We start from the raw sequence: 58,002 nt of genomic DNA, 5'->3' as shown, positions 1-58,002 counted from the left end.
TAGAGCCATTTATATGGTCATGAATTATTGCACTGACAGTGGGCAGTCATCAACCCCCCATTTTCTCTCCTGTGCTGTGCAAACAGACCTGGCTGGCCTGGAAAGCACTCTGTTCATATTAGTGGCTCCCCCACTCTCGAGATAAGGCTAAATAAAAACGCATAATCATTTCCCCCTTTCTGTCTCTCAGTGTTGGCAGGAAGGAGTCAGACATTCTCCTGGGAGATGGCTCTCTCTTACTTCAGAGTGGACACACACACACACACACACACACACACACACACACACACACACACACACACACCAGAGTGGTGTGTGTGTGTGTGTGTGTGTGTGTGTGTGTGTAATCTCCCTTTAGTATTTGTACTAGGCAGCATATGTCATGCAAATGAAAATGGAATATGTTTAACTGTCTAAAGTGAAGACAGAGGTTCAGAAGAAAAGCTTTTAGACTGATATATCTGGAGTACAGGTGCATGTCTGAGTAGATCTGCAACATTCTGCATTGTTCCACAATATGTTATAGCTCATAGCTGAAGAAGCTAAGTAAACTACATTTCTTACCTAACAAAGTCTCAGACATAATTAGCAGTACCAGCAGCAGCAAAAGTTAGTAAAACTGAAAAAAAAAAGATGACAGAAAAAGTTTGCAGAATCGGTGGCATCCTACTGGCCCCATTATCTTGGCCTTGATAGCAACTCAAACAGTCCACTGCTCTTTAGGAGCCTAAACTGCTCTTCAGGACTGCATTAGCTGGAGTTTATTGGCCTGTGAAAACTTTAGCTGTCTGCCCTTTTGCTTATCTGCTGCTGTTACTTTCCCAGTGTTTACCTACAAACACTGGGGCAAGCTAATGAGTTTGTCTTATGCATGTTGTTGTTTCTTGCCATTGACTTTTATTGCCGGTAGAGTGAACTCAGGCTGATAACTGGAGTGAGAATCACCAGAATGTTCTGGAAAGCCACCGTTAAGTTGTGGGAAATGGGTTAGAATTTGTTTGAATGGGAGATTATTTATTCATTATTTAATCACTTGGCTTTTGGCTATTCCTCTTTTTCCACTCAACAAACTCTTAAAAGCCATGTTTTTCCCATTTAGGTTCCATTTTGCCATTTTGCATTAATATCGACTTAAATTGACATGCCAATGGGAGTAAAACCTGCAGTGCACTAATTGCCCCTCAGTATCAGTTTGAATTATGGGACAATAATTGGTTAGAAATGGACAGTGCAATCAATGTGTAATACCACAATCCACTTAATGCCTTTATGGCATGGTCATATACACTTTAATTGCCTGTTTATTGTCGACAACAGCAGCATCTCTACAGAGGCTGTCATTGGTGATTTATACTGAAATCAAGCTGTGCTTTTGACAAGGGCTCAGGGACGGACACACACATGTTTGAGACCCAAAACAATTCTTCTTTACGACTCAATAAAGACCCGCTAGAGGAGTTGGCATGCCTTCCCTAGGGGGCCCAGTAGGGCAAAACATAGTATGTTGTTATGTTGTATGGCATGTTGACTATCTCTTTGATTTGTGCATGCTTTAATACCATAGGTGATACCAACATTATAAGGCTGTAAAAGATTATTGTAAAGGCTACTACACATCAAATACATGTTCATGACGTTTCCTGTGACTTCCAGGTAATATTAGATGGATTCTTTTGGGAATTAGCTGTTTCATGGACAGATAACAGAGGATAAATGTCACATTGATTCTGCTTATACTTTCTCCCACATTTCTATGGACCAGAAAATGAGTCTCAAACATTAACAAAGTGAAAAAAAAGTGTGCACAATGGCTTTTTTGTCACATTTTCGATGTAAGGGTGATGTACTCAAGCATTCCTGGGAAGGGGCCTTAACCCCAGCTGTAGCATATAGGATTCAACCGATATGTTTTTTTTTTTAAGGCTGGTACCAATACCAATATTTTGTATTGAAGCTGGTGATATTTTGTGCCAATTGTAAATATCTATAAATTAACTATTTTCATGGAGTCAGCATTATCCTCTGGGATTTTATTCTTGTCAGGGTGGAAAAACCTTGAATTCCTATAGGGTTAGCAGCTCCATAAGGCAGGGTGACTCACCGCACCTTCAGTTGTAGGGGAAACTCTGGGATACATTGCTGCTTTTAAATGGAGAATTAATTCACGAAAATAAAACATGCAAAGAAAATTAAATTGGTCAAATTGGTCAAGGAGGAACCTCCATCACATCAGCAGTGGAATAAAGGCCAAATTCACCCTAGTAGTATATGAAACTACCTGAACCTTTTCATCAAAGGTGTAACACCCTGCAAGTAGTGAACACTACTTCAACATATGAATTAATTTAGTAATCTGTTTCATAAATTTAACAGAACAGTGAAAATAGGGCAAAGTGAATTGGTGCTCAGGGTCTCACCTCAACCATGTGTGCACATACAGACATGGACGGAAAGCCCTCAACATGCGCACACATACACACTCATACACATTTAGAAGAGATCACGTAACACAGTTGTCCTGCACTGTAAGATAAGGAGTGACTTAAAGCGTCATGATCTGAACAGCAGACCGTGAAGATCTAAGATAAACAGGGGCCACTGCAACGGCCATAAATGTGATGGATTACGCTGGACTCAGTCCCAGCACTTGAGATCTAAAAGGTATTTGAGCACAGAACAATGTCTGTGTGAGTGTGTGTGTGTGTGTGTGTTGAGTGTGTGTGCTCGTGTCATATTGGCTTCATCACTCCACACCCACCCTCAAAGCTTTTGCAGTGCTTTTAATTGTGATGAGGCAACATGTATGGGTGAAAAAATATATATATATTATCCGCCAATACCTCAAAAACTCATTTAATTCGATTATAATGAAATGACTGCACTTAGTCCCCGAAGCCTGCTGAGGCTATTTCCGTGTTAAGTGTGTGAAACGCAATTGTATTGATCTGTGCCTTGTGACCTCTACCTCCAGACCATATTAAAGGCTGTGTCACCATCTGAATAATGCATGCAGGAATGATGAGTGAGCAGAAGGCCAAAGGTGTAGGCGGCAATAATTAGGGGAATTACTTTCATCATCATTCTTGGTAAACATGCATTTCATGAAATAGTATTAATGACATCTTGTTGCATAATGTTGTTTATTAATAGTTAATATGCTTTGCACCTGTCCAGTGCTTAACAAAATCTGTAACAAGTTTTGTCTATGGTCTCTAATGAAAGAAGCTGTAAAAGTTTGACTTGCCTTAAATTAACCTCTGTCTATATGTTGAAAAGCAGAAGAAATAATTGGAATTATTAGTAGCTGAAAGAGCCACTGCTCAAACAGGCCTTTCCTATCCCATATCCTCTATATTTCATTGAAGATTCATTTGTTTGTTCATTAACCACACATGCACAGAATAGATTGGAGTCAATAAAACAATTGGACGACCCTGATTACAACAGTCTCCATGCGGTGCAAGAAAATTCACACTAATTAATTTGGCTCTGGGCTGCATGGTGGCTCAGTGGTTCGCAGCGTCGCTGCACAGCAGGACTGGGTTTGAATCTCGGTCCTGGTTTCTGTGTGAAGTTTGCATGTTGTTTGCATGTATTTTGTTAGGGTAAACCCACCTAAACTAAGTGAACCCTCTCTTTAACTTGTGAAATTGTGCTTACCCATCGTTGTTTGAAGTTGATATGAATCATTATACTGTAAATTCTTGATACACTCTAACATTTAATATTAGCATGATATTAGTTATATGAAAAGAGTTTTTCAAGAAGATAAAACAAATGAATATTGGCTTGGCTAGTGGATACCACTGGTTTTCATGAGTAACGCAAATTATGGTAATATGCCATTTTTGACTAGTCTAAACAAATCTTTCCCACAAATCATGAGAAAATGTCTGGTGACGGAATAACAAACCAAAATTGAGGTCAGATGTGATAAAATCTGAGTTGACCTAAGGAAAAAAGGCACTGATGGGGCCTCCTCACTCCCCTCAAGGTGAATATAAAACCACAAACAAGTAAGTACATAGCTCATTGTTTGCCAGTACAATGTGGTTTCTCAACTGTCTCCAGCCCTGTGCCATCCAGAGTCATGTATGTCCAACCAAACACTACAGCAGCTGATTTCACTGATGAACACACCTTCAACCAGGGAGGAGGAACTAATGTGTGAAAGCAGCTCCTGTAGTGTTTGGTTGGACTGAAAACCTGCACACACACACACACACGGCTCTCCATGTCCCACGGTTGGAGACCACAGCTTTAGACTGTGGTTGTTGGTGTAGATGCGGTTTCTCGACTGCTGAGCGGGCCGTTTCAAGATAACGGGGCCAGTCATCCCATCGCCCTCTGACTGTTGATACAGTGTGGTTTCTGAAGTGCTGCGCAGGCCATTTTAAGTCTGAACGGTCAATTGCCCCGTTATTCTCTGATTGTTGGTACAGTGTGGTTTCTGAACTGCTGAGTCAGCCGTTTCAGGCTAGAAAGGTTAGCTGTTGTATTAGCCTGATGCTGAGGAAGAGAAGTGGTGAGTTTAGTGTAAACTTAGGTGTAGCTGCATTGTCAGTGCAATGCATGTGTAGTGTAGGTGAGTATAGCTTTGAGAGTGGGTGGGGGAGGTTCTGGTACATCAGACTTTACTTGTATCCTTCTGGAAGTGTTCTGGATCCCCCTCCACTTTCCTCTTGTCACCACACCACACTTATTCCAGCTGTGATAAACATCTGTGTCTACCCATCCACAACTCAAACACACCCAGGACCGTTTCTAGCTTGTTGGGGGCCCTATGCAAAATCTTGTTTGGGGGCCCCTCCGCTATTTCAAGCACTCATGAATACACATCAAATCTGCATTGACACAAATTCCATATGCATATAAATCAGACCGAAAAAACGTATTTTAATTTCAGGAACTTAGTTTCATTGTTAAGACATCAAAATCAAAACAAACATGCAAATTGTAAATACTGAACAAATAAAATGATTTTTTTTGCTTTGAATAAATTATAAACTTATGAGCAAGAACACACATAAAATTAAGTACTATAAAATTACACTAGCATCAGGATAAAAGTGCAAATGACAAATGACAATCCAATAATATATAGCCTATATTATGCAAAATAATTTCACCAATCAGACAAGAGGTACTTGCATCTGGTGTTTGTGGGTCTGCTGAGGAAGATGATGATGGACCTGGTGTCCCCTGACAAGCAGAGAGGTCTGTGGTGAGGCTGGTCCTCCAATGTATTTCAGAAGTGCTCCTGCAGAGACAAGTTTCTAGGTGAATTAACATATTTTAATCATAATTATTACTCATATTGTAATACTGTAGAAATCCAAAACCTGTTCGTTGGTAAAATTACATTGGTGACTAGTAACTGGAACTAATCAACTGTCAGAACTTTCACCAGTAACCTACTCCCCTTTCGTTTTAGTCTGCACAGGAAAAACCAAACCAATATTCCTGATTGTTCCTGTTTGTCTCGGATAACACAGTTGCTGTATCATATGTTTGAGAAAGTTTTATTTCTTTGCAGTTTTGTAAATTTCAACCTAACCCTGTTTCAACACCACGGCAGAGTGAAATAAAAGTCTAAAAATAAAAATATTTACAAATATACACAAGCCCAAAAAAAAGCCATTTTATTCCACTTTGGGGCCCCTCCGTCAGTTTGGGGCTCTGGGTAGCCAGTACCCCTATTGGTGACCCAGATGATAGTAACTGCCCGTTGGATAAACCAGTTACATAGGCTACTCACTCTCACTCACCAGTCTAACCTGCAACATCACCAGGTTTCTGCCTAGGTTGGTTAGATCAGATCCTTAGTGCTGGTGATTGGCCCGTTGACAGGGCCAGGCAGAAGATGAATGAGCCAGTAAACTTTAGGGGCTCATTTACAAGTCTTGACTTGAGGCTTGTCTGAAACCTGGGCCGAACTTAACTCTGCCTTTAACCTACCATTTACCCTCGTAAAACATAGTGGGGTCTGCTTTATTGCTACCTCAGGTCAGCTGCACAACACAGGCGCTGTTCGTGGTGCTGAAAGGGAAATCCCGCAGGTTACCGCACTACCAGAGGGCCAAACCAACGTTTAACACCTTAAAACTTAGTTTGAGACTAACTTGAGTTAACTCATCAATAACCCGTTAATGACTAATTCCAAACCTTATAATTGAAAGACTGAGACAAATCCGTATTTTATTGTCTTTATCAGATAATTGCGTTATCATGATTGATGAGCACCGCTCGGAATGACGTGCAGACGTGCAGGCGCGGGCTGCCGTCACGAAATAAACTTTATCATTAAACCATCAGCTTCAGACAAAGTCAAACATTTAAGGCAATATAACGGCGCTCAGGCCTGAATCGTCAGTATCTGTGGCCACCAGCTGGAGCAGAGATAAGTGACCCTTTACTGAGAGTTGTTGGAGGAGAAAGCGAGGGGTGTGGTTAGCTGTTACAGTGCGCATCAGGTATCCATCCCACACTATATAACCCTGTGCAACGAGAGGAGAAGAGCAACACAGGGACTACCGAGGTGAATACTTCAGGAGCCAACAACAAAAAAGTAAGTTATCCTACTTTTTGTTGGTATTTTGTTGCATCTTGCATGTTTAAACGCATCTTAGATTTTTGCATGGAATTCATGAATGTCTTTTTTTTTTCTCATACAGCAGGATTTTGAACAGCACATTTTACTCTAAGACAGTCCTATGAAATAAGACTGAATCTGCTCATCAAAACAGAACAACAAACAAAAGAAAAAACATCTTTACATTTTGACACCATAGAAGTGAATGCAACAGTTTTCTTAGGTTGCTAAACTTTTTTTTTTTTTAGGTTCAGAAGAACAAGAACATCATAGAGTAGCATTTCTTCTTCTTCTTCTCCTCCTCCTCCCCAGATGGCCGTCACGCTGAGACCGTGGATGATGCTTGCAGCGCTCGCCGTTTGCCTGCTGGTGTGTTTGAACAGCTTTGCGGACGCCTACCCTCCCAAACCGGAGAGCCCGGGGAACAACGCGCCACCGGAGGAATGGGCCAAATACCACACAGCTCTCAGGCATTATGTCAACCTCATCACTAGACAGAGGTGAGTCAATTCAGTTTAAAATGAGCTGTTATAAGGTGATAAGGTTTACCATAATAAAGCCAAATTCAACAGGATTTCAGCTCATTTTCCAGACTTGGACGGTTTAAAAAAATAAAATAAAACAAACCACCCTATAAATCTTCAGTGTTAGAAATCAACATTATGCCAGAGTTCAAATAAGTCTACAATATGCAAATAAGTCTACAGTTAATTTAACACTTTTGGATAGTTTTGAACAGCTGCTCCAGAGCCATATCAGCTCTATGAGTGGACAAACAACTCTCCAATCAACTCCAAATAATTGTCACTGAAAAATCAACACTTACAATCACTGGGAAATGTGCTGTGTATGTGAATTTTACGCTGATTACAGCCACAATTCGGCATCATGACGGACATTTTCAAGCTCGGACCGAATCCAGGTCTTCTAAAGTTTTATTTTATTTTGATATTCTTTATTGAAATCATCTTGCCACCCTCTAGTTGGGGTGCAGGGTCTGCCAGCTGTAGTGCTGCACCCTGGATCAGGTAGGGATTAAATGCCTGGCTCAAGGGCACTCGGGCAGCTCTGGCCTCATGGTGTATGGAGCCTCACTGACCAGGAGGCCAGCTGCCACCTTGCAAAGAAGTCCAACTTTTCAGATGCTGGTCAAGAGTTCACTTGTTGTTTGGCAAGCCAGGAAGCGCGCTTAGGTCATTATTCTTACGTTACCATGCATTGTTGAGCTTATTATGAGAAATAATGAGGCTGAGGAGAGGAGCCTGGTTTTCCTCAAGCTGAAGGATAAAGTTCAGACCAGAGAGAAGCCTGTAATGGTTCCCTTGTGACCCCAGACTGTGTTGCCCTGATAGAGGCAAGCTGGAACACCAGACAAACATGGCTCTCTGTTTTTCTGACTAGTTGTAGGCAATAATCCTAATAATTTCCCTTTGTTTCCAACCAAAAAATCGAACTGTATTCCATTACGTTAACTAAAAACATAATGTATTCTTATTACAGAGACTTGTGAAAAAATTGAGGATTACTTCTAGGAATACTTGAAGTTAAAGTGAGAAAATAAATAGCAGTTGTTCTATGTCTATGTCTTTATAAAACTAGTTTGTATGCAAACCTGAAATAAATCTACTGAATATTATAATTTTTCACTTTTTCTTAACTGTACTGGTACCGTTGTACCTCTAATCAGGATACATGACTGAGTTTGGGCAATCCCTTGGATTATGTTACTGATTACCGTTTTGATGAAGTAACTAGTAACTGTAATGGAATATATTTGTGAAGAAATCTACCCAACCCTGCAGAACATACTCTTGATAGCAAGGTAGGCTACTGTATAATGAAGTGTAGTGCAGAACCAGAGATCTATGTACTGTATATACTGCACATATTAACAGCAGTAACTCTGGATCAGATGAAAACACTATTATCCCATGATATTGTAAGGTTTCTTTATTTAATTAATACGTGGCACATTTGCCTACGTACATGCATGTAAGAACACAATAAATGCATTCTGTTGTTCCAGTGGAGAAACAAGTAGGTGTGCAGTTTGGTGGTGGCAGCTGAATTTAGTCTCACATTAACCCTCCTGGACTATCATTAAAGGGGCTGGATCTGTCGCTGCACTACATGGGCTCAGTGCCACAGAGTTCAGCCCCTTCACGCCTCACACAAAGCCAGGCTCACTCTTCAATGGCCAGGCATCGATTTCAGTAAAGAGAGTTTAAAAGAGAAACTTGGAGGAGCCGATTATACTTGCCTTGCTGGGCACTGGACTGAAAATCCCTCTTTTCTGTGAGATAATTGCTCAGTTGATATGTGATTGGACTCTACAGAGATTGAACAGAGAAACATTATTGATAAAGACTCAATAGGGTGTACACAGCTCAGTTGCCTTGTTCACAGCTTGATGACTCTTGAAAAAGATGCTTGAACCAGGGGTAAGGGTTGGAAATTAGCTTAGAAACCCTGTATGCCATGTAACATAACAATGTAAATTTGTATAATCCCTGACAAATAAATGACAAAATAAAATAAAATAAATGTCCTATAGTTGAAATTCATAGCGAGCTGGTGGTGCCGCCTCAGAGCAACAGAGGGTGACATGACATGATTGTAGAAGTGCTGACTAAGAAAAGACTGGGAGGGGTCTCATACATGAAATGCCATCTACAGATAATGTTTGGTTTTCTGCCATTACATACTGGTGTTCTGATGTTGTGCAGGTATGGGAAGAGGTCGACCCCGGAGCAGGCGGTGGCCTGGCTGCTGTTTGGGGCCGATTCAGACCAGGACACTGAACCACGGTGAGAGGAGCTGGAGATGACATTGATATGTCTGGGGGTCGATCCATATGGGTTTTTGAAGGACCAATACTGATGTTTTCAGGCTGAAGTTGCTGATATTTTGTGCCGATATCCAATATCTTTAAAGTCAACTATTTTCATGCCAAAAACTGTTCAGCATTACACACAGAATTCTATTCTTTTGAGGGTGGAAAAGCCTCTGAAACAGCATTTAGACCATCGTGGGACACTAAAACTCTCCAGTGAAAAACCAGACTAGTTAAATATTTTTATGTGCGTTCGCAGCTCCTTAAGGCAAAGAGACGCACTGCATCTATTCAATGGCAGGGGGAACTCTGGGATACATTTGGCCTTTAAATGAAATTAATTTACAAAGAATATAATTTAAATTAAATGAATAAATAAACTGAGCAAAGAAAATAAAATGCCATTGCAGGTCTTACTGTTTTTCTGTAGCTGTGACAGCAGTGACTGGCGAATATCTCATATTAATAAAAGGACAATATCATATAAAGGTCTAATCATCAATGTGTCTATTGCCTGACTAACATTGTTGTTGCTGTTGCTCATCCTCACCCTATTAGTCTCTATTGATTAACATTTTATCTGAGTGTGGGCTTACACAGTTTATTTGTCATCTCACCACAGCATTCTCTGACATTTGAGCTGGTAATCTGTCAGAGTCAGAGCCTGCACAGCATTGACTGCACATTAAGATGTCACAAATATGACAGTCTATTAATCAAGCTTTTTGTTTTCTTTGCAGCTCGGAGTATAGTGACCAGTGGTAACTGACTCCAGTGTGGACCCCCCCCCCCCCATCCTCTGATCGACCAACCATCAATAAAACACTGAGATGCTCAAGAGACAACCTGCACTGGACTGTGTAGCTCTCCATATTTGATTATTTAATGTGCATGCAAATCAATCTCTCTCTCTCTCTCTCTCCCTCCCTCCCTCCCTCTCTCTCTCTCTCTCTCCCTCCCTCTCTCTCTCTCTCTCTCCCTCCCTCCCTCTCTCTCTCTCTCTCTTTCCTGCTTACTATCAATATTTCTGTTTGTTCTTTTGCCAAAAATGTAAATAATTTGTATCAAAACCAATCACTTTAGAATAAAGAATTGAACAGACATATATGCTTTGGTAGGTCTTATTCTTTCCTCCCTCGTGCTGCCCCCCCATGAAGCCAAATGCACGTGCTCTTGCCGCCACTAGATGACGCTCTATCATTAGGAAACGGACATTTTCAAGTTTCTCTACCTTATTGCTTCTCTTGTGCGGGTTTATATCGACGGCTGTAGATACAACTTCACACAGATCTGCCAAACCACGACGTGTCTGTCATCACAAACCCTGCCTTGACATCCTGTAGGAGGGAGATTAGTGTGTATACAGCAGCCCTAATTGGCTTTTAATCAATGGCGCCGTTTGTAAGTGCACATGAATCATTGAGGTAAGGTCTAGTTTAAGATAGCAGTTTGTGTGGGTTGCTCTAGGCTTTAGTGTTGTGAAAGTGCCTGCATAGATTAAACAAGACCTGCTTCTTGGCTCTACAAACTGCGAGTCGACCGACCGGTGGAGACAAAAAAAAAAACAACCTCCGGCTGCGTCTCGGATCGAAGAAACGGCCGAGGAAAGGTGACCAGGCAGGTGAGCTCTTCAACCTTTTCGCAGATTTTCAAGGAGGAAACGTATTTTACTGGGCAGCATCACCGCCGTTTTCATGTAGGAGCCTTTTCCCAAAGCTCGTGTACGACGTCGCCAGGTGGCTTCTGTTATACGCAGCCTCTTTGTATTTCATATGAATGTCTCCTGTTAAACTCCTGAAGAAATTAAGCCCCATCACTCCTGTAAATGACATTAAAACCTACTTATTGTCCGACCTCGTGCGTCTTATCCTTTCCCTTTTTCCAATTTTAACGCACGTTCAGGCTTAACGCCGGAGAGCCACAAATGACCTCAACCGTGCGCTCGTGCACCTTATTGCTGCCTTAATGAAATCCAGGTAGATAGGCATCATGTCATTATATGTTATTACTTTGTTCAGTATTGTCTTTAGGCTGCTTTGCTCTTACATAGCGGCTGTTTGTAAAGCACGACTGATGAAACGTGAATCAGTCATTTGTAACTCTGGGTTTCTGAATACTTCATCTGGGTGCTGGAAATGAATTTTAAATGGTGATGTTGATAACAAGGACTGTATGGACGTCATGCACCTGTTCATTGCCATTGCGCATGCGCACACATTCTTGGGACGTGCACAGATGTTTCAGTGGTGTGGACCAATTGAAGGGCAGGTACGCTGCTGAGCTGTTGACATGCAGGTTAGACTAACGTTTATTACACAGAGGACGTACCCTTTACCTAATGTTGAGTAGCATTTCTGACAAATGAAATGTGTAAGATATTAAAGTTTTTTTAACCACTATATTCCATCAATAAATGTGCCAAATTTTGTACAGAGTGAAGGATTAAAGTTGAAAATTGATTTATGCAATTACTTAGGGACGAAAATGATCCAAAATGGTCTTAAGTAGTGTAGCCAATGCCTTTTTAGGATATACATTTAAAGAGTTGTAGCCCATTCTGTTTCCTACAATCTTATCTATACAAGACACACAGTTGTTGCCATACTTAATGGCTGTTATCAGTATGTTTTGTAAGGTTTTCCTATATTGTCGCCTGAAAATTGTACCAAGGCTGGATAAAGAGAAATACGATTACGACCCCTGGACTTGTAATGATGTTGATATCCTTGAATATCCATCATTTGAACCTTTATTTTTGCTCTTTTTTGTAAAAAAGTGGTTTAAACGATTGTCTCAGTTAAAGAAAACAAGCTTTTAATTTGATTAATACTCTCAATACTGACTATATTCTGGTCAGTTTTGTTGAATCATCCATGATATTGTCTGTTCTGACTGTCACACCTTATGGATATTGTATCGCACTAGAGGGAATATTGAAAGAGCCCCACCATCAAGAAGAACATATTGTATTTCCAATAGTAATAGAGATGGTTTTTGTGACTGGATAGGCAGTCTATAGCTGCAGAGCGATGTTTACAGATGAAGTATGCATACGGTGCTCTTGGTGCTCCTGAGGTTTCTTGGAAAAGGGATGGAAGGGCCTTGAGCAGTTTTCAAAATGCCAGGTTCCCTTTAATAAGGCATTAGGTTTCCATGTCATATATTACAATATCATGACTTCAGTTTAAATGCAAATTTGTGTAATAACGCACAGCCTTAGACCTCATAAAGAAGTGATTTCCAAGTAGACATTTGAGGCCAACTGTGTCCGTATAATTTGAATGAAATATGTTGTTGGTTCAGAAAAAATTAGGATTCTTTCCGAGATCATGTCCTAGACAACACCGCATCCATGAATAATAATGGAGCTGTAAATGAAAATGTTATTCAGAGGGTAATTCTGGGGGATTTTCAACAGTTGTCAAAGACTGCATTCTCTAGATAGAGTTTTATCTAGTTCATTCTGATCATTTCTCTCAGGCAAAAGAGGTGATTACTCTGCTACACAAAGGTTATGATATAGCCCAGGGAGTGATATTATGTTGTTTTGAGGCAGTCTTTTGAAATTAAAGTTCTTATCACGATAAGCATTTACTTCCAAAAAAACCCCCCCGTACTTTATAGTCACTTATAGATAAGAGCTTGGAAAATCCCACCGGTGGATTCCACATCAAACCGCAGTCAGCTAGGTCTCATTTCAGAGAGCTTTTTACCGGGATTAAAGGAACTTCAGCCTTCTTATTGGTCTCTGTTTTGGAAGTGGGAGCTTTAACATAAATTTTCCCGCTTTTGACAGCTTTGGGAATTGGCTAAACGATCAGCAGGCCTGGTTCTACCTTGACAGAAACCCTGCCTAAGCCGCCCCCTTTAACGGTTTAAGGACTGCGCTTGAAGTAAGGAGTCTTTAGACTTTGAAATGTGCCCTTCACTCCACATTCTTGGAGGCAGATGAATAGATTTTGTAGTATATGAGACATTAAATTGGATGAAAGTACCGCAAATTGGGCAGCATCGATCTGTAGACAACGTGACCAAGTGCATGTGTGAGACTTGACACATTATTACATACATTACATTAATACTAATCCTCTGACGTCTGGCCCAAATTCAAGATCCAGATCTTATTTACAGAAAAGGACATTTGAGATCACAGTATTTTGATGTCAGATATACATTTAATAAGATCTAAGACTGTGACACTGTTCAGTTTTACAGCTTTACTCCACAGCTTTCTGTTGTGAGGCTTGAGAGAAAGGCAGGCTGTGTGTAGCACTCTGCTAAGGACTCAGAGCTTCTTTTTGCTCTGATTTCTCCGCGGACTGAGTTAATTACTGTGTGAAACAGGAATTGTAATGGGCTGTCGTTGGCAGAGAGAGAGAGCGGCTCTAGAGGTATCGGGCCCGTCCACTGTTGTTTCCACGGCGAGTCAACATGGAGATTAATCGGCAGTGGCGCACATAGCCTCAGCATCTTTCCCCCCTCAGCCCCTGTGGTCTCATTCATAAACATGACTTGCCCACTTACTCACACACCTGCCACCTCATCCCCTTTCGACACGGAATCTGCATATATACACAGGCCGTTACCGTAGTGACTGCTCCAGCCCCTCTCCTCTATCTCTGTGTAGGTTTGGAACGATGTGAGTTTTTGAAAGGCGATGACGGTACCGATACTTTGCATTGAAAGTGCTGATAGCTGCTGTTTTTGACGATATTTATCTATCTATTATATCTTTAAACTTGACAATTTTCATGCCAAAAAAATGACAAGTTTTCAGTGTTTTCCCTCAGAATTTGATCCTCGTCAGGCTGGAAAAGCCTCTGAAACAGCATTTAGACCTTCATGGGACGCTAAAGCTCCCCACTGAAACCCACACTAATGAAATTCTTTTAGAGTAAGCAGCTCCCTAAGGCAGCGTGACCCACCGCACCTAATCAATGGCAGGGGAAATGAAAGAATTAATTTACCAAAAACATTATTGAGCAATTAAATGAATAAAAAAATGGGCAAAGAAAATTTGACTGCCGGTTTTACAGGCTGTTTTTTTATTAATTTAGCTGTGGTGGGAAGGAGGGAGGAACCTCGTATCCGCCAGTGGACGACAATGACTTGCTGATATTTAATAAAAGCACAATATTAGCCAGAAACATTGGCAAAGCCATATATCAGTCTGGCCCTAATGGTGGGGATTGGCTGGGTAATATTCTGGCCTTGGCCCCCGGAGTTTCTCTCAAGAGAGATTTGGGTGACATTGAAGCAGCGGCTACATTTATCCCGCTTATTCCGTCATGCCGACTCCCTCTGAAAATATGACAAAGGGAGCGGGGAGCTTGAATGAATTACAGGCGGGGTGGTGATGGTGAACGCTCCCCTGGGTGGCTCACAGCTCTCTGCCGGAGTCCTTTAGCCTCTTGGTGGTATGTACACTGCATTCAATTTTAATTACACTGATTATAATTCACATCAGCTGAGGGAGGCAGAGGACTAGCATCCCTAACTTGATCAGGATTTATTAATATATGTCTAGCTTTCAAGGGAAATCTAGTGATGATGGTAAATCTTATACCATATAAAATCATTTTTTTTAACAAAGTTGGCTCTTTAGTAATAGTATAGAATACAGAAAAAGGTATGCATTGAAAAAAGTAAAAACAGAAGTAAACACAGTAATAAAGATGATTGTTGTTGAACTTAGAAAAATCTTGATTTCCTGCAGTTGGAGGCTCTCTGTGTAGCTCAGGTGGCTGAGGTGGCTGATGTCCCCAGGTTGTTGGTTGACAGTTAATCATTGACAATCCGTTTTTCAAGGCGAGTTCAGATAAAGTCTCACTGTAACCTTTAGGTCTGAACCAGGGAAAGAGACCTTAAATGTTCTTTTGCAGGCTGTCTCATCTGGCTGCCAGGTAGTAGCACCTTGTGTGTATCAATATGCATGAGGGGAGTATGACACAGCTTTATTTTTTATATTCATTCTGCCGTGCTGCACAGATCGGGTTCAAACTGCTCTTGAATTCGTCCCCTCCTTCAGAAGACCTCCACACTCTGTTTTGGTGTGGGCCTTGATGTGGCCCAGAAGGCTGCGTTCAAATGAATTGCTTTAATTTTGTTTTGGAGGGAATTTAGTTTGGAGGTTAGTTCGACAACAGTGAGGCAGAAACATATCAGTGCCTTCGTTTCAAGGCACCTGGGGCCAGATTCACAAAGTGCTCTTAAGACAGATCGCAAGAAGTTCCCTAAGAAGACATTTTAGGAAGTTGTTAAGAAGGCTCTTCAGTGCATTTCCCCAATATTTTATTAAAGGATAATTCACATCAATAATTAGTTTCAACCTGGGGTTTATTTTCCTAGTTTTTGCCATCATTATGATTGATTGTGATCAGACTTTCCTCACTTCACTGTAGAGCTTTATGTACCTCCAGTTCACCAGTAGAGCTGCTCTCCAATACACACACAGGGCCAACTTAATACAGTGGAACCCATAAAGTGATTTAAACATGTTCTGTCAACACAATAACACCCACACTGCAGTTACACGCCTTTAAATAGCTGTGATTTAACAGTTATCACAACATTTCAGTTATAATAATACTTTTGATAATTTGTTAGTGAGGCTCACACACTTCCTTGTTTAGCAGAACAGGCTTTTGTTGCTTCAGCTTGAGAGCTTTCTTTATATGTTTGACTCGTTGGTTCAAGTCATTTATATTTATGAATTCAAAATCAACCATAAATGAGCTACAGCTGATATCGTCACTTTTCGTAGTTGATTGTATTAGTGTGAATATAACTGATAATGGATTGCCGACATCGGTCACTTCCACAATTCCTGACTCCTGACTGATATGACATGAACGCAGCATCAAACACTTCAATGGTCCACTTGCCAACAGGATCAACTGATGCAAGCTAACAACTAGTTAGCTAAGCTTAACAATAAAATAGGGCTGGACGATAATTCAATATTATCGTTTATCGTCTTTCAGTGGAGTTATATTGTGATGATATGGTGATTTTGGGATATCGAGACGCACAATTCTGCTGTCTGAACTGATGAGAACAAGCTAATTTTATTTAGAAACTCAGACAAAATGAAGTATGGTAGGAATATTATCTGAAAATTTCAGTTTAGTTTGACATCACACCATTATCATTCGGTTCAATATGATGAACATTAATTTGATTATTTAACGTGATTTTGCTTATGTAAGCCATATCGTCATATATATCGATATCGAAAAAAATCCTTATGATTATCGTGATATTGATTTCAACCATATCGTCCAGCCCTACAATAAAATGTTAAGCTTAAAATGTGAGATACAGTAAGTAAAACTAGTATGTAAAACTCTCATATACCTACCGTAAAAATTCAATTAAACGGCGAGTCCCTTTTACTCGCCGCCCTTTTACTGGTTGCCATGGCGGCTTTCATCCTTTCTAAGGTAGGCTACTGGTATTTTGATACGGGGCTCTCTCTCTCTCTCTCTCTCTCTCTCTATGCTTTAGAACATAACCGCTGTGAAACAATCAGAAAATAACGTTTTATTTCTCTGATTCACCTGTACCGGTACGGTTCATTCTACCACCACTCCCTCTCTTCATTCACTTTCTAGCTCGCTCGACCACCGCTTCTCTCTCTCTCTCTCTCTCTCTCTCTCTCTCTCTCTCTCTCGGAGCGAGATCAAATGAATGATTCGTAATTGATATGTTATTCGATAGCCTAATTTTTATACAAGTAATATTCATACTGGTTTAAATAAACAATTTGATAGTATTTCCCATCTTTGCTGAGCAAGAGTTTTGTGCGAAAGGAATTAAAGGCCTGTCCCATATAGATGCCTGTCCCAAATATAGGCCGGTTGAGTTCAGTGTTTGAAGCAAATAAAAGCCCGGGCTATTAATTGAAGGTTTATGGTACTTAATTGTCTAAAGTGTGTGTTTAAATGAATGAATTTAGAAGTGGAAGGTTTCCTTAAAATTAGGAAATAATTTAAGAAAAAATTTGAGAACTTTACTTTCAAGAATCCCATCATTCATAAGTTCTTTTTTAGCAAGCAATATCAACGTCTTCACTTATTTTCTGAAGACTGAAGTTACATAAAAGATAGCACTTAAGACGTTTTTTTCTTCCTAAGTAGGTTTTGTAAATCTGGTCCTTGGTTTTGTTCTTCAATCCATTTAATTGAAGTACTCCCTGGCAAAACTCTTCTGCAGGATTTGTGAAGCTGATCCGGCACAGCTGTGAAGTTGATTCGAGTGCTGCGCTCGGGCCACTTGAGCGAAACACGACCCGCCTGAAATGAGGTTCATCAAGCAGCAGGACAGGAGACGTTGCTGCAGTGATTTCTCAGCCATTAATTAAAGGCTTTCATTGTACACCTCAGATCAGGCTCTAAAATCGCTGTCAAGGCCAACGTTTTCAGCTGGTGAGTTTGGCTGCCTGTTGTTGTAATGCAATACTCTGCTTTTTCAATTAATTCACAACTATAGTATATCATACTGAGCAAATCTGTTGCTTGGAAACAGAGCTACTGTGTATTTAAGTGTACTACAAACCTTTTAATATAGCCAAATTTAGCTCAATTCCCCTCCAACTTATTATTATTTTACGCATTTTTCCTTGTTGCCATGGCAAAGCGCTGGGGAAAAAAAGGAAAGGGCTGCACATGGTTGTCTTGGATACGACCGTTTTCCCTGGTAAAGTAATGAGAGGAGCTGAACCTGTGGGAGCACAGGGTTATTTTTAGGCCTGACGCCAGCCTGCATGTGTGGATTAAGACTTGTTTGGTTGTTGGTGTGTGCGTGTGCGTGTGTGTGCGCGTGTGTGTGTGTGTGTGTGTGTGTGTGTGTGAGAGCATGTTTACAGGTTTTGGTGCAGCTTCACTGTGGGAACAGCTCAAGGCGCTTTATACTTGGCATACAAACACCTGGGTCACCACACACAAGTCACTGCTGCAGGCCAAGATGTGCTGAAAGATGGCTAAAAAAAAAAAAACAGGATGCAGGCCACTCAGCTTTATTTGCAGTTTTTCACAATATGCTCTTAATGTATGTCAGCTCTACATAAAAGGAAACAAACACTTCCCACTACTTCTACTACAGGGGTTTCCTGGCTTTTAGAGAGGTTTGGGTGATGAAGTGGTTTACTGTATGGGTTCCATGTGTGGGTGGGGGGGTGGAGACTCTCTAAGCACAACAAGCAACAAGAGCAGAGATAAAGCAATTTGAACCAAAAAAAAAAATCCCTTCCATCTCTCGCCTTTGTCTTCTTTTTCCATTTCATTTCCTTGCACTTCTTTCTTCCATGATTGCATGTTCTATAGTCACAGAAATGTTGTACTATTGACCTTTGCGCTCGTTAATATCAGTTGCATGACATTTTGCTGAGCTAGAAATTTAAGCTTATCATGCTGTTGCACTCACTTAAACTGTAGTACACTGAAATATGTACGTAAACACACACACACACACACACACACACACACACACACACACACACACACACACACGTACAGCAGCCCTGTGTTGCCGGAGCCTCCGTCTCCCATCTTTCTCTCTGTGTTGAAGGGTGAAGGCAGCTCTACAGCACAGCTGCCATTACATCACATTCACAGACCTGCTATCATCTCCACACTGTCAACCAATTAAAACAAGAGGCCAGCTGTGTGTGTGTGTGTGTGTGTGTGTGTTAGTGTGACTAATGGAGACAGAGGGAAATCAGTCAGAGAGCGAGACAGTTCAGATGCAGCACATATTATTGCAGAAACTGACCCACAAGTTTCACACCTGCTGGGTGTTTGTCTGCAGCAAAGGAGTTATTACACAAATATCCATTACAGCCACAATTAAGGATCACTTATTTACCTATTTTTCTGTTCAACTTCAATATTAGTCTAATTATTATTAATAACAAACATACTACCTAGCTAATCCTGGATTGGAGAGCTTGATTACTTGTTGGAAGTCATAGTAGGCATCCAGGTTTTCTTGATTTACTCCATCAGTAAGAGAAGAACAAGAACAAGGGAGAATGAAATGACGTAGCGAGAGAGCAGAGCAGATCTCCCCCCCTGCCCCCCCAACCCCCCGGTGTGTCAGCCCAGCTCCAGCGTGGCTAAGGCTCTGCCGCAATCGGCTTTGACTTCTTAGCTGCCATGTGTTGCCTGCATGCTTTTAACAAGCTCTCTCATTTCCCAGTGCAAACACTGGATGCCGTGGATAAGCCGGGGGACTGGTATGCGGTATTAAGGACCTGATCCGCATAGATCAGGGTTGTACAAAGCTCCGGGCCCTTCGGTGTCTAAGACTGTGTGCTTCAGTGCCACACTAGTAGCTGCATTTACAGCTGTTTGACGAATAAACATGGCCTTTGTGTCGATCTTTAATGATAGCGCCCCCATCAGGCCAATCAGTGTTTTTTCTAAACCACCAGACCACAGTGTGAAGATGCATCATCCCTCCAAGTTTCATCAAAATCAGACCAGGGGTGTCTGACACTCACATACTGTATTCACACATACACATTGATGAAGCTGAAATAGATTTTATATGCTTAGATACACACACACACACATACACACACACACACACACACCCCCCCCAAGTGTTTAGATACACGGTGACTCTGCCTGGCATTAATGCGTTTTGGCTACAACTGTACTGGCCCCACCATGGATGGATATTGCCATGGCAACCAGGAATTAGCATCCTTGGATACCACACTCTCTCCCTCATCAGCTGCTCTCTTTCTTCTTCACTATTGTTCTTTGTTTGATCTCTCTCCCTCTCTTCCCCGCCTTACGTTTCCGCGCTGCCAGCACCTTGCTACCTGACTGTTTTCCTTCTCAGCCTCTTTTGTTGTATTTTCTTCAGTCTCTGTTTCTGTTTTCCTCCTACCTGCCACCCCCCCCTCACCACCACTCCCCACCCCGTTTCCTAATTGCTATTCTCTGTGTGTATGTCACATCACCCTGCAATTTTTGGATCTCAAGTCAGGAGAATGCTGAGTCTCCCAAAACTTGTCTGTGATGCTGTTCTTGCTGCCCGATGTTAATGGACCAGTAAGAATCAACACAGATTCTCACTTAGCTAATGTTAGCCAGCCTGCCCACTCACTCACTCACTCACTCAGTCAACCTCTCCCACAGTAGCTAATAGCACTCCTTATGGAGATGAGAGGTGAACTGTTGGGGTGTTACCAAAGCAACTGTCTTTTCTATTAATAGGTATTAACAAAGTTAGATATCGGTCATGTGTGGGAGCTTGTTTAGACTGAAGTGGGAATGAGCTGCACGTGTCAGCCAAAAAAAAACAAGCTATAAAGTACCAGATCCACTGACTCCTGAAATTTTCAAGGATTTCTATTCCTTTCTGAAGTACCCCATTTTATACCTCTCTTGCTCCTTGGTTTTTCACGCTTCCCCCTCTTCTCCCTGCCTTTATTCCTTTCCTTTCACCCTCCCTCTCTTCTAGTTTCTCCCTGAATTCTGCCTCTGTGGTCTGATGTCCGAGGGAGGCTGCATTCATAATTCCGATCAATACTTCATTAGTGTTTTCCATGCCCCTCCCCTCTCTTTCTTTCCCCTCTCTTTCATTCCAGTTGACCTAACAAGTTTTGTGGAGGATACTGGGAGGAGCCAATTTCCGGAATGCCCGTGGCAACAGCCAGCTCCGACTCTGGTAAGTGGTACGACAGAGGGTGTGTCTCTTTCTGTGTGTGTATGTGTGTGTGTGTGTGTGAATGAGAGAGAGAGAGAGTGAGGGAAGACGGAGAGGGCGAGAGACAGTGAATGGTGTTTGGGTATTCCAACACTCAGGCCGTGCATCTCGTCTCCTGAGCTCTAATGTGACTTAATGAGCTGGCTAATGGAGCGCTAAAACTCCAGTCTGAGATCAGTCATGCCTCGCAGGATTTGCTGTTGTATCCTCCACCGCCCTCCGATGATGCACACGTGCACGCTCAAATCTGCACAAGCCTGGAGCACTCGTGCACATGCATGCACACATATATAAACAGTGAGTCTGATAATATAGATCGATATTCATTGATATGGGAGGGTGGGGGGCGGGACAGCAGAAAGGTTAGGTGATCTGAGGGCAACTTTCCAGTTCCAGGCATAGTTCATAGTCCAACTTAACTTTTTTGTAGGTTCTTTTGAAGAAGAAGGTTACAACAGTCTGCTTTCTTTGTAATGGATTGAGAACTTCATAGTGTTGTCATGAGAATTGAAATTTCAGTATTACTTCCATACCGTTGCATAAGTTGAAAATTTAATTTTATGAACATACAATACTTTCTACACGAGACAAGATACTGTCTACTGTTCCATGTGTTCTATATGAAACAGTATCAATCAGTCCACCTAAGGAGCCAACTGATGTATCAAAAGCCCTGTGCAAACGCTGCTATAAAACTGTCCAAGTCAAGTGTGATAACACATTACTTGATGGTTTCTCTTGTTGCTGTGGTATCATGGTAGTTGAATTTTCAGATATTAAACTTAGTATTGGTATAGTACCATTAGTATTAAATCCAAATTCTGATATTGCAACAACAGTACAACTTTATTTCCTAGTTTGAGGGCGAAGAACATTTTTATTCATTTTTAAGATATTTTTGGCCATTTTTCCCTTTATTAGATTGTTTAAAGAGATAGGAAAGACATGCAACACTGGTCTGAGGCTGGATTTGAAACCAGGACATTTCATTTACTTGGTACACGCCTCAGCCCACTGACCCACCAGGACGCCCCTACCTCTAAACTTTTGATGGTACATGTTTCCATATCATCCCACTTAACTCAATTCTTGTGGTATTTGATCCAGAGACATGAAAGATTAAAGGGCAAGCGCAGGAGGTTTGGGAAATCAAGTGTCTTAGGGATTTTGGAGTGTATGCTGGTTAGCGGCGAGCTAAATCTACAACTCAAAGCTTAGTGTTTGATCATATGTGGTACTAAATTTCAGCAGTCAGCGGGCGGAGAGAGGGAGGGAGTTCAGTTGGGTGGAAACCAATTCTACAGAGATGTTAAAATGTGTATGCAGTTTCATTTTTCTGTAATGGGCTGTCAGTCAGTCTTGATTTGTATACCAGCTGAGGGCTAAGTCTGGATGACTGGCATTTTTAGTAACACGGAATAAATTGTTTCTCCAAACCAATTCATGTCTCTTTTATTGAAAAACCAGCATTTTCAGCAGGGCTATTTTTGCACAGGGATAGAGTCAATTTAGAAGAGAGTCCATTTTGATTTGAAACAAAGAGATATTTCACATCCTTGTCAATGAAGCAACTCCGATTTATGTTTCCTTGATTCGTGAGCAAAATGCAAAAATGAAAACCCCCCAATAAGTGCCCTTCACTTGCATCTGCCGGGCTCGCTCTGTTTGTACCTGTGTAATTGTCTGTGATGTCACTGACGATGGAGGAGCGTCACTCAGCCCCTCCCTCTCCTCCCTCTCCTCCCTCAGCACCGCCTCTTTGACCGACTCCCTCCCTGCACGCCAACCCTCTGCTCCTCCTTCCCCCAATTAACCCCCAGAGGGAAGGCTGGAGGAAAATCACCCTGCCTTGTTTTCTCCCTCCTCTCCAAGAAAGCATCACACTTCCCTCCCTCTTACACCAACCCCCCCTCCCTCTTTCTTCTCGCTCATGCACACAACCCTCTCTCTTCTCCAATTCATTCATGTGGAGGGGAAGACGCTCAGTCAGGCGTAGCTTATACACACTCACGTCAAGAGCAGGTGGAGAGGGAGGAAAGCGAAAGGAGCCAGTTGACAAAGAGAAAGGGAGGAACAGGGATAGAGAGGGAGGGAGAGAGAGAGCAAGATCTCTCGGGCTGCCTCAGATATTGGGTGTGTTGCTGTGTGTGCGTTGTAGTGGGGTGTTGCTCACCATGGCTGGCAGCCTGTTTGGAAGGCTCTCCTTGGAGGAGGAGGACTCGGCCAACTCCCTGGAGGGCCTGGAAATCAAGCTGGGGGGAGAAGGTAAGAGCACAGGTCACCTGCCTGTTGGGTATGAATGAGGGAAGCAGAGATGAAGGCTTTATAAGAGAGATAAGCTCTTTGCTTATGTGTTTTGTCAAGGGAAGAAATGCTAGACTGCAAAGATAAATCTGCAGCAAGTCTGAGGTTGAGTTAATGTTAAAATGCAGGTGAGCAGGCGGCGGTGCGCTAATGGACACGCTGACATCGAGGGCTAGTTGATGTGACCGCGGTGTTTTGGCTTCGCGGCTCCTCCTGCTCCTGATGCACTGGTTCAAATCTCCTGTGAGAGTCTGATGAAGATGAGCAGAGACAGATGAAGACCCGGGGCAGCATGTGATGTGCAGGAATTCGAGGCATCAGACTACAGTGACAGGACTGAAGTAACGAGAGGGCAAGGTGCACCAGCCCCAGCACCACCTAAATATTCATTAAGGGATTCTTATACTCGCCATACAAATATACCATTTTGTTTTGTCACAATAAGAATCCTCTTCGTGCAAATATTGTCCACTTAGTATTAGAAGTAGAGTAGTAGTAGAGGAATAGCACTTTACACACTGCAAGGGGATATTAAGTCTTTATGAGTGGAGCAGCCTCTGTAGAAGCCGGTGTGTACAGTATATGTTATATTGATAATGCACTGATCCTATTTGCTCACACAGCGTGGTAGCGGGAAGTGCCATACATCCTATTCATAATTAATGGGAGTTCATTAATACTGCATGGGATTGCATACTTCAGTAATATGTGCCGAGTGTGTGTCCATATCTATTCATGTACTTTGTGTTGTTTGCTTCCATCATTTGCATCCATCGAGTACTATGACTGGCGGTTTGCCTCGCCAGGGGAACGCACACAATATACTAATAGTTTCCAATAGGGCGAGAGGGGGAATAATATTCCATTGCGTCATGTTAAATCAATCAAGGTTAGAAGCCGGTTACATCATTGCTGAGTCTATTGCACGCCACACTGTATACCATGTTGCAAGATATCCCCTGCTCTGTAATGGAGCTTGACAAGACGGCAGTGACAGCCATAATGAATCACATGTTCTGTCGTTTGTATCCAGTCTACCAGTTAGGAGCTGGTGTGTGTGTGTGTGTGTGCGTGAGAGAGAGAGAGAGAGAGAGAGAGAGAGGGGTAGAAAGTGTGTGAGAGAGAGAGAGAGAGAGAGAGAGAGGGGTAGAAAGTGTGTGTGTGTGAGAGAGAGAGAGACCTTTGGTGCATTGTACATTCATAGAGAGTAAGTCGGGGGTCATTCATATGCAACAGTGTTCTGATCAGAGACGGCACGTTGAAAGTGTCAGACGCACAACCTTCAAATAACTCTCTCACCCCCCCCCCCCCCCCTGAACACACACACACACACACACTCTACACACACACACACACCTCCCTGCCGTACCCTCACAGTGTCAGTGGAACATTCAGTGTGCTGACTGGACTAATGAACCAGTGTTCAAACACAGATGATGGATCATTGAGTACAGTGTATTGGTAGGATTAGGCTGTCAAAGATAATAGCTTGGTTTCAAGAGTATGGGACAATTTAATTTTGTTCTGGCTGAGGGTTTTCGATAATGTGGTGACACTGGCAATTATTTCAGCCATATCATATCCCGGTGATCGCTGTTTGGTCAGTCATTAACTGCTGCATGAAAAATGGATGTACAGTAGAGGCGAAATACTCGTTTCGTGCTGCCAAGTCGAGTCCGTGAACTTGTTTCTGTTTTGCTTCCTCCAAACTTTCAAATTATGCGCTGCCCAGACTTTCTGCGGCCACGGGGCGAGGTGCAGTGGGGAGCTGCTGTCCACTTTCCGAAATGTCACCAAATATCACAAGTGTTGTCTCCATTGGTGACCTTCAGCCGACTAATGAGACGATCCTATCCCCGCCTGAATCGTGCCAGCTTGGAACAACCATCACCATGGCGATGCGGTGGCTTAAATGGCAGCTTTAAAGGCCCTCATCCTGCTGATTGGCCACCCAGGAGAGAGGAGGTCAGGGAGGTCACAGTGGTTCCCCTAGAAATGTTCCCTGTCAGCTGATGGTCACACACACTGTTTAATAGTTTGAGTTGAGCAGAATGTAATGGGTTTCAGGATATGTTTGTTCGTCAAATTCTTATGTGCTTATCATAATGAAAAAGGACATATTGATTATTTCATGGTAATTAACTTGATAACATTATTTTCTAATTTAGTGGGCTTCACTCTCTTTTTATGCCCCATTATCTTGTCATGGTGGCGTCTGTGTGTCTGTCTGTGTGTGTGTGTGTGTGTGTGTGTAGATGCATTCTTATGAACACAATAACATTATATTAAACTTAATGCTGACATCACAGACTCCCCCTATAGAGCAAAAGATCTGATTAGATTTTGGAGCACCTCGCTGCATAAATTTGCACAGTAATGATGAAAAACTGATTTTCTTGAAACCACTATAACTCCTTAATGCTTTAAGATACAGAGTTCATATTACTACCGCCCATGTGTTATGTGAAGACAAGTATGTTGACGCAGAAATATCCACTAATTGATACATTCATTAGCTTAATTAATGATCTCATTAGGATAACTCGTTATGTATAATATATCATGGTAATTATGGCGGGACATTGGGGCAGCTCAAGTGCCTCTTGTTTTAGATTCTTATTAAAAACGTTTACAATACATTCCCAAAAGACAATTTTCTATATGTACCTTAATTTTGCAGAACTTGTAGAACTCAAAAATGCAAAATTATGTTGCTCAATCCAACTGTGATACCGTGGAAATGATCCCTGACATGGCCTCATTTCAGTATCCGGGGTTAGTAGAAGTCCCATCATTTTGATGTAGTTTCCTAAAGTTGATGAATTTAAGTGGACAAGCCTATCAAGTCTTATCACAATTACTGTATGCATTTATCTTGGGCTAATACACTACTCTTCTAGTTATTAACTCGTTATCTTGAAATTTTGACTCTACTAAATTTGTATCAGCTATTTTATATCCTAACTTGTCTGTCTGAGACTGCAGTTGTACATGTGGAATCTTTTTTTTTTTCATCACTTAAAGTGTTTTGGTACAGTAGATAATTATGCTAAGCAAATGAGAAGAACTTTATTGTTTATCTGGAAGAGGGCACACACACAAGTGCATTACACAATTGTTGTGCCCACACAAGCTCACACAGTGTTTTGAAAACTTCTGTCACGACGAGCCAGCTTGTCTTCTCCGGTGTTGTGGAGAATGTTGACTTTACTATCGTGAGCTACAGCACAGACTCACACAAGGCCAGTATTCACATTTTCCCTTGTAATAGATTTATTGTATATGCTCAATGTCGCCTGAATCGGAGAATGAAATACTTCAAACTGATTGTACTCTGCAAGGGCATCAAGATGGACAGAATCAAGTACACAGCGTAATTAAACACGTACTTCAATCATAAATGATTAATCAGTTCTGGTACACACCACTATGGAATATGCTCCGATCCAATATAATTCTCCACCACTGTCTCGGACATTCATCTTTCGCTACCTAAGGGATTGATAGTAATTATATTTTGCTGGAGAGCAGAGCACACAATCAAATCTAACTGCAGCCTCAAAGTATTTCATAACATGTCTGTCAAAGCCAATGAGTCTTTCATTATATAGAGGTGACTAGGGCATTTTGAAATAGTGTCATTGTCATCCTCGACATGCTCTTCCCTGTCACTTGTAATTGATTGACAGGGAAATAGGGCTTTTTCTCCAAGCAGTTCTTGGACGAGCCAAAAAGACAAAAATATATAAGAAAAAGGTCAGAATTGGGAATGACTGCTCGGAAATCTGTCTGTGTTTTTTCAAAGGGAAAACCACTTCTTATTACTGTGGAGTCACTCAGCACACTGAAAAGCTTAACTTTGACCTTATTCCATGAAAGTAACCTGATTAATCACCACCAGATCTTTGCTGTGACTGTCTTTCAGTGTCCTTTTAAAAGGACAGTTCTGCCCATGGTGAATGTTAAGCCCATTTTCCAGAGTGTCGACTCTCCCTTACGAAATCCCTGTGTTTTTTTTTGTGGTAACCTGCAATGCAAGGGCTTTTGTATATGTCCTATATTTTACCTATATTTTAAAAGTTTTGAAACAGGTCTTGAAGCCGAAACAAGAAAAACAAACTTTTTATTATTAGGTCCGACTAATTTGTGTGTCTACAAAACGAAGAATAAAACTTCCAGGCAGAAAAACTCTCGTAACAATGGGGGATGTTAGCTATTGGTGAGAAGTGCTGCCTAAGGCAGGACTTTCGATATAAACAAAAAAGTGTAAGTGTAAAGATTGTGGTGAGAGTTTTGGGTGAACCCTGGCCAAGCTAGTCATGTTAGCATTTTGAGTGTTGTTGTTAAGCCTAGGCAAGTAACTTTGGTACTGGTTAGAGTTAAGGTTAAGGTCAGGTGACTAAAACTCTGGTTAAGGTTATGCAACTGAAACAGTTTGGTTAAGGTTAGGGTAAGGTTTAGGTCATGGTTAAATAAGGAACACTGACTAAAAATGAAATCTTCAGTCAGAGTAGAAAACCTGTTGCCATGAGTTGAACTGAACCCTGTTGTCGGAGCTGAAGGCAAATTTATCCACGCATCCACCACCCCGCCCACACACACCCTTACTTTCCAACACGCTAGCTCACTGTCTGCCCACTGCCTGTTTCTAGTCGTGCCTCCTTCACGTAATGCTTTTGTGATGGGAAAACGTTTTTCAACTGCACTCCTCTGTGATGCAGGACCCCATGAGGATTCACGGTGGAATAACAAGCCAACTGCCCTGTCTCCCTCCTATCTCTCCCGCAACCCTTCCTCCATGTTACATCCTCCCTCAACACCCCTCTCCGTCTTCCCTCTATCTGTTTCCCTAACCACAGCTCCATAGCAACAGAGCAGCCTCCGCTAAGTGCTAGCTAAGAGGTTCATGTTCCCCACTGTGCTCTAACCACAAACAATAACAACCCAGATTGTTTGGCTGCCTCCTTGACATTGACTTTAATTGTAACTCTCCTTGGAGGTGAGCTCAGGCGTAGATGAGACTGTAAGCGGCAAAATAACCTTTAATTTGAAGGTTTCCTTGTGATTAAATGTGCCCTGCTGTCACCGTGTCAAGCAAGCTCTTACAGTGGTAATTTTTGTTGTGAGGTGATGCAGTGGGCGTTATAGGTGTTATTATTGTAATTTCAACTAGATGACACATTGCTGACACAGTAGCTTTTCACCTGTAGTTTTAGAGCAGTGAGTAGAGAGTGAATGAATCATTACCATGTTTATTGACAAGGTGCTTTTCTTAGATTTCTGTTTTGGCCAACCTCTGTCTGTACACACCGTCTCAGCCTCTTGAGGCCTTTTGAGATAGGTAGTAATTCTTCTGCCTGCTCTGTTGGGACTTCTGTTCTTGGTGTTTCCCCCTAAAATGCAGTGGAAGCACAGCAGCGAGATTGTCTCTAAAAACAGGACCTACTCAAGCATGAAAAGAGCTACTGGCTGTTCCCCATTTTCCTGGTAGAGTAGGTTCTGTACAGCGCATGACTTATGCCAGACTTTGTTCACCCTCATTCACACCTGAGTCCCTTATTGTGCTCTTAAGCACTCACCTGCTAAACGGAGTTCTCTCACAGTATCAAGTTACAGTTTGCAGCATAGGGAATTCAGATTCACTGAGGTGAAAAATGATTTTCACCTGGGTTCTAACCTCTAAAGGCCTGGAGGATGAAACAGGCTGAGTATATTATAGCGTGAATGTCTACATGCTGCTTGGGAACTGAAATGAGACACGAGCGGAAGAAAGATAAATACGCTCGGTGATCAAAAATGCAGTTTGGTCCTTGCCTGCGCAGCTTCATTGGAAGTTTATGCAAGTGGGAGGATAGCTTTGACAGCAGCTGTATACAAGATGAAATACTGCACCTGAATTCTAAAGGGCATGTTATTTTAAAACGAAAGGTACAGTTGGAAACAGCAGGAAAGAAATATCTTCGCTTTATTATGAGGTGAGACTCAAAACTCTCTCTCAGTAAACTTTCGACCTGCCTGGCCAATCCGCTATTCTCTTTCACACCAGAGAAAGTGAGGGAGCCAAACCCTATCTCTATGTGTACTGAGAAGAAAGGCAGCAAGACCTAAGAAGGAGGGCAAGTTGGATTTTTAATAATCTCTATGAATAATAGAAGGACCCCAGACATACTCAACAGACAGCACTGGAGGAATGGGGTAATATTCTCTTCACACCTTCTCATGGTCCCGCTGCGACTTCCAAAGCCATGGCAATACAACAGAATATCTAAAGGAACGGCACGACTACTTATTCCTCCTTACGTTTTGTTGGACGTCCTTTATGTGTTGTGGAGGAGCCCAGTGTGCTGCTGGTGGTGTCAGGATTGTTAAGGCTGATTGGGGCTGGAGAGAAAGAGAAGGAGAGAGAGAGAGTTGAGAGGGTGCAAGAGAAATGATAAGAAATGTCAATAAAGAAACGTGTGAGAGAGAAAGGATGGCAGAACGATGAGCAAGATAAATCAAGACAGAGAGGGGGAAGGAATAAGCAGAAGAGAGAGAGAGAAAACAAGTGATGAAATTTGGGAGAAAGTGAAACAAAGAAAGAAGCCACTGAGCATTACACATCATTTCAACGTTGCGTCTATGCTTTAGCTCTCATATAGCCCAGGATCTTTTTAGCTATGTACAGCCTAGTTTTAGCCCAAGCAGTAAATAAGTTATTTAAACAATTCATAAACAGTTGCATATCAAACATAGGCCTATGTGCCAGAGAAGTCTATCCATATGTACAAGATAATGCTTTATTTTTCATTTACACCAGAAGAAGTAGTTTAAGACACAGACGTTACTAAAATTTCACTTTTAAATCCTTTCTAGCCCAATTTTAGCCCAGACGTCTATTACCCTTTAGACGTCTTTTAAATCAATGTAATGGTTAATCAATGTGAAATTGCTCAGTGGGAAAGAAAGACACAAAGAAAGGAAGAAACAAAGAAATAAAAAAACAGAGAAAAAAGAAAGGAAAGGAGAGTTCAAGTTTATTTGTCATGTATACAGAATACATATCGAGGGCTTGGAGTCAAAGGAGCGTAAGTGCAATTTTGGGCGAATATGATTAATAATGCATAACATGCAATGAAATGTTTACCTACAAAAAGCAATTAAATCAATTAAAAAACACAATTAAATGAAAGAAAGAAAGAAAGAACAGAAAACAATGTAACCCAATGAGACAAAGAAAGAAACAAATGTGGATCAGACGCTGGATTCTGCAGGGAGTCCAGCGAGCGAAACCCTCCACACGTCGAGGCGAACTGACATCAGGAAAAGTGCCGATGTGGCAACAGCTCAGGCGTACATTTGCGGTGATTAAAGAGAATTATGCAGGACCTGTAAGCCGAGCCCGGTGGTCTGATATTCTCTGCCAGCCGCAGATCTGGCAACTCTCCTGCTGGAGTGGAGCTGGTGTTAGGAGGGAAAACAGAAGAATAACAAGACTTCTTCACTACGGAAGTGTCTGTCTAATTATTTGTTTAGAGAGAGAGAGAGGATGGATGGATGGACTGTGTAAACACCAAGGACCTGGTTCCTTCCCTCTCCTTCCTTCCTTCCTTCCTTCCTTTCCTTCAATCCCTCTCCCTCTCTGTCCTCGGTGAAAGCCAAGACGAGGACGGTATCTTTATTCTTCATGTTTGACAACCTGACGAAGGGTGGGATGTGGGTCTCTGTGTGCAGTGCAGCTCTGTCAAGTTGCCGGTGAATGATTTATGTTTCTATTGCTCGGCGCTGCTCTTTGGGAGATTTTTTTTTTCTGTGAGGAGCGTTTAAAGAGGAGTGATGAGGTAACTGATACTTTGAGAATGAGCAGAATTCTATTTTTGGCCTATTTTTGGCAGCGTTTTCTTACTGTTAATCTGTGTGTATGTTCCAGTATGAGTTCCCCTTCTCAAAAGTGAATACAAAAGGCAAGACTTGAAGACTCAATGCTGAAACACCATAGGCGTTTTGCATGACACCAACCACCAGAGCACCTGCTCACTTCAGAGTGAGTTTTGTCTTAACTATAACTGGCTCTGAAACTCCCAGTCTATACTATTCATCAGTACAGTCTGCATCAGTGGACACTCGCTCTTTTTTGCCCATAGTAAGAAACCACAGAGAAGAATTTCCCCCTGTCCTCTAATCTGTGCTTTCACCCCGACCTGCAGCTCTGCAGAATATAAATTCAAAAAGGTGAGTTTGAGGATACAGAGGATGAATTTCAGGGGATTAGAGTACATTTTCTGTTTCAGAGCTGATAGCACTGCTATAATGTGAAGTTCATTTGGATATTCGAGTTGAGAATAAGAAAAAATGAACAAAAAGTTCCACACAAAAAAAACCCGACACGGTCATTTCAGTGCTGCCTGAGGAAGAGCGTTAAGCTTGAAATGCGTTGCAAATAGCTGCATGTATTATAAAGCCTATCAGTGTTCGTCTCTGCTGTTTCATTCGCTTTTGTTGTTTTGCGTTTATTCAACTGGAATGCAAAACCTTCTGCATTTAAGGCGCTTCCAATCTCTTTATTTTGTTCATGCTGGGTCTTTTTGGAAGCCCTCCCCCTGCTGTTTTTTTTTAATTGGATATTCAAGTTCAGGCAAATATTGTATGAGTCCAGAAAGATTAAATTTGAATCATGGTTCTCTGGTTTGGGGAGACTAGTTTGTGTTTGCAAATAGTTATTAGGCTTTTTTGTAAGAAAAAAGTGTGAATTCTTATATTGAGTGATATTCTTTGAATCCTTAAACCCTCTTTATTCAGTTATTGGTGGTTGTTGTGCCATTCTTCAGTCTCAAATGCATCATTGCCTGCAAAAAATTAAAGCAAAACGTACTTTATGTACACTACCAGTCAAAAGTTTGGACACACCTGATTGAATGTACTATGTTTTTCATTTTCTTAAAGCCATTTTGCTTCTAAAGGCTTATGCTTAAATGCTTGTAATCAGTTTTTTAGACAAATATAAATAGTGAAGTTGATCCTGTGTATGAATTTCTTTCCAAAGCCTTTGCCTTTCTATCAAGGCAAAGGGCGGCTACTTTAAAGAATCTAAAATATAAGATAGTTTTGATTTGTTTAACACTTTTTTGGTCACTGCATAATGCCATTTGTGTTATTTCATAGTTTTGATGTCTTTACTAATATTCTAAAATATGAAAAATTGGACTATAACTTGTCCCTCTCTCATCTTTCCAGTAAAGTAATCTTTTCCACATGAGAAGTAAAAACTCATTCTTAAATATGCTAAATAAATAAATATGCTTAATAAACAGACTCAGCTCTCTGCAGACTCCGGCTCTGTCACAGTCCGCTAACGCTGCTGAAAACTGATTAGCTGCTCTCTAATTGGCCCAATCGCCTCGTAATGCTCTTTTATGCCCTTTAAGGGCGTGAGACCTCCAGTGAAATAGGTAGTGGAGGAGTTCTGGTGGACTCTGCCTCCTTTATGTAAATGAAAGGCCAGCATTGTATTTTTAGCACAGAAAACAGAGCGCGCATTGTCTGCTGAGTGAAATTATAGCGGAGGAAGGTTCTCTGCGAGTAAATGCCCACTCTTCTGTCAATCAGCTCTGCTGTGATTAATGTCTCTGTTAGGTAATGACGCTTGCTACCTTTGTTTACCTCAAAGCTAGTGGAGATGCTTTGAACCTTCATTGAACCTTCATTGACCTTCATTGAGTTGTTGACGTCGTTTCCCTTGCATCTGCTGATAGATTTGTCATCGTACTGAATGATGTTTCTGGCCCAGCAGTTTGATTTCATCTCTCCGAGATAGGGCCGCATGTGTGTGTGTGTTTGTGTGCATCTATTTCCTTTACAGGCTTGTCACCAAGGGTGCTTCATGAACTGGAAAAAAGTAGGAAAAAAAAAAGAAAAGAAATTGCACCATTGACTTCTGCGATATCCAAACCTACTGTAGTCCCAGACGGCCTCCGAAACAAAGTAGTTTGGTGCTGTGTGAAATCCTTGGCATACAAATTAGAGTAAACAACAAAAATTCTCTCATTCCACAGAAAGCGGTCAAATCATAAGCATTATCATCTTATTCTCCTCTCAACAATTTCAAAGCGCAGAATAAGAAATCATGCTGGGGTGTGTTCACATGCATAATAAGTTGTAATATTGATACACCATATAAAATAACAGTTTTTGTGTTGTAAACCCAGAATGTGCTTGAATGTGTGTGTGTGTGTGTGTGTGTGTGTGAGAGAGACAGAGAGAGAGGAAGAGAAAGAGAGAGGAAGTGCAGGGAGTCGTGGGGGAAAGATACTGTCGCCTCTGACAGACTTAAGAGGAGAGTGACTGACAGAGGTGAAATTGCTTGGGAATAGATGCGAGACAGCTCCCATTCTCTCGCCCCCACTCCCTCTCTCTCTCACTCCTCCTCCAGTCTCCTCTCATTCTCCACGTTCTCTGTCATGTAGTGTGGACTGAGGTAAAGTCTCTCTTTCTGTCTCTCTCTCTCCTTCCCTCTCTTTCTCTTTGAGCACATCTCAGTCTATTTCCCATGAGTAACAGTAGCATAGGGATGGGAGTGAGGCGAAATAACCTATCTGTTCTTTCTTTTCTTTCTTTCTGTGTGTGTGTGTGTGTGTGTGTGTGTGTGTAGCCATGCATCAGGTCCTAGACACACTGAGTGACAGCACCAGCTCCACAACCGCCAATGACCTGGACCTCATCTTCCTCAAAGGCATCATGGAAAGCCCAGTGGTGAGTTTGTACTATACACTATGTGTATGTTGGAGTGTGTGTGTGTGTGTGTGTGTGTGTGTGTGTGTGTGTGTGTGTACATGTATGTGCATATGCTTGTGTATATGATGTCTGTGGTGTGTATGTGTGGCATGTAGCATAGCACATCTCATAGTTTCTAAATTGATTGTGATATTTTATGTCCAGCGGTGGACAAACTAACGGAACAACACATGAAAAATGACTTCAGCTTTGATGTAACTAAAGCACAGTTACAAAGGGAGCTACACAGTCGGGTCATATTGAGTTGAATGCCATTTAGCTGTATATCAGCTTCAAAAGAGGTCTGACACTTTTATATGTGCATTTCAAAGCAGCATGAAGCAAATAAACAGAGTTCCAATGTGGCCAAATAGTTGGTGCCTGAATTGCAGGTGTATCAATCAGAAGAACTTTAATGTGGCAAAGGGAACAGTCTGGATAATCATAATATTTGCCAAACATGGACAAACTGCATCATCAGAGAGGAACAGTGGTCACAAGTCAAAGCTCTTCGAAAGGGACAGACGGACACTTAACAGGATAGTTGCTTAACACCACAGAACTGCGGCCTTGAAAATGACCACAGAATTGAATCAAAACCTCTGTGACACACTCTCAACCAAAACTGTATGTTGTGAGCATCACAAAGCTGCTATTTAAAGCTAGGGCTGCCATTAGCCAAGGCCAACGGACAAAGATGCATAACCTGGTGCAAGGAGCACAAAACCTGGAGCCCTGAGCAGTGGAGGAAAGTAAGAAAACATGGTCGGATGAGTCTGATGAGTTTTTTCCCCACATCCAGACAGGTTTATGTTTGGAGAAAGCAAAAGGATGCCTTAAACCCACATTGTCTGTTGCCAACTGTTAAAAAACATTGCGGTGAATCTGTAATAGTCTGAGTAGCCATCTCATGAGAGTCATCGGGTCGGATAATGGCTCTGCATGGCCGTATAATAGCCAAGGAATATGAGGCCATGTTAGCACATCCTGTGGTGCAAACCCTGTTCCCTCATGATGTTCCCATATTCCAAGACGATAATGCCCACATACACACTGATAAACAAATTCAAGTGGTTTCAAGAACAGCGGGATGAAGTCAAACTCCTTCCATGGCCCTAATTAGCAGATCTAAACGTCACTGAATCTTTATGCAAAGTAGATTTTCTCCTTCTCCTTCATCCCTCAAAGAGCTGGGGGCTTTCCTTCTTGAAGAAAGGTCCAATATCTCACCGCACACAGTTCAGGACTTGGGTGACAGCATTGCAAGGGGGATTGAAGGTGTTCTGAAGGAAAGAGGTAGCCATACTAATTAGTGGGTACTTGATATTCATGTATTGTTACCTGTTTCCTTTATTTTGACCACCTCCTGTATATCAGTAAGAATAAACAAGACAAATTTTCAAATCCATGTTGCATTTACTAGGGCCTCGCTTGGACAGCTGCCCAGATGTTGGATTAAGCCTAGTCCTGGATGGAAAATCACTGGAAGCAAATCAGTGGTTTCTCCAAGGACATCAAGCCTTCGTCCAAGAAAACTCACTGAATGAAAACTGGCTGCCAGCATTCCTTTGTTGTCTTGACTGGCCTCAAAAAGCCTTTTTCTCCAGGATTATAGACATAGACATAGAGTACACAAACAGAAACCTGAAATATGATTAGAAAATACATTTACAGATACAATGCTGTAAAAAAGTATTCACCCCCTAGCTGATTTTCGGGTTTTGTACAGTTTTGAAACGGAATGTAATCAGATCTTCAACCAAAACATACAGTATTATCAGATAAAAAGGATCCTGCGAACAAAGAAAGTTTCATACTTTATGTCATACTTTCATTATATTTTAAATAAACTTATGCAACACTTATTTTTTTACACAGTGCCTCTGGTAACTGGTAACACCACCTTTCGCTGCAATAACTGCAACCAAGGCTTTCTGTAGTAATCAATCAGTTTCTTGTAGAACTGATTCAACTCAGTGACATTTCTGGATTTTCAAGCATGAGCTGCTTGTTTCAGGTCATGCCACAACATCCCAACAGGGTTTGGGTGTGGACTTTGACCAGGCCATTCCAGATCTTGTAGACTTGCTTATGTGTTTCTGGTTGTCTTACTGCATGACGCAGTTCAGTGTCATTTTCAGCGCACAGATGGATGGCTTGACATTCTCCTGCAAAATTCTGTGATCCAAAACAGAATTCATAGTTTCTTCATGGCTAAATGTCCCGGTCCTGATGCAGCAAAGCATCCCCACACCACAATGTCACCACCATATTTGACCATCGGTATGTTGTTCCTATTGTGTTCCTATTGTGGTTGGGTTTTGGGCCTAACATGACGGTTTCCATGTTGGCCAAAAAGTCCCACTTTTAAACTAGGGATTTATCGAAATTCAATATATCGCAATGCAAAAATGTGACAATATGTATCGTGGGGCAGAAAAATGAATTGTGATATAAGCTACATTTTATTCTGCTGTAGTAATCACAAATGAGATGCTTGCTCATCACAATTTCACAAGCTCTCCATTCAAATTATATTATTTGCACTTTGCAATGACATTTTTAAATTGTTGTTTACATTCTAGCAAGCCAATGCCATTGCTAGAAAGATTTGTGGCTCAGCAATAAACATAATTCTGCACACAACAAAGTGTAAACTTTGTTGTCATTGAACTTTTATTTATTAAATCGTATCATGGTTGTATCGAATTGTGAACCCCATATCGCGCATCAAATCGTATTGTCAGGTAAGCATATCGTCCCATCCCTACTTTAAACTCAAAAGTCTATCCAACATTTTCCCAGAACCCCTGAGAATCATCCAGGTGATTTTGGCAAACCTAAGATGAGCTTTCATGTTCGTCTTACTGAGCAGTTTTCAGCTTGTTATTGTTTCATTTTTCCAGTCAATGTCATGAACGCTGAATGTAGCCGACAATTACTTTTTCACAGCTGACGACTGCATGTTCGATTTCCTTGGACACCAAGCGTAATAAGCACCAAACTTTGGTGTCGTATTTTTTCTTCTCTCAGACTCCCTCGACTGCTGCCAGCCACAGAAACATCTGAGCATGTTCAGTCTGGAAAATGTGTAAAAATGTTTTGTTTGCCACACAGAATGCACCGCCTGAAGGGCACACCAATTTGTGTATTTCTCTTAAGGAGTAGAGTAGCCTTGTTTCATTCAGGAAAGGAGAGGTTTTTTTGTGAATGAAATCAACTTAATGCCAAAGAGACTCCAGCTGACTCTACAAAAAAAAAACATACAACTACAAAAATACACTTTGTTCCTAGAAGTAGACATTTAAATAATTCTTCTCGTGAGAAGTCCCTCTGATGAACCCCATCACAACTTGTTCTCCAACTTAACATTGAGGAGAGCTGCTTCGTTGTTAAGGCTTACAGCTTTTTGAAGTGAAGGAAGAAGAGTGAAGGATTAGCCGCGGCAGACTGGCTTTTTTCAGAGCTTCATCCCACTATGTCGAAGTCCTCTTCCTTCTTCCTTTTCCTGCCGAGAGCATCATTTAAAATCCAGTGTCTTTTAAAAGTTTGGTTTTTCAAAAGCAAAAGGGAAGAGAGGGGAAAAAGTGCGTTACTGTTGCAAAAGTATACATGGGGGAAAAAAATACGGATGCAGTTCACTTCACATACTTAAATTCATTGTTTGCCTCCTGTTTCTGCTGTCAACAGTCACATTAGTATGGATAACCACATTTATCATTCTAACGCTGCACCGTGAGTGTTATTGGTGTTGCGCCAGTAGTTCTCATCCAGTTAATACACAGATGCAGCCGGCACTCCGGGGCCTTGAGGCTCCTCTGTCCCGGGAGTTAGACTGTTCTGTGGGTCGCTTCTCATAAGAGAGGACAGAGTTGGAGGTAAAGGGCTGTGTGGTCTCACTCAGTAATTCAGAGGCAGTTCTGTTCAGGAAAAAAGGAGGAGATGGGCGATCCACAGGGAGCATTAGGGAGCACTGCATCAAATGCCTCCCATTTTGCCGAGGAACAGAGCCTCTCTCTCCCTCTCTCTCTCTCTCTCCCTCTCTCTCTGTTCCTCTCCTCTCAAGGCTGATTGATTTCCCCCTCAGCGGAGATGTGTGTGTATGAGAGCATGACGCTGTTGTTTGTTTGTACGTGCGTGAGAACTGCACTGTTTCGAGCGTCTGCGAGCCTGTGTGTGTGTGTGTATACCGGCGTATTGATGAGCATTCACATAAAAGATTAATCTGCTGATGCGAGCTGTGAGAGTAACCAAGCCCCCGCTGAAGGATGTGAAAAGGATTTCCGAGATTATAGTTTATCTTGACCCCACGGTGGATCTATAAACACTTAACACACTATCACTTAATGTGCTGAGAGGGAGAAAGAACTTGATGAGAGAGAGGGATAGAGAGAGAGTCTGTGTCCGTGTGTATGCATATGCCATGGTGACTCCAGTGAATTGTGCTGATTGCACCACACTCACTAGAGAATGATGCAATCAGCACAACTCACAATTCTCTAATGAGTCTGAAAGATGATTAGGCCCACAACGAGCGGATATCGACAACAGGAGCCATCATCATGCAAAAGAGCTTCCACAGTGCTAGATCATTATCAGTTATGGCTCTGGCACTGAGTCGCTGCTTGGCTCCGTATCTAACAGAGCAATCAGGACTATTGAAGCATTTAGGACAGCTAAAGGAGCTGACACTTGCTTTTAGACATTCAGTCAGGTGTCCTGAGTATTTTTAACCCAACTCCCAGGCCGTCTAAATACCTCGTTCAAAGAGTAAATGAGACTCTGTAAGGTCTGATGTGCAAATCTAGTGCCAAATGGCCTCCAAAACAAGGTGTTCTGGCTCTGTTCAGAATCCCTGGCATACAAAACAACTTACATAAAATAATTCTCTCATTACGTGCAGCATTGTCAAATCATTGCAAGGGCATTGCATGCATTTTAAAATCTTGTTAATGTATTTGAAACATGGTCTGGTTATGGTTCGATTTATATGGGACCGGTAGTATTGGCAAGGATTAAGTTACACTTAAAGCTTCCTCTGAGCGGAAATCCCTGCGGAATAAAACGTCTCAGTCCAAGCCAATGTCTGAAACTGTCCCATGATCCTTTACCTCAGTATTATTTAAAGGGGCATTAAGTAATCTATGACCTTTATCAATCCATCGATAACCAGTAGGAATTGCAATAAAATTGATTGATCTCCTCCCACTTAACTCTCTGCACCCCCTCCTGTCCCCTTGAGCTACGGTGGCCTGTAATTGACACAAACAATAAAGTCACATTTTCACAATTGAGAGGAGTAAGCTAGCTAATTAGAGCAGACATTGAACAGAATCGTCTAGTGAAGATGTGATATATCACCCTGCCAAATACTGGAATAATAATACTGCTTTGTCATTTGCTTTTTTGGCTTGAGACTGAGTTTTTTTTAGCCTTTATAGCTGAAATGTTTTGTGTTCATAGCACCGTCCTCCATCTTTGAGCAGTTGAGAATGTGAGTAGGTTTGGGGGGGAAGGAGATTGGGACTGGCTTGACATTCCAGTAATCGTTGAGTCATTGGTATTGATCAACAACCCTATCAACTGCCTGCAGATATATTATGGTTATTTAGTTCAATCTGGAAGTAAAAATCGTACTTATTGCCCCTCTAACAAAATGTCCGTCATCATTTTGTCTTCAAAAGTAAGCAGCAAATCCGCAGCGGTGTCAAAACAGAGGAATTCAACAGTGATTCTGTAGGTCGGTTGTGTCCCTGGTTCTCTGACCAGTGTAACACTACAGCCTCCATGTTGGCGCGTTGTCCAAGGGCCAGACTCCGACAGCTTGCTCCATCAGGTTGCCAGGTCTTCTGCCAAGACACCGAATGAGCTCGGTCCTGCTGCAGTATCACTGAACAGGGCTGTAAGTGTGTGTGAGTGTGTGTGTGTGCGTGCCTAACCTGCATACGTGCATCCATGTGTGCAAGAAACCTTCATTGTGTGTGTGGTGTGTGCGAGTCTGCATGTGACAGTTTGTGTGTACAGTATGTGTGTACTAAAGTGCATGTTTTCATTTGTGTGTGTATTTCTGTGTATTTGACTGTATGCATGCAACAATTTGTGTGTATCTGTATCTATTTGTGTGTGTGTGTGTGTGTGTGTGTGTGTGTGTGTGTGTGTGTGTGTGTGTCTGCGCACCATATCCTGTCTCTCAGCAGGGACTCTCCTCCTCTCTTCCCCAAACAAACATTGCGGCTGCCAGCGCCGTCGACAGACCCACCAGAGAATTCCTCTGTGGGATCGTCTGACAATGTGAATCTTCATAAACAAGATGGCTCGCTCTACAGTGGCAAATTATACTACTGGAAATTATTTATGATGCATGTGGTTTGGACAAACTGTTGATATGTAATTACGTTATGTGGGCCTGTGCGATTATGCAGTTAATGAAATTAGCTGCTGATGTTCCCTGTTGCTATGTTAAGACCTTTTTAAGTATTTGATTATATGGTTCGTTTGATTGATTTCTGTGGTTGTTTTACTTTTGTATGATTAATTTCTACCATGTTTCAGTGCAAATACCTACGCTAGGCTGATTTATTCACAAAGTATAACATGCTATCCTCAGTTCCCTGATAAAAAATATTTCAAACCAAAACAAATGATCCCCAGCGACATCCAGTGACACCCTGGTGATTTGGAGGGAACGATACCAGGCAGGAAAGGACAAAGTCATTCATTTTGCATCAGTGACCCTCGACCAGAGGCGCAGAAGCCATGTCCAATAACCACAGACCCCCGTGTCCTTGGCACCAGAGGAAGAGAAAGTGAAAAATTCATGTTTCCTGAAATATTGATGCTTCACAGCACACGGGAGGAAAACCCACAGGAGACAAGATTTGACTCCAGTTTGTGCTGTTTTCTGGATGGAGTATTTCTCACTCAAGATTTATGAGTGGAGGCTGTGTGTTGTTTTATGCAGGAGTTGTTTCCAGGTTGTTGTACTTGTTGTTTGTTATTGTGCCCTTTACTCTGCCACTAAATCAAAAGAAATTTGTCTGCAAAAGTCAGAAAATATTTAATTAATAATTGGTCATGGAGGATTAACCGCTCACTGGGCAGGTACACTAATGCACCTAATGCAAGTTATGAATTCCTTTTTATTGGCTTTATTCAGACAGTATATTAGAAGTTCATAGAGACTTTAGTAGGAAAAAAAAGCACAGTGCAATATCAGGGAATTTAGTGGTACTGGCATTTAGGATGGGAGAATGAACCTCTTTATCATCCCTGCGGCAGAAATATGATGATCTCACATATTTTTATCCTCATCAAACCCCAGGCCCATGAGCGGTTTGAGGAACCCAAGCTGGAGGCTGTGAGGGAGAACAACATGGAGCTGGTCCAGGACATCCTGAAGGAACTCAGCCCGCTCGCGCAGAGGAGCCAGGCGGCCGACGAGCTGCTCCGCATCCTGAAGGAGCCTCACTTCCAGGTCTGGAGAACAGGGTTCATACCTCAGATCAGAGCTGTAACAGACAGGCGTTCAAGCTTCACCTCTCATCACTTTTCAAAGTGCACCTGACGTTTAACCCAACGCTGCTCATCAGCTCAGCTTAATGATATACAGGAACCAGCATGGATCTACCTGAATTTGAGCTATTGGTAACACTTTAGATTAGAGAACACATATTAACTATTAATAAGTTGCTTAACATGCATATTAATAGTGTATTGGTTCATTATTAGTCATTACAAACCACTTATTGGCATCTTATTCTACAAGTATAGCCCATTAACTATGTATTTTCCCTCAATAGTCTCCTAATTAGTGTTTATTGCAGTCAGTAAGGAATGAATTAGGCATGAATTGGGCTCTTAGTATGCATTTCATGCACAATTTTGGGTTGAAAACAATATCTTTTGTTAGTGTATTCTAAATGAGTAGAAATTTTCAAATGATTCATATGAATTAAAATTATTCAGAAAGCCTCATTAAGGGAGAATAAGTGTTCTTGTGATACTAGCACCTTATAGGCCCCAAACTGAGCAAAGCATACTAAGAGACCAATTCATGTGCAACAACTTCCTTACTGACTGCTATAAGCACTAATTAGGAGGGAAAAGCCATAGTTAATGTGCTATGCTTGCAGAATAAGGTGTTAATAAGTGGTTTGTAATGACTAAAAATGAACCAATACACTACTAATATGCATGTCAATAAGAAACATATTAATAGTTAATATGTGTTGTTCCCTAATCTAAAGTGTTACCGAGCTATTTTATGTATTTTACCATGTGCATATGTGTGACAATTAACTCTATATAATTGCATTATATAGACGAAGACCAAGACCACCTGATTTGTGCAGTAAAACATAATTCCATCATCATCTTTGTCATCATTCTCATCATCATCATCGACTGTTTTTATCACTTGTTGTCCCGGCCCACAGTCCCTCCTGGAGACTCATGATTCGGTGGCGTCCAAAAGCTATGAGACTCCTCCCCCCAGCCCCTGCTCCTTCATGGACGCAGCCCTCAACAACCAGCCTGTGCCCCCCGACGCAGTCAGGATGGTGGGCATCCGTAAGGTGTCCGGAGAGCACCTGGTAAGACCAAACAGTTAGAGAACGACACTTTATGCCGCTTTGCAGGTCAAAGGGTAGTAGGGTAAAGCTTGGAATGACGGCTCTTATGCTAATGGGTTTGATTCCCACTGGGCGCGGCAATTTAAAAATGAATACCCTTCTGTAAATTGTAAACCGATAAAATCCCTCATTAAATGGTATGATTTGTGGTTTAGGAGCAGCACATGCACTCAGCATAATGGCACCTGTTGTAGCATTGTTTAAAGGGGCAATAAGTTAGATTTTTACTGCCCCATAGCACAGAATGGGAATGATTTATCTGATAGGGTTGTTGATCAATACCAAGGACTCAACAGTTACTACGCCAGGTGCTGAGATTTCTGGCTTTCAGAACTCACTATCTGGCCTGAAGTCTCTGTTTTGGAACAAGAACTCCTCGCCCACTGGAGGTTCAAGACCCACCCCCCACCCCCCACCCACCTACTCGCATTTTAAACAGGGACGGTGCTAGAGACTTGTGTAGGAAGAGATATGCTCTATTGATCTTACAATTCCTTGGTCGCGCATGGGGGTCAATACGGGTCATAGATTACTTAATTCCCTTTAATTGTTCTGAGGAATTCAACTTTTGCATTTGTGTAAAATAGATTTTGTATTGATCCTGTCCAGTTAGCCCACATAACAAATGCCTGCTTCTTCACCCATCTCTGCGTTGTGTGTGTGTGTGTGTGTGTGTGTGTGTGTGCAGGGAGTGACTTTTCGCGTGGAGAGCGGCGAGCTGGTGATTGCCAGGATCCTGCACGGCGGCATGATCGACCAGCAGGGTCTGCTCCACGTGGGTGACATCATCAAGGAGGTGAACGCCAAGGAGGTGGGCAACGACCCCAAAGTGCTGCAGGACATGCTGAAGGAGGCCAGCGGCAGCGTGGTGCTGAAGATCCTGCCCAGCTACCAGGAGCCACACACACCGCGACAGGTCAGACACACACCATTATTTCAAGGCGTTAAAGTAATAATCTGTGACATTTTCATAAATATTACTGTTTTTCTACACTCTATAGCTGATTGATAGCACACAATAGTGATTAAACCTATACCAAGTTCATGAAAATTTTACATTTGCTGTTCTAAACACCTGGTGTCTGGTAGCTCTTTCCTGGAAAAATCCTCTGGTGCACGAGAAGTAATGTTGTGTTTTAGGATTCCAGCAGTAGCAACAGCTTTGTTTTGAATAAACAGAAGAAGAACGGGGTAGTTAGCATGAGCAGCGATAGCCACCATGGCTGAACAGACAAAGAAAAGAGCGCCACCTACAGAAACTCAAACTTCACTGACAGAAAATCCAAGGAAAAAGACATCTCAGTCCCGCCCACACTGTTTGATTGACAGGTGATCTCTGGGAAGTGCAGTGCAGAAACACCACAGCAAGAGCGCTTAGCACCAAAGACATCACCAAAATAAAAAAAAAGAGGATCTTGCAGATTAGCACTTTAAAAAATATTTGTGATTTTCTCCCCCATAACCATGATGCATATTCATGATCTTTTATTTATCCAGGGAAAGTTGACTCTTTTTCACAGTTACACGCATTCACACACAAACATGACTGCATAGTAGTTAGTAGGTCTACTTATTCATTCATAGAAGTTATTCATGGCAATATGAACTAGACTCTCATCCCTAGTGTGCTTGAGTAGGAGAGTCAACTTTCATCTTAAACTTCTCGATGATCTTCCACATTTATTCACCCGCTCCTACAAATAGAATCAGCTTTTAATCACCAATCCTGAAGTAAATATAGTAAGAGAGAAATACTATGAGCTTTAAAAGATACTGTCATTTTCATCAGTTTTTACTGCTTGCTTTCCCAGAGCAGAAGCGGTAGCCTCCCTGCTGTCTGTAACCTTGCATACTGTGCCAAGAATTATACATCTATTTCTGCATCATCTGCAAATGGCACTCTTTAGATGACATTGCCGATTTGGCTATACTTGCATTAGTTTTGTCAGTTGTCCAAATGTAATGCTATTTTCTGCTTATACATAATGGATCAGGGACTGCTCAAGTCTCCATGAGCGAGACGGAGCGAGAGCAAGAGCGATTCCACAAACAACTCACAACACAGGAGTCCTCATCTGTTTCCTCCCAGAAGAAAAACTTTTTGATGCATCATCTCCTCCTGCGGTTGCAGCATTCCAGTCAGAAAGAATATTTCAGTGTGTTGCATATCAAAGACTCGTAGGAAATTATGCAGGACCTAGTTGTGTAGCTGCAGGAAAACAGTCACAGGGAAAGATTCTTGGTGTTTTGGTCTTTGGACAGCGCACTAACAGGCTGTGAAAGCGTTCGGCCAGCTAATGGACACTAGCCTCCAAAGAGTCGGAGAAGGCTACTCACACTGAAAATATGACCCACTTTAGAGTGTGGGGAAATGGAGGGGTTATCTTGCCTAGTGATGCATTGCCAATAGGATAGCACAGCAGAATAGAGCACATCACAGGATGCAGTATAATACAGCTGAAGATGTGTCGGGCACAAGGCCCTGTGAGAGATTGGTCTCATCCATGGAGTGTGTTTGCTCTTCATGCCAAAGAAACAGAAGCGTTGCAGCTTGAGGAAGGCGTTCTTAATGAATTACTTATACTCAACAAGAACCAAAATAAACTAGACTAGAATATACTAGAACATAATATTTTGGGTATTTTAGAATATGCTTGATAGGATATATTAGAATAGACTTGAATCGTGTGTTTGAAGCATATTGCCGCTGTGAAAACCTTACAGAAAGAAAAACAGCCTTGTTTTTAGCTTGATGACAATGCATTTTTCACAGTATCCAATGGGTTTTGATAGGGTTTCATAAGGCCAGGGGATCAGGGAAATTGGACTTAAGAGGTTTTCACGTGACAACAGCGATATGCCAATTCCCAACATCTCTCCACTGAGCTGGTAAGGCCTGTGGAGAGCTAGACAAGACGCTGTGGGCATCAGCCACTCTGGCGGAAATGCTTTCAAACGCCTCCAGGTCGTAATCAGATAACATCCACACCTTTCTCTTCAGGTTATTCATTAAAAGGAGTCTATTCTGAGTAATGGCTTTTTATTACATTTCAGAAGGTTCAGACTTTTCTGCAAGACAGGATTTCTAAGGCCCCGGCTTTCTGAAATCACAGCAGCACAGTGTTTTGTTTTCTATTTTTTTTTTTTTTTTGGAAGGATATTCGCTCCGGATATCAAAGTGCCTACTTGAACCATAATAGAGGCTGTCTGTCAGATATATTAAAGGCTGGTTTGGCTGTGCTCGTACAGAAAAGAGCTGTGTAGGTGGATGTTATATACTGTGCAAGGATTTGTGATGATTTGAGTTGTTCCCAAAAGTGCTCTTTAGAATCTGATCCAGCTGTCTGTATTTCACGCCTCTAACTCCGCCATCTCTGTCGGCTGGTGATGGCATGCTGACTGAACTAAAATGACAGCTCCCTTTGGCCAGTTGAGACAGCTATTGTGTGTGTGTGTGTGTTTGTGTGTATGTTTGTGTGTGTGTGTCCCCGTTGTGTCCTTACAGACACACGCGCACACACACATAGTACAGTAGGGGCTGGCAGGCTTTTTTTTTGTTCATGCATCAGTTCAGCATGAGAAAATGCCGTCAAGTGCAGGGGGGATGGTTGCCATGGCTACACATTTTGGCTCTCTCTGTCTCTCTCGCTGTCTCTCGTTCTCCCTCTGTCTCTCCATATCTATCTCTCCAACTCCTTGGCCTCTCTTCGGGAGTCGGGAAGCAGGGTTTGGTTTATGAGCTGAAGCCCGGTAGCCTTGAGATGTCTGGGAAAGTGAGCTGCTAGATGGAATGGGCTTTAAGCAAGCAAGGTTATTTCGACGCGATGGCCTCTTACTCACCGAATCCACAGACCAAGGATCATGTACAATTCATTTAGTAGTGCGCTACACCAGAGGCAACATAGGTGTATAATTCTGCCGCATTATTAAACCAGTATATCCAACCCATCTAATATGTACTGATAGATATTTGGTGTCTGTTTTGATTTCTGTTCTGGCATTTCCTGCATCCCTTCAGGCCTTTGTGAAGTGTCACTTTGACTACGACCCCTCCCACGACAACCTGATTCCCTGTAAGGAGGCGGGGCTTAGCTTCAGCAGTGGAGACATCCTGCAGATCTTCAACCAGGAGGATCTCAACTGGTGGCAGGTCAGTGCAACCATCGGAGCATTTCAGCCCCAGCTGACACAAAGATCCTGATTTACTAGGATTGCGTTGCGAGGGCAGTTGGTGCATCTTTGGTGCAAGAGTGCAGAGTTTTCATCTTATTCACTAAGAAATGTATTGAAAGACATTGTTGCACAAACAAGGCCTCGAAAAGAGAGTTGCACAAGAAGACAGCCTCCTTTAAGGTCACAATTAAATTAAAAATGCCTTTTTCACCTTGTTAGCTAATTTTCCAAGTCTTATATATTTAACAATATATACACCAAAGAATTTACAACATTTTCAGTTTCTCATATTTTTATCAAAACTTCCTGGAAAATGTATATTTTCGTGGTTCTTTCATTACGTACCAGTAGGCGTACATACAAATTCCAACCAAAAATACCATCACAGATTTTTTAACATTCCCCCTCCGCCCCTCCCGTCATATAAAACAGATACTGCTGTCCCATCGGTTTACACCATCAGCCACTTTTGAAAAAAAACAAAACATAAATACATTAAATTACAGAAGCAAGAATGCCATTTCATTGTGACTTTAAGTCTAATCCGCCAAGGCTGGCACCCTTGCGCCCTACAGCACCCTTTATAATTGGAGCATTCTCTGATCTGATCTGCCTGACTTGCTGCCAATGTTGGCTGCATCTCTCAGCATTGATAGGAGAAACTGATCTTTCTGTGCAATGTCTTCACACCGCCTTTCACAAGATCTTATACGTGCTACGATCATTTGGGGGAGCTTGTGTTGTGAAGTGTTAGTGAATTGGGTGCAATATGCGTGTGTGTGTGTGTGTGTGTGTGTGTGTGTTTCCTTCACAGGCCTGTCACCTAGAGGGAGGCAGCGCAGGTCTCATCCCAAGCCAACTCCTCGAGGAGAAGAGGAAAGCTTTTGTGAAGAGGGATCTGGAGCTCGCTACCACAGGTACAGAAGCACAGAAACGCGCATCATTATGCAAACTCTGCACACACACACACACACACACACACACACACAACAAAGGCAACATCTGTTCCTCTCCATATCATACAAGCGTGTCATCTGCGCCGGCCGCTTGTCCTCCTCTCACCTCTCCAGTCTGTTACTCTGTCAGCGAGCGCTGGAAAACTGGTAATGAGCATCACTGTGACTCAGGCTGGCCTGATCCAATCTGCCGGTTATTAAGCTGCAGGCTCTGACATTCACAAACCGCCACCCGGAGAAGAGGCGCCGATTGAGGAGCCGCGATAAGATCCCCGAATACAAACCTGATCAATAATCAGCTCCTCTCTTATGAGATGCTGAGCGAACACAGGCCCTGTTCCTTCAGATTTATCTGTTCCACGCAGCGTCCTCAGCAGCAGCAGAACAGGTGGTGAGTCACAGCCAGCCGCATGCCCTTCACTTCTGGAGGAGAGAGACATGACAGACCCAACGATATTGCCCTTGGGGCGCGGAAAGGACACATCTGTCCGCTCGCGCACTTGGCAGATATTATACCGACTGAGATCATGGTTTGAATAAAATATTTGAACAGGACGTATTGGGATGGCGGGGTCTGAAAATGATTAATCAAAGGACGGGGATTAAGTGACCTAAGAATAAATATATTTCAAAATCGTTGCTCGGTGGCTGCGAGGTGCGCAGTCACAATGATTTATTTTCATCAGATTGATGTGTTGAATTCAGTCATAAAAAAAGAACAACGCAGCTCATGTTTATTTCTCTGCCATGCCTATTGTTTCCTCTACATTAGACATTCTCCCCCAGTGGCCACACAGTCTGCCATATTGACAGCCAGGCAGTGACAGATATCCTCCAGTCACAGGTGTTCTCAGGCAGGCGACTGGATTGGATGGATTGATCAGTATTGGTGCGCAGTGCCACCTAGTGGTCCAGTCTGCCTAATGACCCTTAAGGGCTTTGGATTTATGACCCAGCAGAGCCTTCAGAGGGATCTCACCTTGCCAGTATATCACTTTAACGGGGACTTTGTAGAAGTGGCTGGCAGAGACGAGCGCGGCGGTTGGAGGTTTTATTGTGTTTTGTGTCTGCCTCTTCTCAGGTCCTCTGTGCGCCGGGATGGGCGGCAAGAAGAAAAAAAAGATGATGTATTTGACCACCAAAAATGCAGGTACTTTAAACTTCCCACACACACTATGATTCACAGTGGCTCTCCATGATGCTGCTTTCTGTGAGCTTGCCCTGAATTGGAGGAAATGACTCAAATTCTATTTTTTATTTAACCTTTATTTAACCAGGAAGTCCTATTGAGATTAGAAATCTCAATGGGACAACAAATGGTTTCAGAAAGACTACAATGAAAACAAATATAGGCACAGAACAGACTACAAAAAAAGCATAGGATGCAAAATACAGCATAAAACATTTAGGAAGAAGAACAGTCTGCTACACTCTAGAGAACTTTGTTAATTAAAAACAGTGACATGACAATTAGATGCCAATTCTTTCATTTTGGATTTAGAAGCTTGTGTTTTATTGTACTGTGTTCTTTTTTTTATTCTGTCCTACTCCCTAATCGATGGCTTCAATATGTTGACTGACCAGAATTTGACCGCCATGAGTTGCGGATCTACGAGGAGGTGGCCAAAGTCCCGCCCTTCAGGAGGAAGACGCTGGTTCTGATTGGTGCGCAGGGCGTCGGCCGGCGCAGTCTGAAGAACAAGCTGTTGGTGTCGGACCCCCAGCGGTACGGGACCACCGTCCCCTGTGAGTAGATTCACGATCGTACTAAACCACCGGCATTAGTATGACATCCACCTGGTATTCAGTTTCTATGGTATTTAGTCAAGTATTGAATCCATCCACTATTGAATTTTGTTTTTATGCTGTTTTGTTGTTTATACCATGCTGTGTTCTTTTGTCATTTAGTTTTTTAATTCAGTCGTGTCTTTCTTTGTCATCTTGGTTTCTATTCTCTTTCATTCATTTGTTTTGAGATTAAATGTTTTTATAAGCCCTTGTTTTGTTTTATCCCACCTGCAAATTCTTTTTTAGAGTATTTTTCTCTTCTTTCTGTGGTTTTATCCTTGCGTTTTTCCACTGTGTTTTTCCCAGTTTGTGTCTATGTTCACTGTGCAAATAAACTAAACCATACCAAGCTAAAGTGTATTACAATGACATTCATTTACCAGTACATGAAGTACAGATTTTTCTTAGGATAAAAATGTCCATATTTTGATTGCCTTGCCTCAGAGAACTTTGACTTTCGGTGCCGTATTTGTGACTAGATTCTCCCAAATGAAACTGACCGATCCCTCCCTTTGTCCCACTCCCCAGTCACCTCCAGAAAACCGAAGGTGGATGAGAGGGATGTGCAGATGTACTCCTTCATGACCCGCAGCGAAATGGAGTGCGACATCAAAAACGGGCGTTTCCTGGAGCACGGCGAGTACGATGGCAACCTGTACGGCACCAAGATCAACTCCATCCATGAGGTGGTAGAAACAGGAAAGATCTGCATCCTGGACGTCAACCCACAGGTAGAGGAGCAGTTCCTCTCTGCCTCCCTTCATTGCTTCTGTTATTCACCCTTCTAAATGTCAATCCATCCTTCCTTCCTTCCTTCCGTCATGGCATCATGCTTTCCGATATAATCCGCTTTATGCATAAAATTACAGATTCTAACTAATTATGCATAGCTTGTTGCTCCTGAAGTATTTTCAGTCTAAGCACATCTTCAATATTCATCAAAACAAATCTCTTAATGAAAAGTATTACTCAGTGGAAACATTCAGCAAATCCTATTAGCTACACATTAGCCAGATAAATCTGCTAGATCAAGATGCCGCAGTTACATTTTAATCACCTTCTCAGCTTTATAATTGTGCTTGACTTTTAACTACTTCCATTGCTCCAGTGATGCAGTGATTGTGTGTCTGTTGCACCTCAATACTTTTCTCTGAAGGCGCTCAAAGTCCTGCGGACGTCAGAGTTCCTGCCCTACGTTGTGTTCATCGAGGCCCCGGACTTCGAGGTTCTCAAAGCCATGAATAGGTCGGCGATCGAGTCGGGAGTGGTCACAAAACAGTTAACGGTGAGTAATCAGTGGTCCTTCTAGCATTAGAATAAATGAAAGGATTATATTTTGCGCCCTCAAAGTGCTGCAGTGAAGTGCATAAACAAGACAGCTCCTTGTATGCGTAATTGGAATGCAGAAGGTATTGAATTTACTCCGCGTAGAGGAATGCTAACCAGGAAATTGCATTCCTGCCAATTAGAGCACGCAGGCTAATTTAATTTCAGTTGTGTACCAATCTCACGGTTTACTCTGTCCCTCATTGCCGCCTTCATCCAAATAATTGCCTGCTCATTGCATTCATTCCCGCCTAATCGTCTCGCCGCGATGCCGACAGGACTCCGAGCTGAAGAGGACGGTGGACGAGAGCGAGCGGATCCAGAGGGCCTACGGACATTACTTTGACCTCTGCATCGTCAACGACGGCCTGGAGGCGGCTTTCCGGAGCCTACGGTCGGCGCTAGAGAAACTGTCGACCGAGCAGCAGTGGGTGCCTGTCAGCTGGGTCTTCTAAAAGTCACCGAGAGCTCATCCGGGAAGCGGCCGGGGCTCGAGGTCAAAGGTCGGAGGACGAGACGGCGGTCGCTGCCTCCGTTGCAGTTACCGGTGGCGAAGGCCCAAGCGTCGTGATTCAGTGCAAATGACCAGCCTCATGTAGAGCGTTTTTGTACAAATTTAGAGTTCCTCAACGTCAAGTTGTATTTTATTTGTATGATGATATTTGTTCAGAAGGATTTAGAGTTGATTATGAGGTATAGTGCAATAGTGTGAGTGAAACGAGTGTGTGTATGTTATCATTAACGTGGAAATAGGCTTCAGTATATGTTTTGCAGACGAAGTGCTCTGTTGAAGGTCTTTGTTGAAGGAAATTGTTGAACTTTTTAGCCTTCCCAAATCTTAAAATACTTTATGTAGTGTAATGTTTACATTGGATCGGTAGTTTAAGGACAAATTGGTTGAGGAAAGATACCAAATGTCATATTTGTATTAAATTCTATATATTTTACCATTTGATCGTACGGTATGATTGTATATGTTTGAAAATGTGCTTTTTCTTGTATGTATCCATCGATCGGAAAAATGAACAGCAATAGATCATTTAAAACAAATACACATGCAATACATTTACTCACACAAATATACACAAAGTTCACTGGGAACAATGGAAAACCTTCCTTTGTTGAGTTCTCCTGGGTTACTGTTTCAGAGCATATTTTGTCTCATTTTGAGGATGGTATTTCTTGTTCATTTTGATGACATTCTACATTTTCTACCTATATTGACAACATTTCTCATTAGTCTGAAAATGTTTGATAGCCAGTAGATCACAGTGTCTGGCTACTGTATGGTTCATATTCTTGGAGTTGTTTTTGTAGCACAGACACCTAAAGAAATAACCCTCGTAAAACAATTTATAAAAAAAAAAGTAGCCTCCAATATGCACATACTGTATAATGAAGGCTGATAGTACTCCATTAACTTAACACAAGTTTGTGTTTGACAAGTTGCTGTAACATGTTACACTTCACTGTATCTGGACAATTGATAATTGATTGAAATAGTCACATTTTTGTTATTTTTGATGTATAAATAGTAAAATATATATCAGTGGCTTCTAATTCATACTTACTTTTGCCTTAACATGGTTAAAAAGCCAAGGAAACACTATATTTTTTCATCATGGAACATTTCACTACTATCACTGTACATGTTCCTTCTTAGAAAAAGAAACAAAAAGAATACTCGCAACTTATTTGAATATTTATTTTATTTTCCCTCAAACTTGTAAATATTGTATTGTAACAAAGAGTATACTATAACATAGAGAAACACTTGGTGCTTTGATGATTCTGCCAGTGTGTAGATGTAGTTGAACAACTACCGAGCACTGTAATTTTGATGTTCATATGAAAATGTATTAAAAATGAAAATGTTTAGAATATTGCTTCATTGTCAACACTCACTATCCAGGCAACTTTATTTTTTATTAAAATCACACAATATTATATAAAAATGACATAATTTACGTTAATACTCTTTTTCAAAATATGAACACAAGGTACATTCGTTCTCCAAGTTTGTTGAGAATTAGTGTGGATTTTGGACTGTGGGTGCCGGTGGTGAACTCTGGGGCTGAGGGAGCGTGGAGGGCAGGGGTGGGGGTGGGGGGGGCGGTGGGGGTGGGGGTGGGGGTGGGGAGGTCGGAGGCGGAGGGCCTTCGGGTGTGGACCAGTGATGGGGTTCCAGAGGCAGGGTGATGGGATACATCTCGTAGTCGGGCGGCGGGCCTCCTGGCCAAGGGCTCCACAGCTTGGGGTCAAACTGCATGAGAGAGAAGTTCAAAGTAACAACAAACAGTATTTAACCTGGAGTCACTAATATAGCTCTTCTTAAATCTGGTAGTGTTTTGTACTCTAACCCCTATATTGCAGATGATATTTACATTTACATTTTTGGCATACTTATCAGACACACTTATCCAGAGCAACTTAGAATAAGTGCATCAGCTAGATAAGCTTGAATCCCTAGATTACCAACATTAGAAGCAACACAACACATTTTCTAGTGTTAATAAGTGTTGATTTTTCAGTGGCAATTACTTTTTTGTTTTCTGCCCGCTCACAGAGCTGATATGGCTCTGGGGCAGCTGTTAAAAACTATTTAAAAGTGTTGAATTACCTATGATGAGTGTGTATTTAGTTGATTTTTACACTCTCAGAGTTAAATGAACACCAATAGTAAGGAGTGCAAAGGTCAAAACAACAGACAACAGAGAATAGAATTTAGAATGGGACATGTATGAATAATATAGAAATAGTTTAAACTTGGCAGTGGGTGCAGCAGGGGTGAGCGCACCAGTGAGTACGGTGGTGGGAGGTCTACAGTGCTGTAGCGAGGCGGGAGTCTGTTGGTGTGTCGGTCCACTTCTTCCTGTCCTCCAGACAAAGGAATGACTTGGATGGAGGAGGAGCGGTCATGTTGTGTTGGCACGGTGATGTCTTGTAATGCTCTTCTCTTCATGACGTGCAAATAGAAGCAGAGCAGGATCACAGCTATGGACACCACCAGGGCAGGGAATCTGGGAATATGGTGCAAACATTTCAAGACTAAATCACTTGAAGTCTCAAGTCACGCCAGTTCACATCCTATAGTATGGTAGAGGACATTTTGAGATTAATTCTTTGACCATACTCACATATATCCAAAGATATTCCCTAGCTGGCTCATGGCTGGAATTAAGACAGGCTGCTGACATTACTGTGAGAAAAAAAGAATTATAAGAACATCTGGTGCAGCAGATGAGTTTAATGACATTCCTAACAAAAAAATAATGGGAAGCATTTTACTCTCCTTGGTTTACATTTTAATTCAGCAACTGTTGTACTGACAGACGAGCCAATGAATTATGTATCAGAATTATTGTATTTACAATAAGACCTAACTAAATACTCACACCATCTTTTCGGAGTAGAAATTCAGCAGACTTTGGACATTGTAACTGACGCAGATCAACAAATGGGTGTGACCTGACGTCACAGGATACGATAATGTTTCAGTATTAAATTGCTCCAACAATCAATACAAATCAACTGGAACAATAATAATAGACTAATTGGGTGCTGATTGCCCAATCACAGGGGTTCACAGGAATCTCATGACCTCATCTACTGCACCTGCTGTACAGTGTTAAACTATGAAACTATAAAACTAATGTCACGTTAAAAACCTTTAAAAGTTACTTCCAAGTTATATTTAGAATTGTTAAATCAAGACACTGTGAGCTTGGAAGATCGGTATACCATTTAACGACTGAAGTTGGACCTTCATGTTATAAATCTGTCTTATCCAAACTCCAAAGTAAACTAAATCTTTTGAATTCACATGATTCTAACACATGCCACACTGTTGACACAGAATTAGACAATAATTGGCTATCTATTATATCGATTATAGTGGGGTTAATCTTACCTTTTTTAAGATCCCAATAGATACAGAAATTGTCCTGACCTGTGGGCCACTTTCAAGGATCATGTGTCACAAAGGAAGTGCACAAGATGAACTGCTTTTACAGCGTTGTTGTCTTATTTAAAGACACAGCACTCAAGACGCAGGTGTGTTCTCTGTTCTGCACATTACTTTTGTGCACTGAAAGGAATCAACCATCACAGTAAATGTTTTTTCATTTCTTCCCAGCTCACTGTGTTGTGAGCCATCAAAACTGGGGTTCCTCAGGGGTCAATACTTAGACCACTCTTGTTCTGTTTCTTTTTTTTTTTTTTTTCATAAAAGCTGTCTTCCTATCTTGCTTTCCACAAAAACAAAACCGGACACAGTTTAAGGGCATTTTCATTTGATTTCATTTTGATTCATTAATATAAAACAGAACAATATTTACATCATAGCCTATAAAATGAACACAATATTGTTAAAACGTATAAACTGAAAGTGCATAGCTACTCAAATATTTTTACTCCTTTGAGCTGTGAAAAAGTCAACATTATAATGATATTATGAACATTTAGAAACAGATTTGTAGGGTTTTAATGGGGTTTCCTTTGGATCTTTGCAAGTGGTGCCAATTAAGTAATGATATTCATGTACTGCACAAAGTGGATTGTTTACAGTAAACGTCATCATAAAGATCCCAAAATAAAATAAAATATCAGTACACATCTGTACTACAAGTCATACTCTTGAGTTACTGTAACCTTCCCTGTGAAAAATATGTTTCTTTGGGTAACTGGGGCCTGAATGCTGGAGGGTGTTTGAGGTGAAGCAAGAGAGGGAGGATCAGACACGCTCTGAATAAGCTGGAAGGTCTGTGTATGCCGGAGGTGGGTCTGCGTACGGTGGAGGTTCAAACTGGAACACAGAATATTTACAGGGAATTATTTACAGAGAATAAAACTGGAATATTCTGTGAAATCTTTGCTCTCTCAGTGTTTTTAGTTTCAGTTGCTGATGATAAAACCTCTAAAATCTGACACTTGATAAAACATTTTCAAGACAAACACTGAACCAACCATCTATATAACATAATGACATCATCATCATCATGAAATATCTACTGAATGTGTATACACAGTGCTGTACCCCATATGGTGGTGGTGGATTGACATTTCCTGAGCTGTACATGGGAGGCGCACTGTAGGGAGGCCGAAAATAATCTTCATCTATGCCCATTACTTCGTCATCCTCCTCTTCCTCCCGCTCCTCTTCATATATGGGGATGACATATACAGGTGGTGGGGAGTTTGTGGCCATGGGGGGCCAGTTTTCCTCTTGCCTGCGTCTCTTTGCATAATGGCAACAAACGATCCATATAACTATGCCTAAAAGCAATACGGGAATCCTGAAATTGAGAATAGAGGTATTTGTTTAGAAATATACATATATAATAGGAACTGGATGAGGTGCACAGTAAGTGAAGTAAAAGATAAATGCTGAGAAGAGAGGAAATACTTACTCAATAGTAGGATAATAAATGACCATGACAGTTTTTTTTTTTTAATCAGGTTTAAGGTTTCACACCTGAGGGAAATGATGAAATAGAAGCCTTGTCATTAAAAAAGCCAGAATTTGATTTTGTCACATGAGGACTGTTCCTCTATTTTACTGTTCAATTCAGCTCAATTTAATGCTAAATTTTGTAACCCATTCGTATATGGACAGATCAAAGCTAGCTCTCTCCAGACCTCTTTATATCTCCTGGTGTCCAACTCACACAGAAATAATCAGGATATTTCTAAGGCACCTTTAGATATGTGTGAGAGTTGCATAATGTCCAAAATGAGATTATCCAGGAAGTCCCAACTGTCCAACCCAGTTCTCTTTGAGCTGTTCTTACTCATAGATTAGCATAAACAGACATGACCTAACATTTAGAAGTACACAATATCTCCCCATTTATTTCTCTTTTAATGAGACAAAAACAAGCAAAATCAGGCTTAATTGTCAAGAATTTCAGAAAGGGTTCATTCCATCTCTGTAATTTGATCCTACGCAAACTTTGAACAGAGTAATGTGGAGCATAAACACAGCGAGTGACCGGGCTGCTTATCACTACAGTTCAAAGTTAAAGCAGTCATAGCTGTAAACCGTACATAAAAATTATAAAACGGAATTCTACCAGCTTAAAAGGAGGAAACGATGAAAGGCAGCAGCAAACCGGGTCTCCTCTAATCAACAATACGGCACTCATCATCAAACAAAACATTTTTGACAGCTGAATGAATGATACTGGGCCTTCTGTTTCAGGCCTCACTTACGAGTCAGTCGAACAGAATCAAATATAAACCAGCAAAGAAAATGACTTAATGCAGTATGATAAGCTGTCCATGAATAATTACTGATATCAAACACCTTTTGATGCTGAAAAGACAGCTTACCTTTAAGTACAAGCCGTGTAGTGCAGGTAAGTGTAACTGTTGACTTGTGAATCGTCTTCAGGTCATCTTAAAAGACTTTCCTATCTCAATAGGAATACGCATGAGACAATTTATAGCCTCATTGACCTGTTTAAAGTCACAGAACTTGCCAGGGTTACAGTCAGTGACGTTAACAACTTATCATTGACTCTGCATTCAACACTTACAGCAGAATGGCAGGAGCTGGTGTTGGGCAAAAGGTCTAGGACTAGGCATTTATTAGCTGTAAAGAAGACTCTAATGGAAAGAACACAGATTATGACGCACAGTAATGAGCAAAACAAATACAGATGAAATACGGAAGGGAAGTGATATTACAGGAAAAGGAGAGGATAACAGGGAAAAACAGAGGAATCCCTGTCGCAGCTTGTAGCTCAGGAATGCAAGTCAAGGTGTCGAAACATGTTGAAAGCGCTTCTACAGCTGCTCTCTATGCATAGGAATGCTTCCCTTTGAAGGAGGATTTTCTGTCCTAGAAATATCATCTGAGGCTCGAATGGATGTGTCGACGCTCATACTGTACCATGCAACAACACTCACAGATGAAACCGTACCACACACACA

The 58,002-nt window shown here is 41.7% G+C and overlaps 3 protein-coding genes across 4 annotated transcripts in view; 2 read left to right on the top strand and 1 right to left on the bottom strand.

Annotated features, from left to right (window-relative positions):
• The first annotated feature begins 6,904 nt into the window (after positions 1-6,904).
• On the top strand, positions 6,905-9,403 carry pyyb (peptide YYb). Its single transcript, XM_071537796.1, has 2 exons — positions 6,905-7,092; positions 9,319-9,403. Exons 1-2 carry the CDS (start codon positions 6,905-6,907, stop codon positions 9,401-9,403), a joined length of 273 nt encoding a protein of 90 aa, XP_071393897.1.
• Positions 9,404-21,021: 11,618 nt separating this feature from the next.
• On the top strand, positions 21,022-51,524 carry mpp2b (MAGUK p55 scaffold protein 2b). Of its 2 annotated transcripts, XM_071537799.1 has the most exons (13): positions 21,022-21,104; positions 34,075-34,172; positions 38,069-38,074; positions 41,518-41,670; positions 42,632-42,787; positions 43,515-43,742; positions 46,845-46,976; positions 47,814-47,916; positions 49,037-49,105; positions 49,540-49,701; positions 50,272-50,474; positions 50,900-51,028; positions 51,348-51,524. In XM_071537799.1, the coding sequence occupies exons 1-13, from the start codon at positions 21,074-21,076 to the stop codon at positions 51,522-51,524; spliced, it is 1,647 nt and encodes a 548-aa protein (XP_071393900.1). In that variant the 5' UTR covers positions 21,022-21,073. The 2 variants fall into 2 exon arrangements, with proteins under 2 accessions (XP_071393900.1, XP_071393898.1); XM_071537797.1 differs by lacking the exons at positions 21,022-21,104; positions 38,069-38,074 and having other exon boundaries at positions 34,075-34,175.
• A 6,377-nt stretch (positions 51,525-57,901) lies between these two features.
• The window catches only part of abi3b (ABI family, member 3b), a 3,700-nt gene continuing 3,599 nt past the window's right edge, over positions 57,902-58,002 (bottom strand). Inside the window, exon 6 of the mRNA XM_071537803.1 lies at positions 57,902-58,002. This exon is cut by the window's right edge and continues 653 nt beyond it. The gene's annotated coding sequence lies outside the window, so the exon portion shown is untranslated.

The sequence above is a fragment of the Centroberyx affinis genome, unplaced genomic scaffold (assembly GCF_046629955.1).
Source record: "Centroberyx affinis isolate AG114_WGS23_722 - 3 ecotype Tasmania unplaced genomic scaffold, CSIRO-AGI_Caff_v1 ptg003127l_1, whole genome shotgun sequence".
In the NCBI taxonomy this organism is placed as follows: domain Eukaryota; kingdom Metazoa; phylum Chordata; class Actinopteri; order Beryciformes; family Berycidae; genus Centroberyx; species Centroberyx affinis.
The sequence above is the reverse complement of the archived record's forward strand: the minus strand, read 5'-3'. Positions and strand labels throughout refer to the sequence as shown.

Excerpts from the sequence above, each read along its gene's own strand:
- pyyb (XM_071537796.1), top strand. The coding sequence starts at position 6,905 with ATGGCCGTCACGCTGAGACCGTGGATGATGCTTGCAGCGCTCGCCGTT. Across the intron at positions 7,093-9,318 it reads AACCTCATCACTAGACAGAG|GTATGGGAAGAGGTCGACCC; the intron begins GTGAGTCAATTC and ends GATGTTGTGCAG.
- mpp2b (XM_071537799.1), top strand. The coding sequence starts at position 21,074 with ATGCCCGTGGCAACAGCCAGCTCCGACTCTG. Across the intron at positions 49,106-49,539 it reads TTTGACCACCAAAAATGCAG|AATTTGACCGCCATGAGTTG; the intron begins GTACTTTAAACT and ends TTGACTGACCAG. Across the intron at positions 51,029-51,347 it reads TGGTCACAAAACAGTTAACG|GACTCCGAGCTGAAGAGGAC; the intron begins GTGAGTAATCAG and ends CGATGCCGACAG.